Raw genomic sequence first — 72,089 nt, forward strand, 5'->3', positions numbered from 1 at the left:
TTATGAGGAAAACTAAGGCTTGTATCTAAGAACTTCCAAATGAATAGGCTGAATCCTCATCCCTTACTTGTAATAATTATATTTTTTAACAAAAATTATAAAAGAAAATTACCATATAGTCATATTCCGATGCCAATGCAAACCACTTACTTGGTAAAATATGTTGTAAAAAAGAAGAGTAATTTAAGATTTTTTTTTCCATTATCTTTTTCAAAGCTTAGGAGGTTGTGTTATGTCATATGTGTATTGGAGCAAAATTAATTTTCACTTGGTTTATATATATATATATATATCGTTTTTATTAACACCGATCACATTTTACCACATTAGTAGTTATGAAAAAGATTATATTTGTGTGTGCGCGCCCTCGCGAAAGTGTTTTGGTGGCTACTTATTACTTATTTATTTGAAAGAATTGTTGAAAAGAAGAGGGAAAATTTTGAGGATGTCCAAAAAAATTACTAGCTTCTTTGGAGTTGCAAAAAGAAAGGCTTTTCACTAAAAGAAAAGGACAAGCTTCTCAAGTAAAACCACCCATAGATACAACAGTGACTAAAAATCAAAAGGGGTTTCAAAAATGTGAATCCGAATGCCGCAAACACAGTGGATTTTCTGCACTTTCACAGTTGTACAGTGCTATAAATGGTTGTGGACCCAACCGAGCCTAACTATACTGATACCATACCATACTTCCCCCCAACAAAGAAGCACTGCACAACACAACACAACACAAACCAACACAAACACTCCTCACTTCCCTCCCCAACAGTGATCTCCTCTCGGCAATGTCCTTGAAATCCCTTCCTCCTCAGCCAGCAACAGAGTTGAAGACAAAGAAAGAGTTCATAGATCTTGAATGGAGGAGCAAGAAGCGATACTCCATAGACTAGACTAAGACTAGTTGTCTAGTGGCTAGTGAATAGTGAGCGGTGGTGAGCCAATTTTGCTATATATATATTTTTTTCAACCAAATATTTCGTTTTCTATCATTTTCTCAATATGGTCTCTCTCAAATCTATCTGAAAATGGTAAAAACCCGATTTTTTTTTTTTTGGCATCCCTTTTCACATCAATGTCTCTCTCATTGTCAAAACTTTCTGTCTGATTGAAAAGTTACGACCTTTGGCTTAAAGTAGTACTCTAATATACTAATATCCCCCCTTTATGTGTTTTTTTTTTTTTTTTTGGTGGTAATTATGTGTTGTGATAAAGCTAGTTCCTGTCTTTGCAGGTTGGTTAAGTTCATTCCATTGATTGCAGAGAGCGTTCAGGGTTACTTGAAAAAAGAACTCTTTTGGGATTCTCATTCAATTTAAAGAACTGGGTTATTTGATTTTTGAAGCCTAAGGATGGAATCTACTGAGACTCTGTTTGTGATTTGAAGCCTAGTAAGTATTTAGATCTGAATTATTATGGAAGTGTTATTCTATTCTGTAATGGTGTTATCAAATTCTGTTCAATCTAGAAGTGGGTCTTTTTGTTTAAAGCTATTTGTACATTTAAGAGTTCCATTAGATCTACAATGCCCTAAAGATCATGACTTAATGCCCTACTGATGGCCTTACAGTTTTTTTCTTCAATTCCAGGAAGTGAGTCTATTTTATTCACAGATGGATAGTTAGTTTAAATTAGGTATATGGATCATAGAAGCATGAATTTGTTAAAGGTATTTTCTTACCCTCATTTTGTCCTCTTATACCTGTGGAGACTTGTCCGTTGAGAAACTATTCATAGAGTTGACCATATTAGTACGTTCAGAGGCTGCCTACTCTTACTTGTTTAGTTGTTTATAGCATGTGGGATTTAAATTTTCATGTTTTTCCTTGCTGAGAGATGTACACTGTTTGGCACCATTGTTATTATCCGAGTAATTACTAGGGTCTGAAAAAATTCCTTACTTTGAAGATAACCATATAAGTAAAATTTGTGGCCGCCTACTTCTGCTCATACTAGATTGTAGCATTGGTGTTTTAAGTTTTTTCACTTTTTCCATGTTGAGAGATATCAAAACGCTGTTTTCTTCCATTGTTGTTATGCATTTACTTGCTAGGATGTCAATGCAAGTTTCGAAGCCATTTAAAATAATAATCATGGAAAGAGTATTCCACTTTACTTGCATTTTTTAGTTCTTTCTACCATATTGGGAAGATCCCTGATTTGCTAAAGCCATACTTTTTATTTTTATTTTAGAGAGGCTCCTCATAACTGGAGCGCATGCACAGGATTTGATATCTTTGGATGGCACAAAAGTTTGTAAATATGGAACTCGGAGAAGATAGCTCCAGGTTTGGGTCTTTACCAGTCACGACTTCAAGGAATCTGTCATCATCATCTTCGGTATTCTTTTCAGCAAATCAGTCACCCTTCTTCTCTCCTAGATCACCAACATGTCATTTATCAGAATCCAAACACTCCAACAGTCAATGTGATGGCATTCGTTCAAGTATTGATCCTCCTAGTTGCAGTTCAGGAAATCCAGAACCTGAATCTCACGCATATGTCAGAAATACCTTGTCAGACATGTCAGTGATCCAAGATGCCTGTAATTCAGGTAATTTCCAAAAGTTTGAACATATATCTTCCTTAACTGGCATCTCCAACAGCACTCCATCTAGTTACAACCATGACCATGATAATGGTTATTCAAGGCACAGAGAGAAGCAGAGAATGCATGAGAGAAGCTACCAAACCTCATATACTCCCAGTTCCATTTCACTTTCCTCTAACAGAATGAGGAGCTGTGATGTCTTCATAGGTTTGCATGGACGTAAACCTTCTCTACTGAGGTTTGCTAATTGGCTACGTGCAGAGCTGGAGGTCCAAGGGATGAGTTGCTTTGTATCTGACAGAGCTCGATGTAGGAACACTCGCAAACATGGAATTGTTGAGAGGGCCATGGATGTCTCTTCTTTTGGGGTAGTAATTCTGACAAGGAAATCTTTCAGGAATCCGTATACCATTGAGGAGCTGCGGTTTTTCTCAGGCAAAAAAATTTTGGTCCCAATATTCTTTGACTTGAGTCCAGGTGATTGCCTTGTCCGGGATATAATTGAGAAGAGAGGAGAGCTGTGGGAAAAACATGGGGGAGAGTTATGGGTTTTGTACGGAGGTTTGGAGAAAGAGTGGAAAGAAGCTGTTCATAGCCTTTCTCGGGTTGATGAATGGAAACTAGAAGCTCAGGATGGTAACTGGCGAGATTGCATTTTGAGGACAGTCACACTACTAGCAACAAGATTAGGAAGGAGAAGTGTTGTAGAGCGATTGACTAAGTGGAGAGAAAAGGTAGAAAAAGAGGAGTTTCCTTTACCTCGAAATGAGAATTTCGTTGGTCGGAAAAAAGAACTTTCTGAGCTGGAATTTATACTTTTTGGTGATGTTACGGGAGATTCAGAAAGAGATTATTTTGAGCTTAAAGCTAGACCCAGGCGAAAGAATTTGACAATTGGGTGGAATAAGAGCAATTCATTGGATGAAAGACGGAGGGAACGACAATTTGAGAGTGGCAGCAGAAAGGGAAAAGAACCAGTTGTATGGAAGGAGTCAGACAAAGAGATTGAGATGCAAGGTACTGGTTTTCCTCAAAGGCAACACCAACAGAGGTCAAAAGGTGGTGGAAGGTATGCAAGGAGAAAAAGATCAATGAAGATTTTGTATGGGAAGGGAATTGCTTGCATATCAGGGGACTCAGGAATTGGCAAGACAGAACTTCTTCTGGAATTTGCTTACAGATATCAACAGAGGTACAAAATGGTTTTATGGATAGGTGGAGAAAGCAGGTATATTAGACAGAATTATATGAACCTCTGGTCATTTTTAGAAGTTGATGTAGGGATTGAAAATTGCTTAGATAAAAACAGAATAAAAAACTTTGAAGAGCAGGAAGAGGCAGCCATTTCTAGAGTCCGCAAAGAGCTTATGCGAAGCATACCATTTTTGGTGGTGATTGATAACTTAGAGAGTGAAAAGGATTGGTGGGATCACAAACTTGTGATGGATCTTCTTCCCCGTTTTGGCGGAGAGTCCCACATATTAATATCCACGCGTCTTCCTCGCGTGATGAACTTGGAACCTTTGAAACTCTCATACTTGTCTGGCATTGAGGCCATGAGTTTAATGCAAGGAAGTGTCACAGACTTCTCAATTGCAGAACTTGATGCCCTTAGGGCTATAGAGGAGAAAGTTGGAAGGTTAACTTTGGGTCTTGCAGTTACAGGTGCAATACTGTCTGAGCTACCTATAACTCCAAGTAGGCTGTTGGATACCACTAATAGAATGCCCTTGAAGGACTTGTCATGGAGTGGTAGGGAAGCTCAATTGTTGAGACGAAACACCTTCCTTCTTCAACTATTTGAGGTATGCTTCTCAATATTTGATCATGCTGATGGGCCAAGGTGCTTGGCAACCAGAATGGTACAGGCAAGTGGTTGGTTTGCACCGGCTGCAATTCCAATTTCCCTATTAGCCCTAGCTGCTCACAAGATACCGGAAAAGCATCAAAGAACCCGTTTATGGAGAAAATTATTGCAGTCCTTAACTTGTGGTTATACTTCATCATACAACAAGAGATCAGAAGCAGAGGCTTCTTCCATGTTGTTAAGGTTCAATATTGCAAGAAACAGTACAAAGCCAGGCTATGTCCATATTAATGAGCTCGTCAAGCTTTATGCCCGCAAAAGAGGAGTAAATGGAGCTGCACAAGCCGTGGTTCAAGCTGTAATCGGTCGTGGGTCAATATCTCAGCACTCTGAACATATCTGGGCTGCGTGTTTCTTGCTATTTGGATTTGGTCATGACCCTGTAGTTGTTGAGCTCAAAGTTTCAGAGTTGCTATACCTTGTCAAAGAAGTGGTTTTGCCTCTTGCTATCCGGACATTCATTACCTTCTCTCGGTGCAGTGCCGCTCTAGAACTTCTGCGGTTATGTACCAATGCTTTGGAAGCTGCGGACCAAGCATTTGTTATCCCAGTTGAGAAGTGGTTGGACAAATCCCTTTGTTGGAGGCCCATCCAGACTAATGCCCAGTTGAATCCTTACCTTTGGCAGGAACTGGCTCTATGCAGAGCCACTGTGCTAGAAACTAGGGCTAAACTAATGCTAAGAGGGGGACAATTTGATATAGGAGATGATCTAATTAGGAAGGCAGTTTTTATTAGAACTTCAATTTGTGGTGAAGATCATCCAGATACAATCTCTGCTCGTGAAACTCTGAGCAAACTCACCAGGCTTCTTGCAAATGTTCAAATTCATACTTCACCATAGATTCTATATTTCTTGTAAGCAAAAAATTTACTCTAGAATTATACAAAGTTCGCCAATAAAACTGCTGTATACTTTTAAGAGGAATTTTTTTTATACCATTCTAACTCTCAATTAGATGCCCTTAAATTTCTAAAAAATTTCTCTTTTTGTTACATTAATGTAAATTACATTTATTGGCCTAATCTTGACTGTCATTTTCAGACGATTACTATATATGGACACTTTGGTTATGATCTTATAGCTGCTACATGTTGTTGATTGGGTATTTAATTTTACAACTGTGGCTCTAATGGTAGATGGAGACCAACTTGGTTGTTTAGCATGTGGCATACCCTCAGACCATCTATTTGATCTCCAATTGCAAAAGTTATCAGTTTGAAAACTGTAGTAGCTGAATGGTTGCATCTATCTAATATCAATGCTTTCATTTTTGTTGCAACTTTTAATAGGCTATTATACATTTATACTGATGCTGAAATCTTGACCTTGTCATAACAGTGTAGTCTCTTCATTATCTAATACTCATTTTATTTAATGTAGTTATTATCAACAGCGTAGTAAGTTCTTGTCTACACAAGCACTGTTAACCGGTGGTGTTCAATTAAGTCATATATTTGATAAGAATTTCTAGCCATCAATAACACCCATGTTGGCTTCTGTACTTTACCTTTAGGAATTCATGTTTTAGTTTGCAATTGATTGTGTATGCTGATTTTCCTGTTCAAGTAAGATATGAAACTTCATTTCTGATTCCAGCAGTTTTGGGAAAAAAAGAAGATATATTTGTTTAATAACAGTTATTTTTTTGACAATGTGAAAGCAGTCACAACCTCAAGAAAATAGATACTAGTCAGTTGGACAAAGAATGGGGAAACTGTTGTTTTTCTACGGAAATTTTGTAAATGTTCTGCATGGTCCATATTTAATGGTGTAGAAATTTAACCACAGGAACCATTGCATTCATCCTTATTAGATTCTCTCAGATGGGAATGATCAATGAAATTACTTTTATGCAAGTTAATTTTTAAAGATCATAATATTCTGATAAAACGTTGGCTAGTGGTTGACCCAGGTCCGTTTCGGAAATCATGAGTTTGCTGAAAGAGCCAAATTAGAAAGATTGGCAACATTAACTAACCAGGTTCAGTTCTGGAAATCTTTCTACTCTTTTTTTTTTTTTTGGGTGTAAATCTTCAGTTTTCTTGATTTTTCTGTTGATACTTTCTTCTTTGCCATATATTGTACCTGAAGTGCCCAATGCAATGCAAGTGACATATCTAGGTATGCTTAACTTTATTTGGAGACTTGCTCTATGCTTGCAAAGCGAGCTTATTTTGTAAACTTTCAACCGTCTTTTAGTAATATGAACTTAAACATAGTTTCATAAGGCCATCATATTTGTTAAATAGCTGGTTCATCCAACAGCCTTTTCCAATACTCACCTGATTTGGAAGTACTCAGTTTTGAGGGGTAGAATTTCTTATTAGAGACTAGGAGTCTAGGAGCATGGTATGTCACTAGAAAATTGTGAATAGTTATGGTAAGAGAGAAGCAATCTTTGCTAAGTAGTTATTTCCACTTTTAGGTTAAATGATAGAAGATTGCAACCCTACCCCTTCCAAAGAGCTTCTATGGAGTGCCTGCCTCGTCCTTGCAAATACTGCCCTGACGAATACTGTAACTCTTGACCTCTCCACAGGGTACCACTTCCTATATCACCAAATCAATAACTGGCTCACTAGGCTTTAGGTAGTATTTCCTAATGATGTGCCCCTTTGTTAAAGCTTATATTTCAGTCTTTTGAAAATGAGATTGTCTGTACAAGCTATACCTAGAAAAAATTGAATTTAAAAAAAAAACTGTACATTTGAAAAGGTACGGTCTGAAAATGTGTTACCAAACGGGCATGTCTATCTCTTTTTACATTGTTAACTTCTTGTGTAACTGGGACCTAATGTTTTTTGAGTTACATTCCCTGTGACCTATCATGAGACTTTCAGATTCTTCTAGATGCTTGGGCAGTTCTGCATAGATAATGTTTTGCGATTAATATCCTCTTTAGGTGCTAATAAGGAAATAAAAATTCCTTATTGTGGCAAAAACTGAGGTGGTCTTCAATTTGGTATTTAAAAAATTATGTAAATATGGGCTTGTTAAAGAATCTGTGGATAGTTCTTGTCTAAATCCTCTGCGTCTCCAAAATTGATACTTCAGTTAATATTGTCCTTGTAATGCAATATAGCTTAAAGATGGTAATTGTTGGAGGCCTTTTTTCATTTTTTGTCTTTGTTTTTGGTTTTTTCCATTGCTATTCATCTAAACATGCAAGAAAGCATTCTCTGTAACCTACGTGATTTTGTGATTGCTTGACATGTGGATTTGGTTTGAGAAGTAAATTTTATAACTGAAGTTGGTCTGCAGTTTTAGAAGGAAATTATAATTGGTGATCTAAATTATTCTAATTAAAGATGTGCTGTTAGGCTACTGAAGAAGATATTGGAGAATTTTTACTACTGTTTTGTTAATCTTAGTTTGGATTTACCTCGAAAAGTACTCAGTTGGAGCTTCATGCACTCATACCCAAATATCTTGTTCAATTCAATATCTTCTCTACTATAGCCTGACCATTGATGTCATGCTGAAATCACTATCGATCATGTGTAATACAAGCATGCATATAACTTACACTGATAATACTCATATTCAAGGTAATTTGCATATTAACATATGATAGAGGTATGCATTGGTGCCTAAATTTGGTATCTACAATTTTGATTGCAGAACCATCATTTCTAGTGTTTTTGAATGATGGATTATGCCAAAAGCAGGATTGGCGTTGTTTCATTTTTGGGAATATTTATAAATCATGGTGGAGGCCCAGAATCTTTGTGGGAAGGGGTAATGCCTTATCTCTGTATAGAGCACAACCAGCAGGTATTGTCGAGTGCAAGAAAGTTGATCTGAATTTAAATCTTCAGGTTGTTCAAACTCTTCTCAGTTTGCTTAAAAAAAATGTCTTGCATACATGAAGGTCTTTTTATTTTATTTACTATTCTTATTTTTTAAGTTACATACACACTCAATGGATCTTGAATTCATGACCTCACCCTCCATCCCATTATATATTGTGGGAAGAGGAAATACTAGTTAAGCTATATCTCATTGCCGTGCAAGCAAGCAGTCTTGCTAACACCTATTGCATCTGTACGGAATGTGAGACTTATTGATAGTAACAATAATATATGCAACCAAACAATATTGCTAACACTTATTGCATCTGCACAATAGTTTAGTCGTTTTTCTTAAATATGCAAAGTTCCACTTTTTTCAATGATATTCCTGCTATTGGCAAATTTCTTTCATGTAGGAATGCTCTCTCTTTTTTCTTCTTTGTTTGTTTCTTTGACAAGTGTAGGAATGATCTCATTTTCCGGTGATTTCTAAACATTGCGTAATAGGGTACAATAGAAGGAATAATTGAGATCAGGTGCAATACTTAGGGTATTGCACCTGGTGTAATAACATTGGATGGCTGAGATTTTCAATTTTCAATCTCAACCATTGAATTAAAAAAAGTTAAAAAGTTAAAATTAAAAAATAAGATGGTAAAAATTAATGTGAGATGAATTAGTGGTATTACACCCGGTGCAATACCGGATTCAAATCCTAGAAGGAACAAGTATACAGCAGGGGGAATAAGTGTCAGAACTTCTGTTTCTCTTTGGCTCAGTGGTAAAAATTTTCAGTCATAAAATTAAGCAGACACATCTGAAGGCCATTTTGGTTTATTGGAAATGTTGTTTGCTTCTGTCCCTAAATAAGTAGACATATACTTTTGTCATTTTTTTTTACTTCCGACTTCTGGGTCCTCTTACTATCCTATCAATTCTTATATAAGAAGTGTTATATTTGTAACAATTTTACAACAAATTTTATATGGTAAATTATTATTGGTTCTAATTTAAATTCACTAATAAAATTACTATTTTATCCACTAATAATATTTAATAACAATCTGTCACTTAAAATTTATTATAAAAATATTATAAACATATCATTTCTCATTATTATATTCACGTTGACCATTTCATTTTCATTTTTCAACAACATGATTGCATGCATTTAGCGAACCTTTTCATTCATTTCTTACCTAAAAACCTGTAGGCGTGATTATTATTTGCAGTCTAAAAGCAAAACATAACTGTAATCAACCATTAAACACACAACAGACCTTCACCAGCAACATTTATGCATAAACAAAACACTGTACCAGCCTTTAAAAACCAATGCCAGTTTTAAAAGAAGCTTTTGGACAGCCTCATCAGTTATCATATCCTCTTCATTGGTACTGTAGTAATCTTCAATCACTGAACAATTGGTCAGTCCACGTGCATGGCTCGTGAAATCTGCAGAAAGTGTCATGTTGCACAGTTGCAGTATCCTATTCAGGATAATTAGTGTAATAAACAGTTGTTAATGGAGTACTATAGTTTAGTAGTGTAGACTAGAGGTGCGTTCAATTAGAATTTAAATGACTCCCAAGGACATAGAATAAAAAGAGTAATAAAGCCTAGAAGTGGGTAAATTTGAATTTGAGTGACACCCAAGACACCAAAAAAAAAAAGAAAAAAAAAGAAAAAAAAAAAAAAAAAAAGAAAAAAAGAAAAAAAGAAGAAGAAGAAGAAGACAGTTTAGCTACAAAATAATATAAACATCACTGTACATAATTTTAAACTACAAAAACTTGCAATTTAAACTTTTTTTATTTTTTTAAGAATTTCAACTTATGACGTTCGCTTCCGATAATTGTTTTTTATCATTAGACTAAGATACCAATTAGTTTTTGGTGTAAACAGAGATTGAACCCCATATTTCTTATACTACTATCGGCGACTTTATTAATTGAGTTAACTAGAACCCACAATTTAAACAATTTATTATAAGAAAAAGATATAATCTAATGATGGATTTATCAAAATTCACTTTCAATATAAAGATATTGAGTAAGGTTATAACTTAAAACCACAACATTTTTTTTTTTTTTTTGAGAATGTGCTTAAAACTTTATTGAAATTGATTCGCCAAATTGGCTAAATCCTGTTGAACAACATATAGTAAAGGATTGGGGACTTTATCCATCAAAACTACATAGTTAGAGACATTAATTGAATATTTAGCTAGACTATGTGCTAATCTATTGCCTTCTCTTCTATAATGAGAGCATCTCCAATAGAGTATGCATAGCCAAAATATAGAGAATATATGCTCCAAATCTTTACTGTTCATGCTCCAACAGCTTCTCTATACCTCAATTTTTTTTTAGCTAATGAATAGTAGCCCATCAGACTTGATGGGCTACTGTTCATTCTTCAAATGCTTTTTTCCTATTATAATAATTAGGTGTTGAATAAAAAAATGTTAGAAGATGTGTAGTTGTTAAAAAAATAATAAATAATAAATGAAAAAATAATATTTAAATGAGATAAAGAATGTGATAGAGAATATGTTGGAAAATGTATTTGAAAAAATGGGTAAATAAAGGTAAAAGTCACTGTTCATTCTCCAAACAGTACAAAAATTTGATGAATTTGCTGGAGATGCTCTGAGAGTATTGCAATTTTGAATAAGAATTAGAAAACACAATGGCATCTTGAATTAGTGGCTCCATTGAAGCTATGGTATTTCCACCTACCTTCAAGGATTTAATTATTAATTCTGAATCGCCTTCAAGGACTGCTCCACTTATACCTATTTCCTGTCCAAACTCCAAAGCCTGAGCTGTTGCAATTGCTTCGATTTCAGTTGGTTGATATGCTAGGGAGATAAGCTGAGCTAACGAGGCGATGATAGAGCCTGCGTGGTCTTGAATAACAACACCTGTGCTGCTTCTGTTTTCATTCCTGAAAATCGCTCCATCGAAGTTTATTTTGAAGCAGCTTGCATCAGGTGGCTTCCATATCTCCTTGGTCCTCATTGTTCTTGGTGGCTTAGGTGGGAGCGTAGCAGTAAATTCTTGTAGCCTCTCTTTTGCTTGTGGTGCAATATGGTTCGACGTGCAGCAAAGTTTATGGAGGTGAACCTAATTTCGCTAGTACCATATTCCCCACGTCGTCATCGCAAAAGCTCTGGCTTGCCTTGGTTAATTCTCTTCTTATAGTATCGAAGACATTATGATTCCACCACAACAAATCTTTGCCACACTTGTCTATTTTCCCAAGGATTGCCCAATCTGAATCCAATGATATACATGATCTCCAAGCTGCTTCAACCACCTCTCCACATCGACTATCTGAAAACCACATCTCCTTAAACCGAAAAGGTTTGTTATTGGATGGAATTTCAATACCTGATGGATTGATCAGCAAAGGGCAACGATCTGATGAGAGGCAAGGTAGGTGGTAAACTCAAGTGCCAGGAAATCTTAAGAACCATGGATTAGTAGTTAACCCATGGTCAAGTCTCTCCCAAATCAAATGTCCATCAGTATAATGCTTACTCCACATGAATTTTGGCCCAATGAAACCCAAGTCCATGAAACCACATTCATCAAGAACATCACGGAAGGCTTGCATTTGGTTGTGTGCTCGAATTGCTCCTCCCACTTTCTCTTCTTGTCTTGTGATTTCATTGAAATCCCTAGCACACAGCCAAGGAATGTGTGGTTTATTATTAAGGGTTTGAATTTTAGTCCACACCTCATGCCTTCTAGTTGTAATTGGTTCACCATAGAAACCTGTGAAACGCCACTCCTGAGGTATTCTTCTCAACAAGTACATCAATGCAATACTTTGACGAGTCTTCCACTGTGATTCGAATATCTTCCTTCCATAACAAAACCAAACCACCTCCTTTATTGCCATCGAGAACTAACCATTTATTAACAAAATCAAAATTACGTAACACTTGATCTAGCCTAGCATCATTTGTCCATGTCTCGGCTAAAAACACAACAGGTGATATTTTGCCCGAATGTAATCTCCAAGCTCCCTCACTATACGTGGGTTCCTAAACCCACAACAATTCCAGACTAAGAGACTCATTGCAATGGGCAGGGCTGAGCATTAGCCTTTACTAGAGCAATAGAATTAATCTCAATAGAAACCACACGTTTTTTGCTTGGTAAACCATTGAGATAAGAGTGCCCCTCATGAACTCTTTTAGTTGATAACCCCAATTCTACTATGCTTGTAGTTCTGTCATTGCTTCTAGATACTTCGGTATTGTTCAGACGCTTCGATGTTCTTTCTTGCTGTGAGCATTGTGTGTTTTGTTTTACTGATGTGTCTGCACGTGGGGTTGCATGAGCTTCAGACCCCTGGCCTTGGCAAACCCTAGCCGTTTCCTCTGTTTCCCCATTAATTACATGCTCTGATTGACCCTTGATTGTGTGATCTAATTGCACGTAAAATGAATTATTTGCATTCAGCAAGTCATTTATTGTAGTTGACATGGCTCTTAATTTGGATATACCCTCATCAACCTCAGCTAGCTTAGAAAGGAAAGAATCTGCAGGCAATGGTTCAGATGGAGTAAGCCTTGAATTGGAAATCTTTTGAGGAAGAGTTAAGTCCGTATTAATTGTTGATGGGTTGTCAGGCCGCGCCTCATTTATTGGCAAATCAAAATTCTTTAAGGCACAATCCAACTCCTCAATTTGATGCACAAACAGATTGGTTTGATTTTGTTGTTGCGCAAAAACTGGGGGCTAGTTATTGGTGTCAATTGTAACCAAATCAAATACCTGATTCATTGAATTCTCCACGTGATGCTATTCCCCATCTTGCGTTGCCACTGGTGGTGTAGTAGCTGTTGCAGAAACCAACTGAGCTCGCCTTACTATAAACGGAGCCCGTTGAAAGGAATTGCCTCCTTCCGTCATCTTTTTAAAAAATTCTAGGACAGAAACTACATTTTTTTGTGCTCAGCTAGCAAGTGCTGCACGTAACCATGGTCCAAATTGCTGTTCTTCTACTTTAAGTGAACCTTCACTGTCAAGCCAAAGTTCGTAGTCCCTATCATCATGGTTGAGACAGCCGCACCAGTAGCAAATATTTGGTAGTCATTCATATTTAAACGAGACACATTGTTCTTTGCCTTGTCCCATTGACACCATTCTTCCTCAACTTAGTGGGCGAGTGATATCTAAGCTGACTCTGACCCACATAAAACTCCCTCCATCAACCTCTATATCCAGTTTCCGAATGATCGTGCCAACAGTGCTACAAATTCCTTCCGCCACCTTTTGATTCATGAATCTAATTGAAATGTCATGAACTTGCACCCAAAAGGATGTACGATTGCAATTCAGGTCCTCAACTGGAGTATCCTTGTCATAGCGTTGCAACATCATAAGATGTTTGTCAAAGCTCCAAGGTTCGTTTGAAAGAATGGAGTCCACTTCTAGTTTGTTGTCGAAAGTGAAGAGGATGATGTGATTGCCCATATTTTTAACTTTAAAACCATCTTTTGATCACCACAATGGCTTAAAAGTGGAAGCAATAGCTTGCATGTTCAAAGCTCGTCTTGTGTAGAACTTACCAGCAATGATGAATTCTGGCATAGCCATATCCTCCTCAAGATCGAAGGTTGGCCTTTCTCTGTCAAAAATTGACAAACCATTGCAATGGTTTGTGAGTTCATCCATGTCTACATTGTTTCCTAAACCCTGAAAGAAAAAACCACAAACCTTAAGGATAAACTTGTTATCCTAAGGGACTAAGAGCATTCACATCAGTGTCTTTAAAATCATGTAAAATCATGTAAACCACAGTTTTTACACATTTTTGCTAAAAAATGCACTCCATCAGCTCTTCTAAAATTGTATAAAAATGTGTATTTCTTTACACGAGCTACAGTAACCGTGTAAATATACATGGTTACTGTAGCTCGTGTAAAGAATATTTTAATCATTTCCGTTCGCTCATTTTTTTCTCTCTCTTCTTCGGCTCAACAAACTCAGTAAACTAACTTCTCATCTTCCTCTTTTTCCTAAGATGCACACAACCACATCCACACACAAACACATCCAAACAAATCAACAGAGATACACTTGCTTAAAAAAAAAAAAAAAACATAAAGATACACAAACACGGAGATCGGAGATCGGCTGAGATTTGGTGGTGGATCGGAGCGGTGGTTCGGAGCTGCGGCATTTGGTGGCGTAGATCAGGTCGGAGATTGGATCGGAGCGTAGATCGGAGATCGGTTTCAGCGTGGTAGATCGGAGCTCGGAGATCGGCTAAGCTGTGGATGCGGAGCTGTGGAGATCGGTGATGCGGAGCTTCGATGGTGGAGATTTGGTGGTGGATCGGTGGCGTTTGGTGGATCGGAGCTGTGGCGGATGGGTTTTGTGATTTGGTGGTGGATCGGTAATGTGGGGCTGTGGAGATCGGTGATGCGGAGCTTCGGTGGTGGAGATTTGGTGGTGGATCGGTAGCGTTTGGTGGATTGGAGCTGTGGCGGATGGGTTTTGTGATTTGGTGGTGGATCGGTGATGCGGGGCTGTGGAGATCGGTGATGCGGAGCTTCGATAGTGGATCGGTGGCGTTTGGTGGTCGGAGCTGTGGCGGATGATTTGGAAGAGAAGACCAGAGAGATGGGTGTAGAGAGAGAGAGAGTGAGAGCGTAAAAGAAATCAGAAAATGGGAGAGAGAGAGAGAGAGCGCGGGTATTTAAGGCAGATAGGTAAAGAGAAATAATAAAAAAATAGAGTATAATGAATATTTTATTGAAATATCTTATAAAATAAATGAATTGATGTGGGTGTTTTGTAAAAGTGAATGTGTAAAATAGAAAAAGTAAGTTTTTAGTGTAAAAATGGATGTGTAAAATGAACATACTGATGTGAATGCTCTAAGACACCTAAAGGTAAGGACCAAATATTTTACAGCTTAGGAGAAGTTCAAAGAGGAACTTTCACTAATGACAGAGAAACTTTCTTTTCTTTTTGAAATTTATTAGCACTACAATAATAAATTTTGTAACTAAATATGATCTATGATCTATGATCTATGAAATTTATTAGTACTACAATAATAAATTTTGTAACTAAATATGAGCTATGATCTATAATAAATTTCATATTATATATATATAATATGAGCTATGACCATCATTTATTAACATGGTCTGAAAAATTATGTCATAAATATAAGATATTAATTAGAGGAAAAAAAAAAAAAAGTGGGATCCACGTGCAAATGTTGGTTGGTCCCATCTAAGAAACGATGCATTTCCATTCTTGTAACTAAAGTACTTTGTGATTTGTGAACCTCAACTAGATTTTTTTAGGGGGGCGTGTTGGACACCGACTCTGATTCTCAGGACTGTGTCCTTTCTCACCAATAGAAACATGCCACGTCAATCAAAAAGACACTGGTGGTGGGACCCGTTTTGTTAACGTAGCCGAAAGGCGTTTACTTTTATTTCCTTGATGGCTTGATTTGATGTGAGAGGTGTCGGTCGGTTGACAATTCACCTCCTGTTGTGATGATTTCCCAAAATGTGGTCCCTCACTCTGTAGTAATAATTTTACCTTTACAGTGTTTAACCGTGTGATGTGACTGGGTAAATTGCACTATTTTTACAGTGGATGCACGTGTAAAACAGTAAAAGTACCTGACATGAAAATCGAAACAAACAACAACGAAAATATACTACACGTGTAAGACATTAACTGCCCCCACGCAGGATCGAACTACGGACCTTCAGTTTACAAGACTGACGCTCTACCACTGAGCTATAGGGGCTTGCTTGTCAGAACTAGGCTTGTCTTTTATATAATAGAATTAAATTGTAGAGGCCATTTTGTCAAACTCGCTACTGTTTTTGTACCTCCTAGAGCCGTGGGTTTAAACTATAAATTAACCCCCCCCCCCTTTTTTTTTTTTTTTTTTAAGAAACCACTTATTTATTAAAAATTAAAAATTTATTACTAAAAATATTATAACAAAATAATTTTTAAAAGTGTAAATAGTATTGTGAGACCCATATATATTTAGAAATTTGCATTTTGCTAAGTTTAGTAATCCGTAAATAGTACTCATATGACTTGCTAAAAAAATACAGAACGCATGAATTGAGCAAAACGCCCAATCCAAATTTACGCTTACTTTAGTTATCTATGTACAATTTTATAATTTTTTTAATATAAATGTATATTTATTACTTTCAACAAATAAGTTTGTTTAAAAAAATTAATAAAAAATTTAATACAAACACAGGCTTGAAACTCCAAGCAATTAGACGTGCCAAACAGGCGGGTTGGGTTGGGTTGGGTCGGGTCAATCGGGTTGTAGATTGGGTTAGGCTGACCCGAATTTTCATGTGATTTATTTATTTATTAAGAAAACAAGATGTATTTGCCATTTGAAAAGTCATGCATCAAATTACTTGATGTAAAATACATTACTTTGAATTTACTACTCATATTAAGTAAAAGCTTAGTTAAACAAATTAATAATTGTTCAATAATTTTAAAATTATACAAATCCCAACATTACTAACCAAAACAAAATAGTACAAATGATAAGTAAAACAAATGCATAAGTTTCATTTCTACACTATATCATCATCCCAAAAAATAAAATAAAATTACAAATGCCTTATTGGATAACTGATTTGATAAAAAATAAAAACATAAAAAATTTTTACAATCTTGAAAACTAATTTTATAATCTATTATCAATTATGGTTAACACTCTATTTCAATGTGAGAATACATATTAAAGTTTGATTGTTTACTTATTTATACATGATCTCTTTTATGAATATTGTTATTGTTAAGCAACACATACTCCAGGAAATATATAATTTATTTTGAAAAGTTATTTATTTAGGACATGAATTGTTAAAAAAATAGGCCTAAGCATTCATAATTTATGCTAATCTCATTGATATACTTTGGCTTCACTTTTTTCACACTTATAAATGTTTCTCATATACATCTATAATTTTAAATATTTGTTTTTAACTCTATTGTAACCAGATTATCTTGCTATGTACTTTGTTACTTGATATCTAAAATTTTTTACTCATTAGAGAATGCATGATGTTATATATATATGAATGACGTTATCAAAAAAATGTTAAAATTTGATATATTTTAAAAATATTAATAATAATGCCCATTATATATTGCTAATTGAGTTTAACTTGTGCATTGTAAGGCTCGGAACAAACAATTGAACCAACATTGTCTTACTTTTATTATTTTTTTACCAAATTTTTTTTAAAGAAATGGTTTGGGTCACAGGTCGAGTTGGGTTGACCTACAAAAAAAAGGGTTGGGTCACGGGTCAACCCGTTTTTGTTTTGGGTAACAAAAATTTAAGTTTAGGTCGCATATTTTCAAATCGGGTCGAGTTATGTTAACAAATTTTGATCCATTTTACCATGTCTACACGTAATATGCAACAGGTTGCCCTTTCATACTAGCATTTAGGATTTGAAAGGAGCCAAAGAATACTAAGGGTTTGTTTGGTAGACTGTAATAGGCACTCTAATGTAATAGTTATTCCTATAGTTTAACTATTCAGTAGTTTGGTTATGTTTTTATTACGGAGAACATGCATTTTTTATGAATAGCTATTTTTTAAAATGAGGAATAACTATTCCTCTCTAAAAAGGTTGCAATAGCTATTCCTTGGTAGGTGTATTAATCTCTAAAATTTTTATATTTTTAATAAACAAACTTTTCATATACACATAACAATTATGAAAATAAAAAGTCATAAAAAATAACTAATTGTAAACACAAATTTTTCTCAATTGCAGAAAATCAAACAATTGAAAAGAAATATGGTTTGCAAATATAAATTTGTATTGATGAATAATGAGTACAATCTCTATTTCAATTCTTTTACAAAAGAATACCCTCTGATTTTATCTTCATTGAACTTGACTCGAACAAGAGATCTTCTTAACTTTGGTTAGAAGATGGATTGAATGGTCTTCACAACAAATCTCTAGCTTTGAGCTTGTTAGAGATTTATTTTTCTTCAAGTCTTCGAATGTGAAGGCTTTTAGGTTGAAGTTCTTCAGAGCTTTAGAGGCTTGATCCGTTGAGCTTCAAAGATTTGGGTTTGTGGAGGTTTATGGAGGCTTTTTTAGCTTAATTCCAATAGAACTTCAAAGAACTCGAACAAGAGATCTTCTTGACTTTGGTTGGAAGATGGATTGAACGGTCTTCACAATGAATCTCTAGGCTTGAGCTTGTTAGAGATTTGTTGTCCTTCAAGTTCTTCAACCCCTTTGAATGTTCTTCAAGTTCTTCAAAGATGCTTCAAGTTCTTCAAAGATTCTTGAGACAGAATTTCTCCAGAGCTTGGGCCTCTTGAAAATCTGGTCTCGAAAATGAGAGGAGATGTCCTCTATTTATAGTGATTTTAGAGGATAAGCTCCACTTCGAATTGATATACTTGAAAGTATGTAGTAGACTTTTGATTGGCCCAAATTCTTCTTAGAGATAATTATCTCTATTTATCTATTTTGATAAATATCATATTTTGATAAAGATAATAATCAATAAAGATAAATAATTATCTCTATTTAATTTATTTTAATAAAGATAATTAAATTGGCCCAAATTCTTCTTAGAGATAATTATCTCTATTTATCTATTTTGATAAATATCATATTTTGATAAAGATAATAATCAATAAAGATAAATAATTATCTCTATTTAATTTATTTTAATAAAGATAATTATCTATCAAATTTTGAATAGAAAATTTGTCTTTATCTTATTTATTTATTTTAATAAAGATAATTATTCATAAATTTTAAATATGAAATTCATCTTTATTTTGTGGGCCAAATGACACATGGCAAATTTTGATATGCCAATGTGATGTCAATTTGGATGACACATGTCATCATCTAATTTGATTAATTTAATAACATTAATTTAGAATTTGCCACTAAATTTTGATGTGGCATTTTATGATTGGCTTAAAATTTTGCCTCATACACTAATATTTCTTTCAAATTTAAAAATATTATTTTTTTAAGAAATATAATTATATGAGTAAGATATTTCCTAAAATATATTTTAAGTTTTATCCTAATATTACTATTTTGATAATTTGATTTAAACATTCCATTATCTTCAGGGTTTTATTCTTATATTATCACCAAACAAATGAATAGTAAAAAGTATTACATTACAACATTTTGTATTCCTTGCAATACATATTTCTATATAATTATCATTACAGTCTACTAAATATGCCATAATTCAAAAGCAAAGTTTAAAAGAATATTAATGCTAAAGCCAAGGTTCAAAGTTCAAAGTATTACATAATTGTTAGGTCCAAATACACTAACCATTCCTTCATTATTTTTTCATGTCAGTGTCACTTGAAGTTGAATGTTTGCCAATTTAATATCATGAATTCATTGAAATTGCCAGCTACATGAAAAGTAGTACCAATTGTTATTCCGGTTTTGGCGAATCCAGGCAGGTGAATTTTTTTTCCCATGTCCTAACGCTTTCTTTTCAACATTGTAGCCAAAATATAATAACTATTGCAGCATTGCTTAACACTTCCAATTTTAAAAAGTGAATTCTTTGAACATGGACTTTGAAAGGCTTTTTAGTTACTCAAATCTTTAATAATAAAATTGATATAACCTCAAGTTCAACTTATAAAATTCATGATTCATGAGTCTTGTAGATCAGTTTGTACATCTTAAAGTTTACAACGAACACATTTAAAATTCAAATCTTCTCACCCCTAACCCTCTATTTATATAAATAAATAAATAAAGTTCATTTTTAATTCAGTTTGGCACATCTCTACCAAAACCCTCTGTAAAATCTTAGATTCAAGTCTATTTGGATATTTTGCTTTAGGGTGACAAAATTGTATTGTTCACTTGACCTATCTTGCCCCATTAGAGTTTTTCCTGCCCAAAAAGGGATGGGACATGGATAAGTTTTGCTTGTCCTGCCTCGCCCTACCTCAAATGTATGTGTGCGTGCGTATTCCATTGCCATCACCCAAAAACACTTGTCTCGCTCATAACACTCTTACAATATGGGCTGTCCAAAAACTTGATTAACTCAACTTACTTAACTAGCCTGATTCGAAACCGAAAGCATTCAAATGGGTTTGACAAATAGGTCTGGCGATTTAGATAAAATATCAAGTGGATGAAACCATCACCCAATTATTGACTTGCATGATAATACTCATGCATCCATTCCCTTTCTCCCATTTCCTATTTAAGTCGTCATAGACTCATAGTTCTCTTTCTTTCTCTTAGAATAGAATGAGTCAAATCGAGCATGATACAACACCATCAAACCCATATCTACCCTCTACCTAACGCCAACGAGCCCATAAGACCTCAGATCTTTTGCCATCAATAGTGACACAGGATGACAATGTCACCAACCGCAAATCCTGTTGTCCCACAACACCACCAAGCTCAAATCTTTCTCTCTTTCATAGTGTCATACTCACTGTTCCTCCTCAACTGCGAAAATGCAAGTATGCGACATTACATGGTGAGCTTAGGTTTATGTTTTTTTCCTTATTGACAACCATCCATCCAGCACTTGACCACCAAGCCCGAGATGAGTGTCAGATAACTTTGAGGAAGTTGCCGATCGGCAACAAGTGCAAAATAGAACACCAAACATAGTGGAGTATAGTGACAAGTTGAAACCATTCCTAATCCGACTCGGCTTGTGGATAGCCCTACTTACAATTGTGCCTCGCCTTTCTCTCCTGTCTTTTGCCTCATTAATGACAAAACAGGTTTATTAGGGACAAAAATATACCTCCAAGCCACCATGCTCCTGATCCATCCCACAATTGAAAACTCACGAGGTACCCATAATCCGATCCCATCCCATCCTGCCCCATTGCATCTTTAGTTTGGCACTTAATCATTCAGCTCAAAATTAGCATAAGTTTATTTTCTCCACTTCTAAAAATGTTTTGGTTAAAGATTTTGGATTGTGAATCTGTTGCCCATGCTGCACTTTTTTAAGCAAGCAAATTCATTTTCATGGTCACTGTCGTTCCATATCAGACAAGAAGCAAAAGAAACGAAAAGGTCACAACAATATTAATGATATACCAGTTACACACATGCAGCTTAGAGTTCATGAACTCTTCTAGAGCAAAACTATTGTGAAACTTTATTAACCAATAACTTTCTCAAGCATTCATGGTAACATCTATGCATGCATGAGCAAAGAAAAAAAAAAGCGCCTATTATATAGTTCCAACAGTAAATGAACTTTTGAAACATTAAATCATAGTTGAATAATTTACATAACCACCATGGAAAATAAAGGCAGAAGAGGCACGGATTTTCCATATGCAGTTAGTTTTTTGTTGGTTTCATTTTCCAGGAGTTGAATATCATGTACAGACAGACAATTATGGGCAAGCATTTGTGCCCCTAAAGATCAGCTTGGCCAGCAACTGCCTCATCACTGGAGGCATAATCATCTTCACTCAGCTCCTCATCACTAGATTTCTCCTCTGTGACAGCCCCTACATCTTCTGGCTTGGCATATTTCTCACAAAACTCTGTAATATAAGAAAATTATTAGCAACAGTTATGCACCTTCAACAAAAATTACCAAAATTAATTACCAAAAACATAGAAGTAAAACATTCTTAAGACCAATAAATACAGAATTTCCTGTCCTGTTTAACCTGCACCTCACATTTTTTTTAATAAAATAAATAAAACCAAAAACATTCTTAAACCAATAAAGACAGAATCTTAAGATTTAATAGACTTTAGTAGTTCCAGACCAGAATTAGTAGCCACTAGCCAATGCAATATCCAATGATCTAATATAACCAGCATCCTGCATCCATGCAATTGCCTCTGAAGCTCACAAATGCTTCCAACTGGTTGGATGATATAGTTCCATTGAGTAGAGAAAGTAATATTCTCAACATTTGCAGAATTATCCAATGGACATTGGATGGCCATCTTTAAGGTCTTTCCATGGGCCAAATAATCATAAATCTGCGTCCCCTCTTGTACAATATAAATTACAATATCATCTTTATCTCATCATATCTTACAACATAGATTCAAAAGCAACCATAGAATTGATATTCGGTGCTTTATAGGTTCTAAGATTTATTCTCTCCATTCATCTGCAATTTTCCCAAGGCAGGTATAGCCAATAGTGTTCAACTATTAGCAAATCCTAACCTTAACCTTGGAACTGACAATAATAGCTCACTCCCAAAGAAAGATCTTTTACTACATTCTAAATTCATAACTTTTTTAAAAGTTTTGGAATAGGTACCCATTCAAACTAATGCATACCATTTTTTGCAAACAGTGGTGGAACCCTTGAACGTCAAATTTGAAAGATAAGTAGATAACCCAGTCTTGAAACTCATCTACCGACACAAATGCATCACCCATGGGAGGAAGACAAGCTCCATTGCAACATCTCAGATGGATTCCATAGATTGAAGTTCTTTTACTCGATTTCAAATGTGCACACATGACTGTTCTTGACTGAAATTTTGTACCCATTTAAACTAATGTATACCACTATTTGCAAATGGTGTTGCTTGATCTAGGATTCAAAGCTACAGATACCATTTTCGATTTACACTTTCGAACCCTTGAAGGTCAGATTTCAAAGATAACCCCGTCTTGAAACTAATTAACCCACACAAATGCATCACATGGGAGGAAGACACGATACATTGCAACATCTCAGAAGGATTCATTAGATTGAAATTCTTTTACTTGTGCATAAATGACAGTTCTTGAGTGAAATGCATAGCACCCTATCAGTTTCATGGGTGATAATATCAGAATATATAAAGTCAAAGATCTTGTAAGAATACAGAAGGGACCAAAAGAGAAAGAAAGAAGCCAACTTTAACAGCCAGGTAGTTTATCATGAAGTTTGTAAACCCAATTAAAGTGACAGGTGACTCAAACTGTACAGAATGAATAGATGTTGGCGGGGACTTTACAGCATTAGAGCCTGGATTCGTAAGTTCAACCACTAGTGAAGTACCGGATTTTTCAAATTCCAAACTTTATAATATGGAGTAAATGCCATATATGTCCTCAAAAAAATGGACATATAAGCATGGATGAAGCAGGGAAATTTTTTTTTTGCTTGAATTACAGCACAAATTACTTGTCCTAACCTTTCAGAGTCATGACCTTGAAGATTTTCATATATATATATATATATATATATAACTATGAAGTCAATATATTAAAATTTTAAAACTGCAACTGAACCATGCAAACGGCTGTCTATAGAGGGAAAAAAGAGAGGATATGTATGTAAATAGGTCACCAAGGCTTGATAAGGACGACTACCTTTCACTCTTTGCTCATAGGCTGTGCGATCACGCATCATTAGAGCAGCAGCTTCTCCATTTAATGGATCTGATGGATTGGGATACAAAAGAAGTTGTGGAAGAAACACTTCAAAGACATTAACCAGATCTGAAAAAAAATTTAAAAAGGAAAAGAAATAATTGTCAGCTGCTGAAGGTAGCAGTACTACTTATAAATCACCCGAAGGAGCTTAAGTATGATAAGAATAGAAAATAGGAGCTCTGCATAAACTATATATAGAAGAAAGATAATATGGTCACTTACCAAACATGGGGCTCCAGGTCTGGTTAATAACATCTAAACAAACTGAGCCAGACCTGAAACAAAAAAATACCATAGACTTATATTAGTTAGCATATTCCACAAAAGAGCATAATACTACTCAGACAAGCCAAATTATTGATTTTTCAACATCTGCAAACTCACATCTCATCAACATTTGGGTGGTAGATTTTGTTGATGAAGCCAATAGATGGAGATTTATAAGGATAAGCATCTGGTAGTTCCACTCTTATCCTCCACACCCCACCCTGATAAGGACCTGCCATATTCCACCAAAAACAGAAAAATCCCTCTTTTTGATCAAATTTCAAACTACTCAAAAGCAAAAATACCAATCAACTTCATCTTCATTGAGCAAAATCACTGAACACAAACTTGCAGCCCATTTTATCAACACGCACTGGTCAGACATAAAGCTTAACTCACACGTATTACATCCCAATCTGTATTAACATAAAACTATAGTTATGCAAACATATATCATGGCTAAAGTGACTGAATCAAAAACTAAAATTAATACCCAGAAACATAACATTTATTCAGAATTAAAAGGGTTCAATCCAAAACTATAATGAAGTTCAACAGCCCAGGAAAAACCTCAATTAATGGTCAGCAACTATTGTATTTCTAAACAAATCAATGGTTTATAAAAAAAAACCCAGAAAATTTTTCATGTGGTCAACACAGTTGGAACACAGAATCAGCCTAATCAATAGAAAATACCCACAAAGAAAAAAAAAAAAAAAAAAAAAAAAAAAAAAAAAAAAAAAAAAACCCAGAATTTCAAAAAAATAATAATAATTTGGAGAACTCACAGTTTCATCAAATCCATCTCCCTGCGTTTGCTTGGGGAAGACATTTTTTTTTCCTCTCTTATATTTATTTATTTATTCTTTTGGGTTTTGGGAAATTGTTGAGAGGCTGAGAAAGTTGTATAGGTTGGAAGCGATATCCACGAGCGCTTTCTTATAAACCAAGCGGTTCGGAGTTCGGACATCAATGAGCAAGCTATGGAGTATTTATATGTGTACGCAATGTATATAAATATGTCACAGGAAAGTTTATTTTATTTTATTTTGAAATTCAACCTAGGGTGTCTCGGTAAAGTTTCTATTCTAACCTTTGAGGTCAAAAAGTTTACAATTTAAAAAAAAAAAAAAAAACTTAAAAAATTATATCATATACTAAAAATACTTTTTCTGGATTATATAATGTATAAATTTTTAAATGATTTTTGTGATTAATGTAAAATGAAATGAAAAAATTATATTAATAACAAGTTCGCGTGAAAAATGATATTAATAATGAGTTAGCGTGAAAATGATATTACTTACTCTTGAAATATAGCTGTCTACACACCAATAAATGCAAATAAGTTAGTACAAAAATTAACTTTTTTTATTGCTTTTTTTAGTCTGTGTTATATATTCTCTCTCTTTTTTAATATTAAATGACTTGTAATTGTTGGCGTGGACTGTGAAGCAGCACGTTCCCATATTTCGGGAATATTTAATAATATATTTCAATAATTGTTTGACATTTTAAAAAGTTGTGAAAAATATTGTGAATTTTTTTTTTTAGAATTGATTATAAATACAAGCAATACTATATATATATATATAATACTAAAGTGATAATTTGTGATTGATGCAATACTACTTTATAAGTGTCTACTTTGACACGTTTTTTATTGTCCACTCACAACTTGCCACCTTAATAATTGCGAGCATTACTATTGGACAAATATATTTTTATACACAGTTTTTTGACCTAGATCATCAAATGTAGAATATGTTCTTATCTAGCTAAACAAGCAGAACAAATCAAATTTACGCTTTATAATAACCACTTTTAAGTAGTGCTACTATCGGATAGTCTTGTTAAGATTTAAATAAAGAGACGATTTGATTTGAAGATATAATTTACTTTATTTTGAAAGTTGAAAAGCAAAATTGATATATTTAATTGTTTTTTTTAAAAAATTATTTATAGAGTTTTAACTTATAGTATCCGCTCTTAATAGTTGTTTTTTATTATCAAAACAAGACGCCAAATGGTTTTAGGTGTGGGTGAAGATCGAATCTCAAATCTCTTGTCCGACAATAATAAAATTACCAGTTGAGCTAATTAAAACCCACAAATATATTTTCTAAATAAGAGTTCAAATAATTGAACTTAGTCTAATAGTTAGAGGACTATGCACACTTTATAACCACTTTTACTAGCAATACTGTAACTATTATATAATTCCATTTGGATGTTAATGGAGAGGTGATGCGAGTATGTAACCCATAAGGATCTTTAAGAAAACTGGGGTGATTTGCATAGATGGGCATAGCGTTTGCTCAATGGGATGATGGTTTTAACTTTTTAACTTATGGCAGCGACGAGTATGTTGATCGAAAAATGGAATATTAGAATTTAATCATTGTTCCACTTTTTTTTTTTTTTTTTTTCGAAGACAATTATTTGTACTTGAAATGTTCTTATAACATATGGTAATTTTAACTGTTTGTTTTGTACTGCAAATTTTGGTATGATATGGTAAATTTCGTTAGCGTTTTCAAGGATAAAATGATTGGAACATTTGAAATAGTAGAAAATGATTGAGTGGATTCTAAATAATAATAAAAAAATGATGGAGTGGAGAATATTTGGTGTTGGAATTTAATGGTAAGCTTTAAATTGAAGCAAAGGATCTAAATACGGTTACATTTTTTGTCATAGGACATAGCCACTTTTAGAGGGTAATACATTTATTGACATTATGATATAAGGACATTAATTTTTTTTTTTTAATTTTATAAATTGATAGATAGGATAAACTTTTTAACTTATGGTGTACACTTCATGATAATTGTTTTTTATTATTAAGTCGTAATGATTGCTCTTTACAAATAGATCAATAAGCTTTAGATTAAAGCAAAGGATCTAAATATGATTACATATTTTATCATAGGATATAGCCACTTTGAGATGTTAATAATTTTTTTTAGAAAGTTGAGATGGTAATACTAAAACCATATATAGGAGGGTAGTTAGGGTGAGTGGAGAGTGGCGACATTTTTTGACATTATGATATAAGGGAAATAAATCAAATTTATTATTATTTAATAGAAAGGATAATTTTTTTAACCTATGATGTTTGCTTCATGATGATTGTTTTTTATTATTGGGTCTAGACATTAATTGGTTTTTAGTATAAACATGATTTGAACCTCAAATTTCTTATTTGACAACAAAAATCTTTATTAATTGAGTTAACTGAAACTTACTTAAAAAAAAAAAAAAAAAAAACTAATTTGATATGTGTTTGTAATATGGTGTAATTTATAAATCAAACTTGCTAATTTTCTCAAATCTCAAGTAAATTTCCTTAAGAAAATACAGAAACAATGGGGATAAAAGTATAATAACTGTAACATACCAAAACAAATGAGAGCAATGCTTGCAGTACCCATAAAGGAAAATAAAATTAATGAGATAATTTACTTGCCCCATCAAGATTCCTCATAGATTTACGTGTGTTACTGATCATCCCACATTCTTTATCTAGATTTCGTGCACATCTTGCTGCCACCTATTCCTTGCATACTAAAATAATTGTTAGTGTGTATAAACTGGTTTATGATTCTGCCAAAATATGAATAAAATAAAGGTTTAAAGGTGCTCATCATTTACATCATGATCTTATCCACCACAAACTCTTATCTTTCTCTATTTTCAATATATGTGGTGGTAGTGGCACCGCCAAGGCATGCCATTTGGGTTCCCAAACTCTGATAAAGACAAGGAAATTAGGTATCAGGTTACAGCTTTTGAGGAGTTTTTGTTTGATGGTAAAGATTAAAGATAGCCTGTCATCTTGGAGGCTTTCAGTGGGGCTTGTGATTTGTTACCAATCTAAACAATAATACACAATAGTTGAGAAAATTTGAGGGGCAAAACCTAGTTATAGAAAAGCAACCCTCTAAACATAGGCTGCACCGTCAAACAAGTTGCTCCATCATCTTTCACTTCATCTGCCATTCCACACCAACCATATTAAGATTTGATGGAGCATATCATTGAATTGATAACACTTTCCATCTTTGTGTTTGTGACTTTGTGTGAATGAAATTTTATTGTTTCTTAAATTTTCTCTTTTGTTAGTGAGTTCCCGATTTTCTATTAATGTTGGTGTTGAAAGTATTAATGGATAATTAAAAGTTTAATATAAATACAATTTATTCATTCCAATTTTTATGTTCCATTTTATACTCTACTAATTATAATTTGTCACGTATTTTTTTTACTTTCTTTATAAAACAACCAAATTTTAAAATAGAAAAAAAAATTATATATATGGCATACCATAATTGATGGAATATAAACTATAAAATGAAACACAAAAGGTTAGAGAGATGATTTGTGTTCGTTAAATGCAGCCCATTTTCTTCTCCTATTAAGCACATATTTAAGAGAGTAATGCTACAAACACAAACTATTTACAATATTTTTACAATTTGTTGATATGGCTTTAGTAATTTTCAAATAATTATTGGTAAACATAAATGTGATGTTAGTGGTGGACACATATTAGAACCAAGGACGGAACCAGGATTTGAACCTAAGGGGGGTGAAAGCATGAACCAAAAAAATTTCAAGTGACATGGTTTATTAAAAAAAAAAAAATTCATAGTAGACAAAACAATTGCACTTTATTACCATAAATATTTAAGTCAAGAAGGAAATAATATGAACCAAAAAAGTTGAAAGTTACAATATGATATTCAAACATTTTCGAAGAAGAATAAAAAAAGAAGAGGACTTTGGATCTCCAAATTTTGGATAATTAGAATTAATATGTTGATTTTATCACATTAACCAACTTACCAATATGATAAACTCATACTTTTGGATGCAACTAAAAATCACACTAATGAAGTTTTCAAAACTTTGTTTGAGGATTTTAAAAAATTGGGATATTAATAGTAAGAGTTGGCAATGCTACATCATCAATATTGGCTTCTAAAAGAATTTTGCATTTTATCTTTTGAAAAAATTTTAAATATTGTAATTGACTTTCCCATAATTTATAAATTAATTAAAAAGTTATATAAATTATTGTCACTCCCGTAAGGGAATTTTTTTTTTCTATGATATTTTTTTGGTTATGAGTTATTGAATTATGATATTGATGATTTATGGATTTTTTTATTGTGTTGTATTTGGACTATGGAGGGGCCATTGGTTCAAAGAAAGGGTTAAGTGATTAGTTTCTTTGGGGCTATTTAGATCAATCCAAAAATTTGAGGGGGCCAACTATAACTCTAAAATATGGGCATGCAAATAAAATAGCTAAAAAAGTTTCTCAAAAAAAAAAAAAAACTAATTTGAAAGGGGGGGGGCAATGGCCCCCCTGTCCTTTAATGGGTCCGTCCCTAATTAGAACTAATAAGAATTTGTCATATCAATAATTTGTAAAAATATTATAAAATAGTTTATGGTTGTAACATTACTTTTTATTTAAGATGAAATAGGTAAGGCTTAAGAAGAGGATAGGATGGATCCTAATTCCTAATATGCAAAAGTACCTTTATTGAGCCCCCCACAAACATGTTGGGTTTGAACGACATGGACATCTTGTTATTGTTGAATACACTCCCTTTTAGCACATGGCGTCAATGATGCAGCATTTAAGATTTTTTACAGTAAGTTGTAGGGGCCTTATTTTCAATGTTAGAACTTGAAAAGTGAAAAGTATATTGTATTTCGGCTTACCTACGTGCTGTGAGAGGCGTATCGTAAGCAAAATCGTAATTCTTTTTTCTTTTGTTAATTAAAAATATATAATCTCTGCAATATGGATATGACCAAATTGGAATCCAACTAACCCACCTGTTACCATAGTAAGCATATTATTCGGTTGATATTAGAAGGATGCTTTGTTTACTTCCATACATGGACTAAAAGTAAAAACTATTTTACTTCCACAATATAAATGAAACTACAGCTTATAGCGGAAAGCAACAGGCAATACTACAAAGTCCAACATGATAGCCAAGTTGTAGTCGATGGAATTGACGTCAATCTTCCATTCAGCTTTCACAATTTCCATAATATAAATATCATAGTTGTGTCTTGGTAAGCATGATATGTCCTTCCGTGAGTTTAATGGCTAAGAAGTTAATAACCCATGTCTAATAATATTTTCAATCTCAAGAGTAATATCTACAATCCTTTGAGAGGGCTAACAAAAATTCACAGTAATTTCATAACATTACTAGATAAGTTGACTACCTCACACATTGGCCAATAGAAAAAAAAATACAAATTGTGGTGGACCTAATATATGAGGTGGTAAATTAATTTGAGAATGTTGTGAATTTTTGTTGCTCTTAGATTTATTGAGCTGTTATTGAATTCCACTCAACAAACTATCTTCACTCTACACTACAGTCAGTAAGACTTAAGGTCCTTGTGTTTTTGGTTAGCTTACTTGAGCCATTTTCTACCTTCTGTTTAAGCAAATAAGCTCTCCAAAACATTGGCTTAGCCAAACATAGTGTTCTCAACCTCCCATTCTTGAGTTGTGGATGAAAGCCAACACTTTCATGAAACCAAAACCCAAAACCTTGATGTTCCACTTCTTAGCTCTCGGAAGTCGGAACTCCATATTACATTATTTATATTTTTTTAGAGAACTTCAACTTATAGCGTCCACTCCTGATGATAGCCCTTTATTATCAAACCAAAACATCAATTAATTTTTTATGTAAGCGAGAATTGAATCTCAGATCTCTTATTCAACCATCAGTAATTTTATCATATTACATTACTTGATGGTTATTGTTGTTGTTTGCTTTTTTAATAACTGAAATTAAAAATTATGCAAGAAGTAAATGCAGAGATCAAAATAAGAACCATCACCACAACTTTGAAACATGATGTAAAGGATTCACAATATCGAGCACCATATGCACATTTTAGTAAAGAAACAAACTACAACCTCACTTTGAACCACTGTCTCTCATCCCTATCTAATGAAATGGGTATGCTCCGAGTGATATTACCTGGTATTACACAAAAGTATTCACAATGCAGCATCCAGATCAGTAGTAAAGCTTTTTAAACTGATACTGCAGCAAACCTGCTTCCAGCCTTCCACCACAACGGGCACATATCATCAAAATTGCATCATACTCGAATGTGATAATCCTATGTCATCAAAATTTCAAGGGAGAGTATAGCTGTGTCTGTGAATATGAGGTTTTACAAATTTTTGACCAGAGGCAAATTCATGTAGTTCATTTGTAAGGCCCAAAACAAACCCCTGATCACGGTGATGAAATCCAACTCCACATTTTTGTCTATTCAAAATCAGTGCACTGCTTATTCTGAGAACACTCCAGAAAATTGGAGCCTGGAACCTTGATTGCTTCAAGCCCAAAACCGCCACTTAAAGATCCAAACTCTAATTCATCATCATCACTGTCAACGTCTTTTGGGGTTACACGGTTCTGATATCTTCTACGCTGGACAAGAAGTACATTGAAGTAATAGCTCACCAAATTTTCCCTTGTCTTCCTTGGAAAGGACTTGAATGCTTGGTTCCAAAGATTTGACATTACCATATCCTTAAATCTCTTTTCTTCGACAGCAGTCCACTTAAGTGAAACTTCCTCCCCCATACGATCAAATCTCCAATGGTAAAACACCAATCCCAGTTCGAGCTTCAATTTCATCCTCTTCTCAGCTATATGAAATCTAACGCATTCAACAGAACCTGGAAGTCGACAGCCACATAAATCCGGTCTTCCCCTCCCAATAGGATCTCTTTCAATTGGGGAATTGTGCTCTTCTTGTTCCAAAGGCCATACACATGTCCCTAGCCACTTGGAGTCACTTTCTGAAACCACACCAGTCCATTCAGGGACCTCAGCTTGATGGTCAGGACCCTGAGAAACTTGCTTTTCATGGGGATGATCCTCAGGTGAGCTATCTATTGTACTTGTAGCTGGTAGACCAACAGTAACAGGTTCTTGTTCCTTGGGGTCATTATCCAACTCTATTTTGTGAGTGCTCAATTTACTTTGAGTGGCTGAACCTGAATCACAACAAGAGCATGAACGACATTTTGCCAAAGTAGGAAGCCTTTCGCTGCATCTTAACCTCTCTGTAGACTGGTGACTAGGAGCGGTACTATCCTCATACATAGAGGGATGCATCTTGAACTTCTTCTGCAAGTTCAGACCATCATCATTGTGTACAATTGATGAGTAATATAATTTCATTTGCAACAAGTAGACTCATAAAAATTCTTCATTATGGACCTTTTTCTTGAAAGCTAAAATATTCACAAAATATGCTTTTACAACCTTGACCAAGGATGTGGGACATTGAAAATTTGAAATGATGTGATGTAACATCTTAATACTTTCCTCCTTTCGGGCTTTATTTTTTCACACTAGATGTTAGGGAAGGTGAGGGATTGGTCGCTTCATAGATTGAGAAAAAATCACATCATATCTCCTTTCACAAGAAAAATGAAACATAGCTAAACCAACTCAAGACTCTCATACTCAAGTCTATATGACACTAAAAATGAGATGAACCACACTATGTAGTAAATGATATTGGGTGTTCTCGAAAATGTCAGTATTTGGAGGCTATGCAAAGACCTTATAAGAGGTCAGGAGTTTGAGCCAGCTGTATCGACATTAGCAAATGTTCCCCCTTAAAGTAGAGAGAGAGAGAGTGAGAGATGGGGCTTGAGATTGTGAGAGAATTAAGTGCATAAGCTGGGATTGAGAAATAGCAATCCACAAAATGAGTGTTTGAATTGATTACTCATACGTCATACCGTTAAAATGAGCCTGTTTGAATTGAATATGTCATTAACATGACAATTAAAATGTTCACCATCATTTGTTGCCCAGGTTAAATGTTTCATGACTCCATTGCAAGATTCTCTTTCGGGCAAGGCAAATAATATTATTCTCCTAAAAGATAGCAACGTATTAACTAGTTTTTCCATCTTAAAACCTTGGTGTCCATCTTGGCCTAACGCAATTACAACAAGAATTATATATGCAGTGCAAATATTTTACAAATATAAGTCCCATTTAAATGCCCACACCAAGTTATTAGCAGGGCATGAGGTGGCAAGATGGGTGGGGTGCTGAATTTGAACCAGTTCGATCACAATGCATTAATTGATTAAATCTTAGAGAAGATGTTAGTTTCATTAGTAATTCGGAGAAAATTTAAGGCATTATATTGCTGACATTAATTCAACTCAAGGCATAAATAATGTGAGATAAAAGCAAAAACTTCGGGAGAAACGACAAATATGCATGAACTTACCTCTAAGAGAGATTCTTCAGTTTTAGGATTGACATGCCTTCTTAGCAACAGTGCCTCCCTTGCCATAATTACCTGGCCCCAGAATTCCTCGCCTCCACGCTCCTTCCACTTAGATGGCTCCGGAATTACCCCAATTGAAGGATCATCCGGACGCTTTGCAATCTGGCTCAACCACTTCAGCATTTCTTCTAAAGACTCTCGCTTTCTTTTACGAGAAATAAATTCTTTCTTAGATAAACAAGAGTCCAGTATCACATGATCATTAACATCATAACAAAAAATATTTTCGTCATCATCATGAATTATTTCGTCATCATCACAACAGCTTTTACCAACACCATCCTGCATTCTACGTGCATTTTTTGTGTCAGACAAATCAAACCTACTCTTCCCAACATCCATATCAATGTACTTTCCACTTTTCTTAGATACCAATTTAACAAGTCCAGCACTTTTTATCTTTTTCTTTTTGCCAGAGGTATAGGCTAACAATCCTCGAAACTCAGTCTCAACCTCCAACGACAACAAATTGCAATCCCCATCACATCTAAATTGCCCATTTCCCAATTTCCTATCTTTACAACTCTGCTTGAACCATTTCTCCAATTCACTCACATACTTAGAACATATCAATTTCACTGAGGGCGTAGCTCTACGATCCAAACCCAACTCCTCGGCCACATAGGCCCACAAGCCTTTCTGAGACACCCTATCAAACCCTCCTCTCTTCCTCACACCCCAAAACAATTTAAACAAATCCAGGGACCGCCCATCACCAAGCATTGCAGGAAAAGACCTAAACACACCTTTACTACTAATATCTTTCAGAAAAACCAAAAGAACCTGATCGAAAAGGGTCCGTAGTTTATCCTCATAATCATCACGAAATTCATCGACCTCACCAACAAAGACACCGTCTTTTACGGAATTATTATCGTTAGACAGGTAAAGACCATTACTTTGATAAGCATTAGCAATTTCACGACAATCTAAGGCAGACCCATTTGTCAAAGTAGACCATCCTGCCATGAACTTGGATTTGTTTTTATTTACCTTAAACCTATTTGAATTACAAAACAAACCAACAACTTGTTGTTTGTTTATGCTTTTTTTTTTTTTTTTTTTTTCAAAGATCGCTGATACCAAAGAGAAAAATTTTAACAGACAGATACCTAAAAAGAGAGAAAAAAAAAAAATGTCAACAACAACAACAACGACAACAATATGGGCAAGGGTGAGTGAGACCCTTTTGCCCTGTTGTTTTGTCAGAAATAAATTTACCTCATATCATAAGCTGGGTCTTGAAGTTTGATGTTTGTAGTTGTGCAGAAAAGCTGCAAATAAGAGATACACACACAACAGAAGAGAGTTTTTGCAGACAGCCCAAAAACGAGGTGGTAGGCTTTGGCAATTATGGAAATGATTAGTGGGAGCCAGCTCAAGGAAGATGGGGAATAAACTTGACTGTAATCAGGATGGAGAGAGAGAGAGAGAGAGAGAGAGAGAGAGAGAGAGAGGCAAATAGACTATATGATTAGGGAACTAAAGATATTAAGATTAGAATCTATGCAAGAAGAGAAGGAATATATGAGTTGATACAACAACAAAAATGGAAATTTATTAGGCTTTGAAGAAAAAGTGCAAACAACCCCTAATATATTTTTATTTTTCTCTGATAAAAAAAAATTATGTATTTTTTTTCTTCCTCTCTTTTTTTTTTTTTTTTTGGAGAAAATGTTAGAAAAAAAATATATAATTTGAAGATTGGAATAAGTGTGGCATTGAAATTTGAAACGTGGGTAATATTTAGCTTGTTTGGTAAAGTTTTGCTGAAAAGGAAAGATATTATTTCTCCCTTGAAGGCTAGTTTGTTAGCGTGTATTTCAGATTATTCAATTTATTTAGTTTATGCCCTATTTTTCTAAAATTTAAATATTTTTTTAGAAACCATTGTACTGTTATTAAATTTATTCTTTAATCACAATAAATTAATGAAAAATAAGATTACCCAAACGAGCTCTATATCTAACAGACTCATAGTGGAACAATAAACAAATAAATACGATATAGAGATTTAACCACAAAAATAACCAAAAAAAAAAAAAAAAGAGTAAAATCAATTTTATATGCATTTCCCTTGTTTCAAAGTAAAATTTTTTTTTTTTTTTTAGTATTTGATACCATTGGAATTTTTGGTTAATGAAAACCCTTAATTTTCAAAACCACCCGAAAAAGAAAAAAAAAAAAAAAAACTGCCTTACACTTCTCAAAAGCATAAAACAATTTCAATGCAACATCATGATTCATGAGTGGGGATACAAACTCTATATTTTCATTTCTCATCACTCATTTTCGAAATGTCTTTATTGAAAATACAATAATGTATCAATTAAACTACAAAAATCTTGACCCTTTCTAACAAAATTAAAAATGAGGAAAAATCTAAACTCTTAACTATTTCTCTCTCTTATACTATTTCTCTCTCCTATTTGCTATCTCTAACATTGAACTTAAGTTGTATGATGTAATGGAAAGGAACAAAATCTAATGTAAAATTTGGTTTTCTCTTTTGTTGAAATTTTTTTAGAAGATAAATTGAAGGGTTTGTGGCATCGTGTTTTCAATGAATTTACTTTGCATCTAAAAAGGGACAGATATAAGAGGAAAGGGAAATATGCGGCACAATAAAAAAACAAATACAATTTCTATTATCAAATTATTTCTCTTAGGTTTTAAAAGAGAGAAGTGGATAAATACTATAGTTATATGTATAACAGTATAAGCCCTAAGCCAACTCCAAAAGGAGCATTCTATTTCTACCCCAAACCATAAACGAATGTCCAAAGAAATAGAAGAAATTGCTCTCTCTCTCTCTCTCCCCCTTTTTGGCTAAAATTTTAATGCCGGTGGTGACTTGAATTTTTTATCCGAATTAGTTTATAAAAAGGAAAGTATCACACATAATTAAGACATTGATATTTTTAATTTAACACAGTTTACTTTCTAAAATATCTCAAAGCACGTTAGTTATAATGGAAAAAAGATACATGTGAACTATCTTAATTAATACTAATAATTTTTTAAAGATAATTACATTTTAAATTCTATAGTTTACAAATATAACAATTAACCATTTAATTTCAAAACTAAGAATTAAATCTTTTTGTTTTAAAAAATAACAAATTAAACCTTAATTCATTTAAGTGGAATGATATTGTGTTTGAAGTTTAATATAAACTAACTCATTACTTTTTGAAACGTTTAGAATTAATTTGCAACTTTTTAATTTTAAAATTTTAATTTGTTACTTTCAAAACTACATATTAAATTTGTTTTCCTTGCTAAATTATATGATTTAAAATGTAATTTTGAGGATTTAATATATGGCGTCCTCTACTCAATTAATTTGGTCTTAAGAATGATGGCTCGGATATTGTCATCCTTCAACATTTTTTTCCCCTCACAAAGTGACAACTTCCAAGTTATGATATTTGATCCACACTAATACAGTGGGGCAACAAAATGGTTGCATATATGTTAGAATTGTTAGGGTTGTGGTTTAGAATGCCTCTTGTCCTTGGGTTGAAGGACATTACTTCATCATGGGTGGGTAGCAATCTATAAACAATTGTCCCTATATGTTTAGTGTGTTTTAGTTAGTTTAACTAATAAAGTCTCTTGTCATTGAATTAAAAATTTGGGGTTCAAATCTAGCTTACATAAAAAACCAATTGTGTATTGATCTAATAATAAAGAGCAATTATCATAGAGCAAACACCATAGATTAAAATTATATTGTATTTAACACACACACACACACACTTGACAACCAGAGACTTTTATCATTATACCAAAATAAGACTAGTGCGATTACTAGACCATTTTCACAATAATTGCACAACGAAACCTAGTTGACAAGTTTTTGTTGGTTCTCATTTGAACTTATCACTGATATCACTTTTTTACCTCCCATTAACAGTTCTCCACTTATGTTGTGTTGCCAAAATGTTGTGTCAGTCCTTAGTAGCTTTATTCCCAAAATAATAGCCCATATTGCTAATACTAAACTCAAAATAAATTATTAATTAATAAACAAATAATGCAAAGTAAGGGTGTCCATGGATCGAATTGAACTAAGTTTATGCTCAACTCATACCTGCCCCTATCAAATTGTGGGGAGAAAAATTCAACTCACATCGACCAATAAGGAGCAGCGGTTTGGATGAATCGGGCTTTTCAAAGGTGGCATCAAATAAGTTGACACCACCTAATGAAAGGAGAGGCGAAAAAAAAATGCTCAAAACGACGAAAATCCGATGGAGCTCTAGGATCGCTAGATGGAGATCTTGTCCATAGTGGTAGATCTCTACCAAATTTGGATTCCTTCATCAATTGGATTGGGTGGGTTGGATTTTGGAGGAAGAAACCCACCACTCAACCCACCATCATCAAAATTTGAAAGTGAGATCTCACAATCACCGGATCGTTTGATTTTTGATTCATTTCCAATTGGAGCCCTCGGGTGGGTCAAATTTGGTGGGTCTATGGACAACATTAATGCAAACAAACCAGTTGGTAATGTTATTCTAAAGGTCCAACCTAGCACATCCACATAAGCAAAAAGTTTATTTCTCTCTCACACGTGATTCATACATGTGCATTGAAAAATTTTCCCCCTTGACTAGGTCTCCAAATTTCTTTAAAAATTTTAAGTACTTCCTAAAATATAACCATTTGTTCCTTATAGGCCAGATAATTACCAAAATAAATTGTAAAGAAAATAATTGAAGAGTTGTTTTTTTTTTTTTGAGAATAATTGAAGAGTTGTTGGTTTCAAGTTTGAACTAACACTTTAGAATTCTCCCTACTTGCTTACTAATACAACTGGATACATGCCATTTTACAGTAAACTTTACTTTCCATTTACCTTTCTTGAATCCGTCAATAGGCAATACATTAATCAAAACATAAAATACATTTTGAAAATGATAACATCTTATGTAAATTGATTTTAAATAATACAATGTTTTGTATGCTTTATGATATACATGAATCAAATTTTTTGGTTTGATAGTAAAAATAATGGGGAAGAGAGATTTGAACCACTGTTCTCCTCATAAAATAAACATAGTTAATATCACTAAATTACAAGACTCTTGATATCTATTTTAAAATAAAATGAAACCAAAGATAAAGCGTCTAAAAAAAAATTGCCTAAACCAATCCCTAATATTAACTTCTTTTTTAATCGAATGTTAAAATAACACCCAATATATCTTAAATTCACAATCTCATCATTTATCCCATTATTATATTTTAAGAAGGGGGAATAAAATGCAAAAAAAAAAAAAAAAAAAATACTTGAAATTTGGGTCAATTACAAACCAATCAATTTTGTATTACTGACTCTGAGGTTTAAGAATTATCCACTTGTCTATTTCAATTTTGTTAACCGTAAAAGACTAAAAAACAAAAACAAAATTAAAATAATGTATTGTGCATGTATTATTTTTAAAATAATTTTTGAGAGTTAATTGGTCAAGTGCACAATGTGACCATTTTTTTATTATCAATTATAGTCAACAAAATTAAAATGAAGAGGGTCAATTTGGATAATTCTTAATCCTCACGAGTGAATAATACAAAATTAATACCACATGAGAGCATTCACATTAGTCCGTGCAAAATTTCCTGTTTATTTTAGTATAAGAACCCTTTTTTTTTTCTATTTTACATATCCACTTATCCAAAACTCGTCTATTTTACCATCTATTTTATTTAAATAATAATTTTCTTTTTCTTTCTTTCTTTTTTCTTTTTTTATATTTCTCTCAACCCCTTTTAACCAATCTAAACACTCTCTTTATCTTCGTTTATAAACACATCGCCTCCATGGATGAGAGCTCCAAGAGCCTCCTTTCCTCCGATCACTTCTCCCTCATGGTAAGACGCCTCTCCCTCTACTCAAAACATTAAGTCACCATAAGCATCCTTCTCTGACACAAGCATTGATCCACAAGCACATAGATTCGTTCCAATCGACCCACAATCACCGATCTCCTGTACAAGCACCAAGACTTGTTCCAGTCGACTTCCAAGCACCAACCCACAACCACAAGTTCACAACAATGCTCTCTCTATCTCTATTGGTGTGTCCATATGTGGGTGTATTTGATTTTTGGTTGATTTTGTAGTCAAATTTTTGGTTTATTTTATGGTTATATTTTTCTTCTTCCTCCTTCAACTAGATTTATGAGTTGCTAGGTTGAAGAGAGAGAGAGAGAGAGAAAGATAGAGAGAGTCTGATGGGATTGAGAGGGGAGAGAGAAAATATTTAAATAATGAAATAGAAAGCTACAATAACCATGTATATATACACGATTACTATAGCAAGTTTAGATATTTACAATGCTATACAAGGTCTGATGCATGTGTTTTTTATGCTATATTGTGTAAATTTTTGCATTTTTTGTATTTTAGACCCACATGCAATTGCTCTAAGAGTCAACCTACAACTAACCCAAATCCCAAGAGGTCTTTTTGGATTTTGGCCAAAAACAATAAAAATAAAAGATAAATTATTGGTTGAACTATAGCTCAATGACAATCTCTAAGACTAACTTATTTAAATGTTACACATGCCATCGTAGGTAGCAATGTCTTTTCAAATTTCAAGGCACCACTGCTACACACGATACATACATACACAGCTGATAATCTCTATGATTTGGAAGCATGTAAATGAAAACGTGAAAACATTTTCATTACTTACACAAAAGGTCTGCACTAACACACGAAGCAGAACGTAGGCGGCTATTGCAACTGGTATTTACTCGTTGCAAGTGCAACCATCAATTAGAATTCATAATCAAATATTTGTAAGTTGTAACCTATTGCTCATAGCCAAAAGTACAAAAAAATAGCAGTATGTGAAACCCGTAATGCCCTCTAAATGATTCCAAGCTCGATGAGCTCCAAGACAATAATGACCTGATCTTCTAAAAACAAAACAAAAAATTTACCCTACTTCACTGGAAAGTAGGCCGATCCAGAGGTGGTGTCAATGGCATCAAAGCCTTCAGTAGATCCTAGCACAAACAAATGATTACTAATGAATAAATCAGCAAAGTCGCCTTTGATATAAGTAAGGCACCTGCTACATCTGACTAGACTAACACCTAATTTGTCATTGTATTTGATTGTAACACAACAATGTATGGGTTTAACCCATGGCTTTAAAAACTGGACCGATTCAACTGGGAATCGAGAACAAAATCAGTCCAATAAAAACCCAGAAAACGACAGTTCGACCATGAAAACTGCTGATTCAACGGGTAAAAATTGAGAACTAGACCCATTTTCAGTTCCTTGACCATTCCAGTTTTTAAAACTATTATTTAACTGAAAACAACTTTTTTTGTCAATTACAACAAAACTCTTCAACCCTAACATAATATATTTACCAACCGAGTTGCATATCACAATACATTAACCCATTTTATAAATAGGTTGTATCAATTCCCATTTTATAAATAGGCCGTATTGAGTTGATACGTACATGATTCATTTAACCCGTTTAACAAAGTAGCTATATTGGTTTGACTTGAATTCATTACCAAAAAACTAACCTAATTAACACTAATATTTTCAGTATTTTCAAATGTGCTACATATGTATTCAAACCATAATCTAACGATAATCTAGTATTCAACCTATCATAAAGTGTTTCTCAAAAAAAAAAAAAAAAAAAAAAACCCCCTATCATAAAGTACTAGAATTGTGAATTTTGAGATTCTATAACGATAATCTAGTATTCAACCTATCATAAAGTGTTTCTCAAAAAAAAAAAAAAAAAAAAAAAACCCCCTATCATAAAGTACTAGAATTGTGAATTTTGAGATTCTTCTATCACTTAATTAAAAAATTAAATAAACATGTGACTATCACTTTTGATTTAATGGGAGCATGTCCACACTCAATGCTAAAAAGTAACAATTCATTAAGTAGAAAAAGAAATGTGAGACATGCTCACATTTAGTGCTTATTTTATAATTCAATCGTCATGACAATGGGGAGAGGGACATTGAATGCGCACTCAACTTACCACATTATTCCATATGGATAAAGACTAGCACGAGGAGGGCCTCAGAGGCTTTCTTGAGAGCTCTCTCCATTTAATATATACTCAACACATAAAATCAAGTCACACAATTACATCGTGTAAATTTCCATGATTACACATCTGCATCTTAACACAATTCAAATGGCAACTACACCATGGGGCCACCGGGCACCGTGAAAAAGAGAGAGGATTGGGCGGGGGGGAAGAGGAAGTGGTATTGAGGGATTGGAAGACAGCACTGTTCCGTCACAGTATATAAGTAGTTGTTGCTTCAAATGAAGTCAGTAAAACAACCATGCTTTAGAGAAGTGTCTGTATATACTTATGCATTAGAGCACATTAACACCAGTAAACTATCAATAAAAGGTCCCAAACATGTGCAAGTTTTTATTAGACATGAGGCTAAGTCAACCAGTCAAAAGACTCAAAACAGATAACATTACTTATGAAAGCAACCCCTCAGATGCTCATAAAGAAGAGCAACTACCAGAAATTTGTTAGTAGAGAAAACAAAAACTGCACCTTTGAAGATGTATAATGCAAATCTGAAAGTTAACCAATTCAATCAAACTTAATAATGCCAAAATCAGACTATTATTTACAGGAAGAATCTGAAACGAAAACATGTCTTTTCTTTTAATATTTCCCTACCCTTACACAGATTAAATCTCACAACAAACAACCCACAGAAACAGGAAAAAATCAAGAGAGTGAAGAGGAAAATTGGATCACATAATGCAGGACCAACAGAAAAGTGATACTCACAGAGAGAGAAAAGTTCACCTATAACTTTTTTGTATGGGAAAGTAACCTGTATCTTTGGACAATCAATGTGACTAGCAAGTAGCAAGGCAATCCTTTCAAATTCTATGCAGCTGAAGCCAATATTGTTGATAACACGAAAATCAAAGCACTATGGATGAATGCAAGAAAATGGATAGTGGACCTCAGGGATGGTATGGTGGCAGTCTCTATTTACTCTTTTTTTTTCCAAGGCTTAAAAGAAAAGAGAATGCACAAAGACACTACGCTTTTGAAATGGGCATGATTCCTTCAGAACCAAAATAACCAAACCACAGCCAATCTGTAGCTGCCACTTAAGAAAGGACAAAAAAGAGAGAGAACTCTCATGGGTTGTAACCTTTGCTCAGACCATGATTCAGGCAACAAAAAGGTTGAACATAAGTGAGCTTCTGATTGCTGCTAATCAATAGGAGGATCGAAAATCATCTCCTGCATCATATGAAAAACAGAGCACTCTCAGTATCAAACATGGTACCCTTCATCCATTCACAAAATAAATGGAAGTTTTGTTTCGTTGGGGCAGACCTTATCACAAACAGGACAAGAATCACTTCTTTCCATCCATTCAAGAATGCAAGCAAGGTGAAAATGATGCTCACACTTTGGGGTAATTTTTGGATTCTCATCATCATATTCTGCAGAGAAGAAGAGAAAAATATCCACCCATAAATTCTCTATTTGAAACACAATGGACTGAATGTCACATTATTACCAGCAAAAGAAGATAACACTGCAGCTAGAAAAGCCAAAGCTGCAATGAAAAGGCCTACAACCATATAAAATTTATTTTTTTAAAAATCACAATAAGAACATTACCTTCTAAACAAACGGGACAACCATCTTCTTCCTCCATCGCAGTAAAAACAGCTTCCACTGACTTTGAAAGTTCAACTTCTGAATCCTTTGCAGAGTCAAGATCAATATTGGTTTGCAATTTGCATTCCGATTCCTTAAGATCTTCACATTCTGTTAATGTTTCTTGAGTGTTGCCACCAACTATTTCTTCAACAGAATTGGAATTTGTTGTTTGCACTGCTGCATCACTCTTGTTGCTGCAAATTTCCTGAGTCACTGGAGGAGTTTGAGGACGCCCTAAAGCCACATCATAAGGCATAGGTGTAGGAGGTGGTCTGTAAGTGTCTGGAATCGATGTATCCAGATTTGTATCAACCAGAAGCCCTGAAGAGAGTGCGGAGGCACCACCATGGTGAGATAAGGGCACATGCTCGTCTGATGCTCTTGGGTACTGCAGAAAAAGTTGACTGAGCATGAGTAAGATATATAAGATGAAGAGCAATGATGCGGCCAACATTAGCAGCATGCGATTATACAAATATTTCTGAATAATACAAAGCAAGTATTCCATAGAAGAGCTAATTCCACTATAACAAACCATTTGTTCTCTCAGACTGTCCATAAAATTTCAAGGAGACTAACAGGATAACTGTGCAGTGTTACATTAGCTAGATGTTACCACCGGGTAACCTCCCTCCCCCCTCCCCATCCCCCAAAAAAAAAAAAAAAATTGTTGTGTTGTGGACTTAAATACAAAAGGAAGTAAAATATTTTAGTGTGGATAATGATGATTAGAAAAGACTAGCTCTTTAGAGGTTAGACCTTGGTGTGATGGCAACTGCCTTCCAGCAAAAGTGACACTTTGCGGGTTCAAGTCCAATAATCAGCCTCTCCAAAAAAAATAAGGGGTTAGGCTGTCTACCATTCACATCTCCCAAACTCCACAAAGAGTTGGAGCTTTGTGAACTGGATGTCTGGGTACGACCTTTTAGAAAAGACTAGCTCCTGCTGGAGTCAATCTACATAGGGCTACAGGGCTGAGCTTTTGCTAAAGATACCTCAGTAATCTTCCAGTGTGACCACAAAGTGAATAGGTCATAATTGAGCATTTGAATTACTTCAACTATCTCACAAAACACACACACAAACACCATCAACAACTAAACTAGATTAATATAAGTAATCTTAGCCTGGGAAAAAGGACAGTTATTATCATATTGCAACCTAGCTTATTCACAATCTAAAAATAGAAACAAATTTTATATATATAGGCAATAGAATTATGTATGCAAAACATGAGCAATGTGGAGAAGAAAAGCATCTTATGCTAGGAAAATATTAAACTGACATAATAATACTCCACCGTATTATTCAGTTCAGCTGCCCTGGAAGAACAGCAGCAGCAACCTCCCATCTCCTTTAATTTATCTCGACTCTCCACCTAAAATTATCAGCATTTGGTGCAGCATGTCCCCTTCTGTGACACTAAAAAATGACACATTCTATTATTAGATAAGAGATAAGAAATTATAAATATTAGGTTTTATACAGCTACAGGATCTCTCCTATACAACATGTGCACTAGTCAACACAAGCTTAAAACTGCAAGTAACTCAAGCTCATATGGAACACAAAATGTGAAATAGCAACTATCTATAAGGCAAAATAATAACCAGTTTCATGGTATCTATTACAAAATAATCACAATAACAAATTCTAATAGAATAGAGATCAAAGCACATTAAGGACAACCCCAGCTAAGCTAGGCATTCCAACCACACAACAGAGCTAACCCATTAAGCTAGGAACTTCATTTATTAAAACCGAACCACCGCGAGTATCAGAACCCATGTTGGCAAAATATTCAAAAATGCCAAAATCAGCACCAAAACTCTCCATACCTATCCCTTCCCATTGAAAAGTACCACATAATTCACAAACCCAACAACCAAATCACTATTTACCATACAAAAAATCTTCACACAAAACAATTAATATATATATATATATATATATAAAACCCGAACCCTTCACCTACAATAATAATTCACAAACCCAACAACCAAATCACTATTTACCATACAAAAAATCTTCACACAAAACAATTAATATATATATATATATATATATAAAACCCGAACCCTTCACCTACAATACCACCAATAATTCATTTCAAACCTCAAACCCCTCCATTCCTCTCCAACACCATTACCTAAGTTTGCGAAAATAGAATTGCAAACTTCCTCTAGCTTACCAATCATGCAAACTCAGAAAAAACAATCCAATTATCACACAAACCTAATTCTAACAACTCCCCGATCCATAATTTCACATAAAACTCTTAATCACAAGCTGATCACTGAAATAAACACACAATCATATTGAAATTTTCGTATTAACAGAACGCAGAAATTGAAAAAACAAAAAACAAAACGAAAACCAAAAGAGCATACGAAACAACCAGCTCAAACTCAAGGTCCATAAGACACACGCCAATACATGTATAGGAAATGAGAAACGAAGGATCACAAAAGAACATGTAAGCCGAAAAGCCAAAATCACAGTCCACGAGCACAAAAAACAAACAAACAAACAAACAAACCCTAAGAGAAGGTGATAAGAACGAATACATTTGAAAGCGAGAAGTGACGGATTTGGATTTCGGTGGGGACAAATTTGAGACTGTTATTGGGAATTTTTTTCTTTTTTGGGAAAAAGGGGGGAGTGATGGAAATAGTTTTACCTTTTACGATTGGGAATTGGAATTTGGAAATTTCCAGGAATTGGTGGGAGTGAGGGTTATAGTGCAAAAGATAGAGAGAGAGAGAGCTTTGGCTCTATTTTTCTTCTTCTTCTTTTTATGTGTTTGTCTGGGAGAGTGTGTGTGTATTTGGGGTTGGGACAAAGGTGGGGATGGGTTTCGTGTGAGAAAAGAAAAAGGATATGGACACAAAATTTTTATAATATTTTTATAACAAATTTTAAATAATAGATTGTTGTTAATTGTTATTATTGGAAAAGAAAAAAATTTTAGTGTTAAGTTCAAATTTGAACTAATAACAATTAATTACTTATAATTTATTATAAAAATGTTGTAAAAATATTGTGAACATAGCAATTTTGCACAACAAATGAGAACTGGGAAAATAAATTAATAAATAAATAAATATATTATATTAATTTGCGGGAATTGTATCTGAGGATTTGTTGCACGCGCTGGGCGGTGGGAGAGATAGGAGTACTTGCTATATTTGGTAGGCCACGTGGGGTTATACTCAGTCTACTTATTCGACGTGTGCCCTTTATAAAATTAAATTAAAAATATGAAAAATGAGATCAAGTGGTTGAATTATCAGAAAAAACAAAAAAGAAAAAAAAAAGTGTAAAGTGATTTTTTTTTTTTTTTTGAAAAAATGTAAAGTGATAGTCTGGAATAGTGTTTGGTATTCCAAAGTTTTCGATAGTTAAATGTGCAATAAAAAGATAAATGTTAGCTTATTTTAAAAAATTACTAATATAATTTTATTAAATTTTTAAAAAAGAATTGCAACTCATAAAAAAAAAAATTGACAACAAACAAAAAGGCAAAAAAAGCTTTTGCCAAATGGACACCACTTTATTGGTAAAGCTGGTGAAAGGTGCTAATGTTATGAAAATTGGAAACTCATTTTTACTTAAAAAACTATAGTTCAAATGAATAACTTCAACATTTTTTTTCCCCACACATGTGATTGTGAGGTGATAGGTTGTGATGAGTGTATAATATAAATGTTATAAACTATAATCTCAGGTGAAAGTGATGTTGCATTAATCATAATTTGTCAATCTAAAAGTTTGAATGTTATTAAATTTATTGTGTTTATAACAATTCTCTTAATAGTTAATAGGACATTTTTTTTTTTTGAGAAGCTAGTTAATAGGACATTTAATTTGTCAAATACTCTTTTTTTCTTAATTTAACATTTAAAACCAATTATCAATGGGCCGTTTGGTAACGTTGTTCTAATAATATTATTTGTATTTTTTGAAAATACATGTAAATGAAAAAATGTTTGGAAATACGTGTAATGTTATTTAAACATAGAAAAATGTTGTTTAAAATGGACTTGGTTTAAGTCCAGTGCATCTAATGCACTAGACCCGATCAGATGGTGACACGTGTTCAAAAGTAGATACATATCATCATCTCAACAGGTTCAATTACTAGATACCAGACCTAAGCTTGACCCATTTAAAATATACTACTAAACAGCCTATTGTCCCTCGAAATCATAAAAACGGATGAGTCTAAAAGCTTTTAGAGTGCTTGACTACTTCTCATCTCTACAAAATAATATTTAATGACAATTTTATGGAACTTGTTTCTCACAACATGTGTGAATCTTATATATATCTTATATATATATATATATATATTTATATATGATTCCTGCATACTATGATAGGATGATCTCATGAAATCGTCTCATAATATACTCTCTCTATCTCTGCATCCCATAGTATTTATTAGGAAGAATTTCTAGAGCGGCCCCAAACTTAATATCCTTGTAAAGATGGACATTTTTGGATTTACAATAAATTGGAGACAGAAAATTGGATTTACAATAAATTGGATTTACTCCTATGTTCTATCACTACTAAGATTATGAAAAAAAAAAACTTTGTCAATAGTATTACTCTATTACTCTTCTGTTTAGTCTGCAATAATAGAGTCGTCTGAATTAAAATAACTACGTGATCTATGACATCTTAGGATAAAATTCTGACTATACAAATATTCTAATGCTTTCGATTTAATATTATTATATCATAGATATTAGACATTACATTTGATTTGATTGATCAAGAGAAAGAGGAAAAACAAAAACTGAAGTGAAAGCCCACCAGAAGTTCGTGGTCCCTCTATGACTTGTTTTCCTTTGTTGTGAATTTTAGTTTCTTCATTTGACTTATTTAAACCTCATGTCATGTTCATCGACTAAATTAATATTTTTAAATAGATAATAATGATCCTTCATACATGTCAACAACCCTTGAATATGTATGGGACCCTATATTACATGGATTCATATTATAAAGTTAAAAAAAAAAATATATATATATATATATATGTATGTATATTATCTATAGGCAAAAGAAATTCATTATCATTGCGTTGCCACCAATTGAAGTGGGTTAGCTAAAACTCAACCAAAATGGTCCATTAGCAAAGTGGGACAGGCAAGGATAAAATTATATGAAGATGAAGTGCCAATCCAACTCAATGATTGTTTCTCACTTTTCTATAATCACAATATTACATTGCCAAAAGTTAGTGGATATATAATAGGAAAATACCAAGGGAATTGATCATGGATCAAGGCCGAAACAACTTCAAATATGCTGAAGTATTGGTATATTTACTCAAAGAAAAAATTTCAATGGTAATTTTGTGTAATTGATCACACAATCTGACCTCAAACAAAAACAATAGATACATGCAGAAATGAAGGAAATAGCACAAGAAAATGAACGGTTTTATACTTTTACTGGCCTTTGAGCACTCGCGCTAATTGGCTTTTCTATTTTTTTGGATAAAGGTTAATAATTTGCATCTATTATAATTTAGAAGTATACACGCGCGTGTTTATTGGCTCTTCTATTTTTTTGGATAAAAATTAATAATTTGCATTTATTATAATTTATGAAAAAGAAATAAAAAAATAATAAAATTTAAAGATAAGCAATAACTGTAATTTTTTTTTTTTTGAACGTGAAGGGAAAAAATATCCTAAATTTTAGGAATTCTCTTTTTGAATACAAAATGAAATTTGTTATTTGACATTTATGACCCTATTTCTAAATGAAGTTATCCTTCTGTAGGGATAAAGGCTCAAAAATGGTATATTGGCCTTGAGCCTTGGTTGAGGACGTTGGATGGTCCGAGGACAGATAAACAGTAGTAAGGGTGTTAAGCTTAGAAGTCCATGAGTAAGATATAAGAAGAAAGGCTGGGAAGGTAGTCTGAGGAGGAGTATCTCCTCGGATGAACAAAGCACAGATCAAAGGTATATCATGTCGATCAAAGTGACCTTCTAGGAGGTTCTACTAATAGAGATGTGTATTATAAACGTACAAGAGGGGAGGAGGCTCAGAGGTATCTAAGAAAAAGCTGTTGTCACCGCATTGAATGCTTTGCAGCTAACTTTCTGGCCGCATTTATGTGGAGAAGACCCCTAAACAATGATGCCTAGGCTATCCAACTCATAGAAGGCCAGAAGGGATGTCTGATGGGATAGACACTTGAGTAATAACCTGGATGATCAACAAATGGAGGACCAAGATCGATTAAGGGGGGATATATAATGTAAGGAACCCCTGAGGGAAAGGGGGATTGGAAAATTAAGAAGAGAAACACTGTAGCAATCAGGAATTAAACTTGTAATCCAGCTTCAAAATCAGTATATAAGAACCAATCTCCTCGAACATTGTCGAGGACATTTTTTCCTTAGTGTAAATTTGTTATCTTCATTCCTTTGTCATCAAGATCTACTTACTTGTTGATTAATTCTCTAAAGCCCAGTTTTCCAAACCCATTCTTTACAAATTTATTATTTTGGATTTTTTGAGCCTAAGTCCATCTACCTTTTGAGCTAGGAGTTCAAATCAGGTCCTTACAATTGGCGCCGAGCTTCATCTGCCATCATTTAAATGTTAACCCATCTGTCGTCTCCAAGAAGCAACCACATCGGCACTCATCCAAGGATCACTCTGATGCTATCAGAGATGAGGTGAAGAAGCTCAAGCAAGCAGAGGCTATTAAGGAGGTTTTTTCTACCCTAAGTGGCTGGCCAATACCGTAGTGGTGAAGAAAAAAAGTGGGAAGTGGCGAGTGTGTGTGAACTTCACAGATCTAAATAAATCCTACCCAAAGGATCCCTTCCCTATGCCTAGGATAGACCAACTGATGGATGCAACCATAGGTCATCCTCAGATGAGCTTCTTAGATGCCTTTCAAGGATACCACCAAATGCCACTAACCCTAGGTAATCAAGAAAAGACAGCTTTTGTTACCCCCATTGGGAACTACCACTACAAAGTGATGCCCCTTGTTTTGAAAAATGTAAGGTCTACCTATCAAAGGATGATGACCAAAATGTTTGAACCACAGTTGGGTAAGAGTATTGAGGTCTATATAGACGATATGGTGGTGAAGAGTAAGGTGGTGTCCGAGCATGTAGGAGACCTCGGGAACATTTTTAAAATTCTAAGGAAACACAAATTGCGACTCAATGCTTCTAAATGTTCTTTCGGGGTCGGATCAGGGAAGTTTTTGGGGTACATGGTTACACATTGCGGAATTGTAGTTAACCCCAACCAGATTAAGGCAATCAACAGTTTACAACCACCTCGGAATCTCAAGGAGGTCCAAAAGCTGACCAGAATGACTGCTGCTTTGAGCTGGTTCATCTCTTGGTCAGCGGATTGGTGCAGACCCTTCTTCTTGTTGATGAATAAATGGAAAGGATTTGAGTGGATCGAGGAGTGTGCTTTAGCATTCCAGCAACTTAAGGATTATCTTTCTCGGTCGCCTATCATGTCCAGTCCTGAGACAGATGAGGTCCTATTTGCGCCCCTCATACTGTAAGCTTGGTTTTGATACAAGTTGATAGCAGCATACAAAGGCCAGTTTATTATGTGAGCAAGTCACTACATGAGGCCGAGATCCGTTATCTGCCACTAGAGAAAGCCATTTTAGCGGTGGTACATGCTACACGTAAATTCTCTCATTACTTCCAAGTACACACAGTAGTTGTCCTAACTCAGCTCCCGCTCAGAGCTCTACTCCAAAGTGCTGATTACATGAGAAGGATTACTAAATGGGACACAATCCTAGGAGCTTTTGACATTAAATACATACCTTGTACCTCTATCAAGGGCCAAGTCCTCACGAATCTAATAGCCGAGTTCGTTGAATCCCCATTGGAAGTAGAAGCAGAGAAGCACAGCATGGAAGGAAAATCGATTGACATGATCTCCCAATAAGATCCCTTACCCTGGAAAGTATACGTTGATGGTGCAGCAAATCAAAAGGGATCCGGAGTGGGGCTGGTTCTAATATCCCCCAAAAAGATTACTATTGAGAAATTATTGAGGCTGGACTTCTTGGCCACAAATAACGAAGCTGAATATAAGGCTTTACTGATGAAAATGGCCATAGTCTAGAGAATGGGCGGAAAGGCAATAAAGATGTTTTCGGACTCAAAATTAGTCATTGGCCAAGTGAAAGGAGAGTTTGAAGCGAGAGACAAAAGAATGCAAGGGTACTTGAGTCAAGATAGACATTTACAATCAGGGTTTGAATCTTTCAACATATTGCATATCCCTAGAAGTGGAAACATGCATGTTATTTCCCTAGCCACACTTACAACCTTCTCGGCGTAGAGCCTGCCTCAAATCATCCTTGCGAAGGACTTGTACAAGCCCACAGAGGTGAGAAGTGAGGTGGTCCAGGTTCACCAGGTTAGAGTAGGTCCTAGCTGGATGGATCCCATGGTCCTATTCTTGAATGAGGAAATCCTTCCCAAGGAGAAGTCAGAAGTTGACAAGGTACGAAGAAAGGCTCTTCGGTTCTGGCTGTCCAATGACCAAAAATTATATAAACGCTCATTTTTCGGGCCATATCTGCTATGCATACACCCCGAGGTAACAAAATTACTCCTTGAGGGGTTACATAAGGGGACTTGTGGCAGCCACACTAGAGGTAGATCCTTGTCGCACAGAGTCATCACTCAAGGCTATTGGTGGCTAAACATGTAGAAAAAAGCACAAGAATATGTAAAGAAGTGCGATTAGTGCCAAAAATTTGCACCAAACATATACCAGCCAGGAGGAGTCCTTAATCCTCTGTCCAACCCTTGGCCATTCACTCAATGGGGCTTAGACATTATAGGCCATTTCCCCAAGGCAGTAGGAAATAAGAGATACTTACTGGTTGACACAGACTATTTCACCAAGTGGATTGAGGCTGAATCCTTGGCGAATATCAGAGATGCATATGCTAAGAAATTTGTTTGGAGGAACATCATCACTCGGTTTGGGGTCCCTCATACCCTTATTTCGGATAATGGCCTTCAATTCGATAGCAAAGCCTTCAGGCAATACTATTGTGGTCTTAGAATTACGAATAGATACTTCACCCCAGCTTATCCCCAAGAGAATGGACAAGCCAAGATTGTTAACAAGGTCATAGTGAACGGACTCAAGAAAAGGTTGGACGATACGAAAGGAAAGTGGGTGGAAGAACTGTCACATGTCCTGTGGACGTACCGAACCACACCTCGCAGGTCAACAGGAGAGACTTCTTTCTCGATGACTTATGGAACCGAAGCTATTACCCAGTTAGAGACTGGCTTCCCGATGCTGAGAACAAATTCTTTCAATTCGAGCAATAACAACAGATTGTTAGAAAAAAGCTTAGACTTGATTGAAAAAATGAGAGAAAATGCAATGATCCAATTGGCATATTACCAACACAAGCCAAGTAAGGTTATGATGCCAATATGAAACTGAGACCGTTAGCACCTGGTGACTTGATGTTGAGAAAGGTTCTAAGTACTGTAAAGAACCCAGCATGGGGAAAGTTGGGGTCTAATTGGGAAGGGCCATACTGCATCACTTTGGTGCCTGGTATAGGAGCATATTTCCTCAAAGACATAGATGAATATGTAATACCATGACCTTGGAATGTAAACAACCTAAAAATATATTATTATTAATGAAAGTTTCCTTTTTTCATATGCTTATTTATTGTGTAAATATATTGTACTTCCCATCATTATCTTTCTAAGTATTTAAATAGAACCTTACTCATGCCTGGCTCCTCGAACCAAATGCTTTGGGGAAATTAACACTTTACGTCATCTTTCTAAGTGTTTAAACAGAATCTTAGTCATGCCTAACTCCTCGGACCACATGCTTTGGGGAAATTAACACTTTATGACATCATTCTAAGTGTTTATATAAAACCTTAGTCATGCCTGGCTCCTCGGACCATATGCTTTGGGGAAATTAACACTCTACGACATCATTCTAAGTGTTTAAACAGAATCTTAGTCATGCTTGGATCCTCGGATCACGTGCTTTGGGAAAATTAACACTCTATGACATCCTTCTAAGTGTTTAAACAGAACCTTAGTTATGCCTGGATCCTCAGATCACATGCTTTGAAAAAATTAACACTCTATGACATCTTTCTAAGTGTTTAAACAGAACCTTAGTCATGTTTGGATCCTTGGACCACAAGCTTTGGGGAAATTAACATTCTATGACATCTTTCTAAATGTTTAAACAGAACATTAGTCATGCCTGGCCCCTCAGACCACATGTTTTGAGGAAATTAACACTCTATGACATCTTTCTAAATGTTTAAATAGAACCTTAGTCATACTTGGCTCCTCGGACTATATGCTTTAGAAAGACATGATACTAGTCTAACAATGTCAGATCGGGACTTGAGATAAAATCCTACACTTTTGAGGGAATGTCATTCATACATGTGAATGACGTCATGCCATGTGAGCCTTAAATTCATCTGCTCATTCAAAGCATCTACACTCCCTAAAACTCTAAACAGGTTGAGGACGCACTAGTGGGGACACAGTCTGTGGTTGATTAGGTAATCTCTAGTTATCCTACCCATTGAAAGTGTCATTCCTCTCTCTGTGAAGGTGATAATAGGAATGACAACTTCACCTTCTCTTCTATCTGTAAAAATTTGGTCTGGGGCACAATATTGCAGGGCTACTCCCTGTGGGATATGATACTTAGCCCTAAAACCCTCCATGGCGACGGGGGAATTTACTAGGTGCTTAAACCTACCCATTTGGTCAAACTAAAGGGAAATGGATGAAGTTTTTGAGAAAATGAGATGAAGAATGGAAGGCCGGGAAGATTGGCCGAGGAGAATGGATCGTAGGAAAGGAGAAACTTATGAGAATTGGTGCAAGCAGTACCTCTAGTACTTCTTAAAAGTTTGAAATTCTTAAAGAAAAAGGCTTGGAGACCTTGGAAGTTTGAGAAGTCTTGAAGGTTTGAGAGCTAGGAGTATCTGGAGAGCTTGAAGACTTATGAAAATGAAGAGAAATGCTTTCCCCGGGTGCCTTATATAGGGGGTGGAATTAAGTGGGAGTAATCCCACCTAAAATTCGAGGAGAAATGTCAACCGTAGGATCTACGTTCCACCGTTGGATACGGGGAACAAAGAGTTGCCTGGAGCAATTAATGACGCATCGCTGGCTTCAAAACGTCAATGACAGTTATAGGGCACATAAAACGGTACTCCTACATGTGTAAGCCAAGGAAATGAATGGTCTTGACTTTTATAAATCAAAACTCCACTTTTTCTCCTTGGATAAGAGGGAAAACCCATAACTTTGAGGGGCTATTGTAGGGATAAGGGCCTAAAAATCGTATATTGAGCCTTAGGCCTTGGCTGAGGACGTTGGATGGTCCAAGGATGGATAAACAGTAGTGGGGGTGTTAAGCTCAGAACCTTATGAGTAAGATACAAGCAAAAAGGCCGGAAAGGTGGTCCGAGGAGGAGTATCTCCTCGGATGAACAAAGCACAGATCAATGGTATATCATGTTGATCAGAGTGACCTTCCAGGAGGTTTTACTGATAGGGATGTGTATTATAAATGTACAAGAGGTGAGGAGGCTCAAAGGTATCTAAGAAAAAGTTATTGCCACCGCATTAAATGCTTTGCAGCTAACTTTCTGGCTGCATTTATGTGGAGAAAACCCCTGAACAGTGATGCCTAGGCTATCCCAACTCACAGAAGGCCAGAGGGGATATTCGATGGGACAGACACTCGAGTAATAACCTAGATAATCAAAAAATGGAGGGCCAAGATCAATCAAGGGGGGATATATAATATAAGGAACCCCTGAGGGAAAGGGGAACCAAAAAATTAAGAAGAGAAACACTGTAGCAATCAGGAATTAAACTTGTAATCCAGCTTTGAAATCAATATATAAGAACCAATCTCCTCGAACATTACCAAGGACATTTTTTCCTTAGTTTAAATTTGTTATCTTCATTCCTTTGTCATCAAGATCTATTTACTTGTTGATTAATTCTCTAAAACCCAGTTTTCCAAACCCATTCTTTACAAATTTATTGTTTTAGGCTTTTTGGGCCTAAGTCCATCTACCTTTTGGGTTAGGAGTTCAAATCAAGTCCTTACAATTGGCGCCGAGCTTCATCTACCATCATTTAAATGTTAACCCATCTGTCATCCCCAAGAATCAACCACCTCGGTGCTCGTCTAAGGATCACTCTGATGCTGTTAGAAATGAGGTGAAGAAGCTCAAGTAGGTAGGGGCTATCAAGGAGGTTTTCTACCCTGAATGGCTGGCCAATACCATAATGGTGAAGAAGAAAAGTAAGAAGTGGCGAGCGTGTGTGGACTTCACAAATCTAAATAAAGCTTGTCATGCTTGGTTGTCCTGTAGAGTTAAGTTCAAGAAGGGAACTGCTCTTCCCACCGTAAGGGAAAAGAGATTGCCTCCGATGAACCTGCCACCAAAAACATAGGCGAAGAGGCTCCTCACTCTGAATTGGAGTGCTCCGATGAGGAAGAAGGGCACCGCCATCCAGATAGTGTATGCGCTCCTCTCATTGATCCTTGGTACGATACCTATGCCCATTTCCCAAGAGTGTCTGGTGAGTACTTGCCTCCGCCGTCGGGTCATGTATGGCTTTCCATTTACCGTCGCAACACGGAGGTGTCTTGGCCTTTGTTGGCTTCTTTGATCCCCGATCTCGTCATTCGCCAAGGTACTTTACCCCCCTACCCATTCTCTTCGAATTTGGGTCAGGTACTTCTTTGGGTTGCAAAGAATGGGTTGACGACGAGTTGTCCGATAAAGGTTTCATGGCAGCGTTACAGTTGGCTGGCATGTTGAAGGCCACCGTCTCATCACATTGCTTGTCCAACTATAAGGACTTGTTCAATCTCCGCCATTTGGTCCGTCGATGGTGCACTGTTATTCACACCTTCTTTCTTTCCTATGGCGAGATCACCGTGACCTTGGAGGACGTGGCAAACCAACTACTATTGCCCATTTTTGGTGATGTTGACCTCGGTGCTTTAGAACTCTCACTGGAGGAGGAGACCAAGTTAAGACTGTTAAGTAAGGGGATGAATGGCAATGCAAAGTTGTCACATTGGGTTGGGGCTTTTTCCAAGGCTTTTATTACTACTCGTCGTGCGGCCTTCATCACATTTTGGCTCCATAAATTCATCTTTGGCTCTTATCCTCATTATGCTGTGAAACCTTTGTATTTTTTATTACCTATCAAGATATCTACCAGGGTGAGTTTGCCGTTGGCCCCCCATATTTCTAGGTCATCTGTATGTGAAATTAGACATTTTGCAAAGTGATGAGAAGCAGGTGGGTTCTTGCCATATAGTTACTTCTTCTAACCATAGCACCATTTTGCAGCATTTGTTATGGGAACATTGTGCTAGGCATTTGGCAAAGTGTAGGCCGGTCCATTTTGCCAAGGAGAGGTATCATTCATGTTCGAAGGTTATTACTGATTTTTGTCGTCAGTTTGCATCTGATTTTTCGTTGGGTTGGATTGAAGCCATTTGGGCATCTTGCTGTTGAGTTCTTTGACAAGGGAGTTGGTTTTTGTTGGAGAGCATATAGAAATTTAGGTACAGGTTATACATGTGTTGATTCTTTCATGAGTCCTTTTGTTGATACTACTGGGACCACCAAACCTAGACTGGTTTTGATGAGAGGGGTATTACTTACTTGGCAGCCACCAATGCTAGGTGGTTGCCTTATTTAGCCGATGAGAGGATCCAATTTGTGCACTATTTTGCTGACAGAGTGAGAAGGCAGTTTGGACTAGATCAGGATATTCCTGATGATTTCTCTGCCATTATGGAGTCTACCACTTCTATTCAGCCATTCTTGCGACACAATGCCTTTGAGTTTTGAAGCAGACGTTTTATAGCAGTCACCTTTCTAGGTTCGCAGTGGGAGGGTATTTGCACTGTAGTTGTGCACGGATACTAGCAGGTTGTGATGATCTCATTTAAGCAGGAGTTGTTGGGTAGCCATGGGTTTTCTTTCATTCCTCTTGATGGTCTCCGTGCAATCATTTTCGCCAACCCTCAGTTGCTTCTTCCCACCAATTCTGTGGTGGCATATGCTAGGAAATAGAGTCAGTTTGCTATATTTGAGTGGGACGCAGGGAAAAAATGGTGGTATTGATATACTGGTGATTTCCCCACAAGTTGGGAGAGGAGAGTGAAGGTGACGAACCTTCCCATACTCGCGAAGAAGGGCTCCACGTCTCAGTCTGCAAGCCTAAGCTCGCGTGATGACTCCTCTGAGACTTGTTCTGATATTGATGCTTTTTAGGGTGGCCTTCCCCCTATAGGTGACATAGTCCTGGAAAGCTCTCCTCCTTCTGCGCGTACCCGTTCCAGTAGGCGCCTTACTGTAGGCAAGTCTAGGCCCGCTACTCCATGGTCATCTATTGATGCTCCTCCTTATAGTAGGACTCAAGGCAACAAGAGGAAGACATCTCCACCTCCTTCGTCTACCACCACCGAGAGGAGAGTACGTTATCTCTTATTTTACTTCTTTTCCTTTTTTTCTTATTCATAGGAACTTCCTGCTGCTAACCCCATATGCATGTTTACTTATTCCCCTCTTTGTTGTCCCCTCTTTTTTGCAGTTTAACCGTAAGGAGGATACTTTTGCTACCCGCCCCATCTTTCTTGACGAGCTCAAGTTATAGGTATGTTCTTTCCTTTTGTATGTATTTCTATTGCCATGTGTCATTATGTTCCCCATTTCCTTCTTTACCCTTTTATATATATGTGTGTGTGTGTGTGTGTGTGTGTGTGCATCACCACTTATCATATGCTCTTTTCTTTTGCTCCATTCTTTTTTACTTTGTGTTCTTCAGGCTGACCACGAGCCCATCTCTATTTATCACCCTACGATTGAGGAGATTTCTATTGCCATAGGCACACCCATAAAGAGTTTCTTCGATGGGGCCGATATGGTAGCTGAGACCATGGCTTCTGCTGCTCCTGTTGCTGTACATGGGGTTCCTGCTGAGACCCCTATCCCTTCAGCCGAGCCTGGACCTATAAAGGAGGGTGTCAAGACTGAGAGGGTCAGTAAGCTTGCTTCCATTCCTGCTAAGACTCCCACTCCCTAGAAGGGAGCTACTCCTCTATAAAAGTTCTTGAGGATTCTGATGATGAGCCTACTAGGAAGAGGAGGGTCTCTGATTCTAATGAGGAGAACAGTGATGAGCACGAGACCGAGGCTTTGGGTACGTATCCCTTACACTTGTAGGCTTCCTCTCCATCCTTTATTGTGGCCATCCTTTTCTTTTTTTTTCTCTCTTCATATATATCTGCATAACTTTCTGATGCAACCTTTATTTATTCTGCATGTTCATTCTTCTTATCATAGAGATTCCTAAGGAGCCTGAGACTGCAGCAAACATAGCAATGCCTACAAGCCCCCATTCCTGCCACACCTGCAGTACCTGTTTCTGCTATACCCATAGCACCTGTTTCTGCTACTCTTGCAGCAACTGCTTCTGCCACTTTTGCAGTAACTGCTTCTGCCACACCTACAACACCTATTCCTACTACACCCACAACCCCCATTTCTACAAGTCCTGGTATGTTTCCTTTCTCCCATCTCCTTCCTTATCTTTTCTAAGAATTCACTCCCTCCATTTCATCCATTCCTTATACCACATTCCATATCCTCTTCCATGTCCGATTCTTGCTGCACCTTCTCAGTTTGAGGTGGGCAGCAACTTTACCACAATTCCAGATCCCGTGAGCGAGGCTGCAGCCTTCTTTACTCACTTTGACCAGCCCGAGATTAATGATCTTGATCCTGTGGACTTTTGGGTTGCTGGGTCTCCTTATGTGTACTTTCACGGCTTCAAGGTTCCTGGGGAGTATGCTTCTCATTTGGAGGCAATCTATAAGAGCTGTGAGGACTTCATGCGGGGATTTCTTCTTGGTCGTTCTGCGAGGAAGCACTTCTTGAAGTTGTTGGGGAGTGTAATGAATAACATTAAGCACAACTTCATCGATACTATTTCTGCCGAAAGGATCTTGCATTAGAGGGCTACGCTCCAGGAGTTTATCAGAGTGGGCTTTGCTGTAGAGTTCATGTTGGACCACTTGCGTGAGATTGCCCAAGCCTTCTTCATGAAGAAGGTTCAACCTGTTGTGGATGCCATAGATACACGAATTGAGGCTTTGAAGAAGGATGTGACAGACTTGGAGGGACGTCGTGAGCACCTTCTTTCTAGTGTTGCTAGATCTAGTCGTTTTGGAGATCAGATTCTCATTTCTAGACTTCGTTGAAATTATGTAGTTTCCCTTTTGTTTCCTTTTCCTTATTCCCTATCTAGTACACTTTATATTTTCTACAGTACTTATTTGGCAAGTCTAACATGACTGCTAGAGTTTGAGTTCGTAAACTATGACACTACACTTGCTACTGCTTTTGCTATCACTATAACTATGATGCAATATGCTTTCTAATACTTCATAGTTTTTCATTACATTCTGAATAAAGGCATGTTACAATATTGCCTTGTGACATAGTCACTTGGAGAAAAGGAAAGAAAACATGGAACTAATTAAACAAAAGGGGTAACCACATGATTTTTTTTTTTAAGCATAGTATCGTTTTAGCCACTTACCATTGATGGGGTCCATCAGATCTTTGCCATCCATCTAAACCAAGCAATAATACCCATTTGCATGTGTCTCTCTTATCACAAGCGGTCCCTCCCATTTATGTGAGAACTTAAATGGTCCTGCCATACCTCGCCTGACGTGGTCTGCTGCCTTTAGCACAAGTTGCCCTTTTGAGAACACTCTTTCTCTAGTCATCCTGCCATAAGTTTCAGTCATTCTTTATCTGTATCTACGGCTACGTTCTTAAGCCTCTTCCCTTTTTTCATCCAGCCCCTCTTGGTCTTCACACCTTTCTGTCACAAAAACTTCCTTCTCCTTTTCTTTCTTCCGTATTTGCATGACTCTCAAAGAGGGAGTCATTATTTCTGCTGGGCTCATCACCTCTGTTCCATAAACTAAAGAGAATGGTGAAAATCCTGTGCTGACTTTGGTGAGTTTCAGTAAGCCCAAAAGGCGTTTGGCAGGTGTGTCGCCCATCCCCCAGTATACTCTTGGCTCATTTTGCTAATGATCTTTATGAATGTTTTATTTGTCGCCTCTGCCTACCCATTCCCTTGAGGGTAATAAGGCAACGACCGATGGTGTTTGATATGATAAAACTCTAGCATCTTTATCGTTGTTGACGAACGGCGTGCCATTGTCACTAGCGATTTTGTGGGGTACTCCAAACCTAACAATTATGTTTTCTTTGATAAAATTTGCCACTACCCCTCCTATGGCTTTACGGAGTGGTATTGCTTCCGCCCACTTGGTAAAATACTCCGTAGCCACTAGAATCCATATGTACCCACGTAATAGTGGATTAACTGGTCCCACCAAATCAAGCTCCCAAGTGTGGAAAGGCCATAGGGTGACCATGTTGTGTAAATTCTATGGGTGAGTATGAATCAGGTTGGCTTGTACTTGGCAACTGTGGCATTTCTTCACAAATTCTGTTGTGTCCCTCTTCATGGTGGGCCAATAATAATTCATCTATAGCAGGCATTTATACAACTTTTTCTTCCATTGGTGCTCCCCACATTCTCCTATGTATACCTCTTTTATCATCTCACTCGCTTCCTCGTGACCCAAACATCATAACGGGTCTCCATTATACCCTTTTTTGAAAAGGACTCCATCATGCAAAAAGTAATGCGTTGCTAACCTCTTAAACTTTTTTCTTTCACTATGCTTCTACGGCCGGATGCCTTCTGCCAGGTACTGTACAAACTAGTTCCTTCAATCCTCACCGATGAATACAACATAACTTTCCTCTCTATCTGCTGCAAGCTAACAGGCCTTACATTGGGTCTAGACTTGGTCTACGTCCTTACCCATGCTTGGCCAATAGAAACTTGTCGTTTGAAGTCTGTGATAAAGAATGACTTCTTTGCAGAACTTGCAGGTTCTGTCATGTACTTCCCTTAACTTTCTTTGGGCCTCTTCTTGCCCCACACATCTCAACAAAATTCCACTTGGCATTCTATGGTACAATTCTCCTTTTACCAAGGCGTAGTCTTTCAACGTCTTCAATTCTGCCATATCTTCTTCTTTGATCAAAGATTCTTTTATAGGAATCCTCCAGTTCTCTTCACATCTTTCTTCTTATAATCTCTCCTTCAGTATTTCAATAATGGACTCCTTTCGTTTGCTAACTTCTATCCTGGTGCTACTTCCTTCAAACTCTATTTGTGATCCTAACACAGCCAACGCGTCTGTATACCGATTTTCACTCCTCAAAGCATGCTCTATCTCAAATGTTGAGAACTTTTCCTCCATCTTCTAGGTCATTGTCCTATACAAGGCTAAGCTGGGTTCCTTCAAAGAGAAGTTTCATTTGGTCTGGCAGACCACTAGGTTTAAATCACAAATTACTTTTAAATGCTTGACTCCCATTTCGAGGGCCGTAGCTAGCCCAATGAGATAAGCCTCATATTCTGTGGTATTGTTTGAGTAAGGGAATTCCAATCTGAATAAGAGTGTCATGGCCTCGTCCTCCTTATGATATAGAACCATTCCTATGCCTCCTGAGTGTAGGAATGACAACGGGTTAAGTTTGGGGCAAGTTTTCTTATGCCCGAACCCACCCTGTAGGCCTATCCCGTTACTCGAACCTGGCCTGTTTACTAAATGGGTTTTTTTTTTCAACCCCATACCCGCCCTGTCGGGCCCTGTGGGCATAACGAGCCCCGTCAGCAATACAAACAACAAAATCTAAGGAAATCTCAAACCAAAATCCACCATACCTATTGATTCATAGAATCCAAATACATTTGAAATCAAAATCTAAACCAAAGCACATGCAAACAACAAAATCAAATCTTAAAAACTAAATCTAAATCCCCAAACCCAAGAGAAAAAAAATTAAAGAAAGTGAATAAACCATGGTTTTGTTCATGGTGGTAGCAGCACTAAATTGATCAAGGTTTGGCCATGGGCTTTACAAGCAAAACTACGATGGCAGTGGCACTGAGATTATCAAGGTTCGGCCATGCTCTTTACGAGTAAAACCACAGTGGCAGTGGCACTGAGATGATCAAGGTTCGGCCATGGAAGCTTTGAAGGAGAGAGAGAGCCCAAGAATTAGTTTGACAGGTAAGGAGTAGGAGATAAGGGGCGGCTGCTAAGGAAAGTTTGAGAATAGGGTTAGGAATTTAGGTTAGAATAAGCTTATATATATATATATATATGGTTTTTTTGGTAAATTACATTTAAACGGGTTAGGTATTATAAAAACCCGCACCCGACCCGAACCCACTTCGGGATTTATTTTAAAAACCCAAACCCAACCCTACTGTTTCACAAGTCGAGTAAAACCCAACCCAGTATGGTCGGGTCGGATCGGGTACCCACAGGTCGGGTAAAAATTGTCATGCCTACCTAAGTAAGCAGTTGAGGACCTATCAAATTTCATTACCCACTGCTCTCTGACTTCTTCCGCCATGGCCACCTCCCCTGGAACCTCATCGTCCAGCGAAAATTCCTCTTCTCCCGAGAATTGTGCCAACAAGTCTGCTATGGCCTGGCTTTTTACTACTTTGGGTGTTCCTGCCTTCAAATCATACTGTGACAACTGTAGTAACCACTGGGATATCCTTCTAGAGAGGATTGGCTACCGTAATAGAGTTTTGATTACGTGGAACTTCATTATCAGTCATACCTCATAGGCTAGGAAGTAATGGCGTAGCCTTTGTGAAGCATATATTATCGCCAAGCATGCTCTTTCTGCTCTTGGGTAGTGCATCTTTGTGTCTTTCAAGGCGCAGCTGATGTAGTAAACTGGTTGCTCAACACCGTTTTTATCTTCTTGGGCAATCAATGCGCCTATAGCATACGAGCTGGTGGCTAAATAGAGTAGTAACGGCCTTTTGCAAATTAGGGCTTGCACTGTAGAGAGGTTCATCATAATCTACTGTAACCTTTTAATGGTTGTCTGCTGTGTTTCTCTCCACTCAAACCTTTACCCCTTCTTGAGTAACCTGGCGAAGACCAAAGTGATTGATGCTAAACCAAGTGTAAATCTCCAAATGTACGGGACTTTCCCCAAGAAACTCTTCAATTCTTTCACCGTGGTAAGCGGCTTCGTGGTTGCTATGGTTGTGGCCTTGGTTGGGTCTACATCCATTCCTCTGCTATGAACCAAGAAACCCAGAAATTTCCCAAAAGATACTCCAAAGGCGCACTTATGGTGATTCATTCTCAACTTGAAAGCCTGACATCTTTCAAACACTTTCCTCAATATATGGACATGATCTTCTCGCCTTTTTTACTTCAAAACTATATCATCTACATAGTCTTCCAACTCTCGGTGCATCGTGTCATGGAATATGGCCATCATGGTAAGTTGGTAGGTCATACCTACATTTTTAACCTAAAAGGCATTACAATGTAGTAGAAATTGTCTATGGGTATTCTGAAGACAGTTTTCTCTGCATCCTTTGGCGCCATTCAAATTTGATTATATGTGCTGAATCCATCCATGAAGGAAAACATGGCGTTTCTTGCTGCAGAGTTTATCAGCAGGTCCATGTTCGGCAGCAGGAATTTATCTTTTGGGTAAGCTTTGTTGAGATTTTTGAAATCTACACAACACCTTATCTACCCATTCTTCTTCTTTACTAGCACAACGTTGGACAACCAACATGGATGCTGGATGGGCTTAATGAAACCCGCAGCTAGCAAATTCTGCCCCTCCTTTACTATTTGCTCCTTTATTTCAGTGTGGAATACTCTGGCAGGTTGAGCCACTAGCTTGGCCTCAGGATCCACATTCAACGTATGCACCACCAGCTCGAGATCCAACCCGGGCATCTCGCTGTAATCCTATGCGAAAACATCCTTGAATTCTTTCAGCAATAATATCAATTCTGACTTTTCTTCATCTGACAGTTTTAAACTAATTGAGATGGGTTTTGGTTCCTGTGGATTAGATCCTAGGTCAACCTCTTCCAATCTTTCCTCTACTACTACTTGTACATCCTTTTCTGCTGTAATTCCCTCCTCTTTCTCTGTATTACTTTCTTCCTCTAAACTTTCTTGAGCCACGTAGCACACTAAACTTTTATGCTGCAGCTCTTACCTCGGGCTCGCTTGGGCATCGCATGTGGGCCCCACGCACCTTCATAATTTGTAGACGATTTTGCCATCAGAGGTCCGAACCTTGACGCATTGCAATGCCTCATCTGATTCCAAAATGGGTGCTTCTTTCCTTTTCTTCTTCTGCATCAATAACCTCCTTAGATCAGGCTTTGGGTCATCTTGGACGTCTTCTCACCTAGGCATGAAGATGCCCTACAGTATTGATACTGAGCTTTCCCCAAATAGTGCCCACTTATCGTAGAACATAGTTTCTACCAGATGAGCCTCCGCTTGTTCGAAGGGTGACAGATTTGTCACTATTTATATCATTCTGCCATTCATCATTCCTTTTACACACTAATGATAAGTAGATAGGACTAGTCGGTGCTTATGCAACTATGGTTTTCCCAATAAGACGTGGTATGAGACCTCTATTTTCACCACGTGGAAGCTAGCCAAAGAGGCTATTGGTCTCACTTTCAACCACAGCTGAATGTGTCTTGTGGTATATTCGTCTCTTCCCCCAAATCCTGTTACTTCCATTGGACATCCCTAAATCTTTCTTTTTGAAATTCCTACCGCTTGTAAGGTGCTTAGTGGGATGAGATTCACGGAAGCACCTGTATCCACTAAAGCACTCTGCCAAATAAAGGGGCCTCATATGATCTAAGTACCCCACTTCCATATCTTCATCACTGAAAGTGATCTCACTTATCTCCTGCAAGAAGGCTCTGTCATTCGTGACTTATGCTGTCAAACATTCTATTCTTGCCCTAGAGGTAATACTTACCGAAGCCTCTGTAACTATCCTCCGTTCATTTACAGTGTGCCCCAACTAATCAAACAAGTTCTTGAACTTGGAACTTTTCTGCAAGGTGGTAATCGCTGCGGTAGGCAGGGTCGACCTTTCTTCCTCGCCTTCCCATAGATCTACACAAATGACAACTATTGCTATACCCTTACCCTTGTGGTTTGGGAGTGGGTTTCTTTGAACTTCCGGCTGGGACAGCTCTAGAGTCCTTTCTTTGACTCTTCGATGCACTAGTCTGCAGAGCACTCAACATTCTACGGTGAGATATTAAACATAATTATGCAAGCGGTAGAAGCGTGGGTTTCTCTGCTCTTCTTTACTGGGCTCTTTGGAAACTTGATTAGGCTTAAAGACTTCATCTGCTATCCATTTATCTAGGAGCATGTCTAGCTCCTTTGGGGTACATGGTAATGGTGGAGGGGTATCGTACTCCCTTCCGTCAAATTTCCTCTTTCTTTCACAAGTGGATACTGTCCTAGCTTGTAGAGTTTTTCTTTTGTCGAAACATGGTTTCATCGATTAGGCGATCTTTCTAGCTTTCTGCAACAACTATGCGAACTGGGAGATTTCTAGATTTTTCAGGACAGCTCTGTACTCCATGATTATGTTTGCCATACACATTTCCACCAATGTCTTTTCTTCACAATGATCATAGCAATCAAGTGCTATGTCTCTGGACCTTTTGATGTATTCCATAAAATCTTCGCAACTTCTTTGCTTAGTTGCTTGCAAAGTTGCAAGCGTTACCATTTCCTCTCCATGGAAGTACTTAGTACAAAATACGTCCACCATGTCATCCCTTGTTGGGATTGACCCTGGTTTCAGATCGATGTACCAGGTATACGCACGGTCACACAATTATTTAGAAAATTCCCGAAGACATAGGTCCTCGTCTACCACATAAGGGCCAAGAGTATCAATGAACTTGCTCACATACTCAATGACACTTCCCTTTCTACCATCGTACTACGTAAAAACTTATAGTTCATACCTCTCAGGGTATGGCTTACTGAGTATTCTTAGTAGGTAAGAAGGTCTTCGCATGTAAAACATCTCCTTAGGTGCTCTAGCCCTCTCTTGCTCTAGGAGAGCTGTGACTTTGGCCATAGTGATAAACGATGCTCTGTATTTTGCGGAGTGCCTCCAACTAGGGTCTCCTCCTTATCTGCTACATGCTCTGGGTTATGCTAGCTTCCTTTTTCCTTCGTCCTATTCGCCTTCATTTGACAGATTTCTTCCATCATCTACTACTGTAAATGTTGCAACGACTGCAACACCTCGACAAAAATGTTGGCCTTGCCAGTGGGGATTCTTTGTTGTTGTTAGGGTTCAACCCCCGCTCTATTGACACCTTCCGTCTGGTTGGGCTGCTGTTGTTGGTCTTGACTCTGCCTATGAGAACACAAGGCTTATGTTTCTTGTTGCTTTGGATCTTGGGGGCATAGCTTACGAGGGCTTCCGTCTACTATCTTGTCTTTTTCCCAACTCCCTAGTGGAGTCGCCAATTTAAATGTGGTGGGCCTTTTTGCAACTGCGGGCTGGGCTGCCTCCTGCCACACTATGGCTCAATGGTTCTGAGTAGGAGAGTCAGGACTAACTTGACTGCAATACACCCCAAGCTAGTTTGTGCACAAACTAAAACTTCTTCGCTAAAATTTTGGTAACATGCCCATAGTAGAGGAAACTGTTGCAAAAGAGTTACGACAGGTAGGTGTAATATAACAACAACAAAAGAAAATATGCCTACTTTCAGACAGAAAATAGGAAATACTAAATGAAACAAAAGAAGAAGCAATGCAGCAATATAAATGCAATATAAATAAAATGAAAACAAAGAAAAAAAAAAGGAAATAACACCGATGTGTAATCAGTAAAATGAAAGAAAGAGTAATTAGTCTGCCATACTTTGTTGTCCAGCGAAGTTAAGTCTAGGAAGGGAACCACTCTTCAATGTGGGCAATCTCACAAGAAGATCCTACCACAGAAATTACCCATTTTGAGAGAATGAGCCTAAATGGCTTATCCTCAAATTTCTTACTCTTTACTAGAAGGTAGGCTTTTAGAGGGAGAGAAGGGATCAGCTTATTGGTGCATGCCTACTATCTCACTCTTGCCTACTCTCTGTTTTTCTCTCTAACTCTTTTTCCTTTCTAAGTTTTTTGCTCTATTTTTCACTCCTTTTCTTACTTCTTTTTCCCTCTATTTTCTCTTGTTCTTGCTTTGTTGTTCTTCGTGGTGTTGTTATATTATCCCCTTTACTCCTTGTTCCTTTCTATCATATGCATGCTAGAGGACCCTTTTATACTGCCTGCCATGAAATTTTTTTACTATTTTACCCCTTAACTGCTTTTGTCTAGGTGTGGGTGTCCTTTCAGATCACCCATTGGTCTGCCAGCTGCTTAGCCACCACAACTTACCCGTGCTAGCCGTGCCACATCCCATTACCAGACAAAGAGCCTTATTTTGTTCGCTTTCTCATCGTGGCATTCCCATCTGAATAAGGGTAGGCATTCTCTCTCACTATCCCTCATGGCATGCACTTAGTGATTCCAACTCATCTTTCTCTTTTTTTTGGTGGTATGTCATCCCAACAAAACATTTCCCCCAAATGAGTTTGAGCGGGAACCCCAGAATAGGCTTTCTCATCCTCCCCACCACCAGACCATACCATCCCCTACCTCTGACACATGGCTCATCACTCCTGTATTGGCTAGGCACAAGTTGGTGATGCCTGAGCCTTGTGCATGCTCCACTTCCATGTGTGTCCATAGCTTGTCTGCTACTCATGCTTTTGCCATAACTTGAAGGCTTGTCTGTACATTCTGCTGCTCGTTCTTGACCTCTTGTGGCGAGAATGTTTCCCTGAGCCTTCGTTCTTTATGTCTTACTTCCTTCCCGGGCTGGGCCTTGCTTGATTATGGCTTATTCCTTCTCTAATCCATTCTCTGCCTCTTTTGTGGATCTGCTAGCACTTCTGTCGTGCCATTCTGTCATTCCTGTTGTGCTATTGTTTAACCTGTGCTTGCTGGGCCTCTATTGAGCCTACTGTACGCTTTCCCTTTGCTTAATTCTAGTGGCCCAGTATTATCATTAGGCTAGTATTCATGTTGTTTTGGGCTTCCTTGGCCCATTCCATTGCTTCCGGGCTCCCTTGGCCCATCTCATCCTTTTGAGCATCCTCGGCCTATTTACTTTTCTTGGGCATCCTCGACCCATTCCAATTCTTTACTCCCGTGGGCTTTTGCTAAGTCTTTTGGGCTTCCCCGGCCCAAATTACCATATCCTTTACTTTTGGGGTTTATGGGCTTTCCATCAACCCCTAACTCACTTAATTCATTACTTCAGGCATCTTTGGCCCATTCTTGCTTGCTTTCTATTTCATATAATGCCCATGGGTTTACTACTTCTTTTCTTTGAGATCCTTAGGCCCGTTTGCTTTCTTTGAGACCCATTTATTATTTTCTAAACCTATGATCCATTATTCCAGTCATTTGGGCTTAATGGTTTTCTTCTCAATTTACTAACTCTTTTCCTCCCATATTGTTGGGTTTTTCCCGTTATCGGGCCTCTCTGCTAAAGTGGGCATCAACAAGTATAAATATGAGTGTTATTCACAAATATGCAATGTACGGTGACACTGTCCTACCATGTAGATAACAAAATTATAAGACTTATTTGACAAATTTTGTCCCTTTAATGTCACTTATTCATCCATTGTTAGTTAGGCCAATCTATATATAGGTGCCATTAAATTACACTAGTGTAACCCACTGTCTCTTAATTTTAATTGTACTGAGATGGTTGACAAAGAATTGCTAAACATTTTCTACAGTCGCAACAGAAATATTAAGAAATACGAACAGCCTATTTTAATAGATGATGCTAGAACTGTCCGCCAAACCCGTGTACCTGACCAACCTGACCAACTCGCCCGAGCCCGAACTGACACTCCGACGGTCGGTGGCGGGTTGCCGCCCACAAAACTCGACGCCTTCGGGTCGGTTAGCAGTTTTCCACACCCAAAACCCAAGCAACCTGACCTGATCATAAACCCAAAAACTTTCGAAGATTTTCGAAGGTTCTTTGTCGAAAACATACAAAATCCAATGATATTTGAAGTTATCCGGTGAAAATTTACTTGAAACCCATTAGATAGGACGAGATTCGACAAGATCTTGTCAAGTTCTAGTCCAGATCCGACAAGATTCGGCGAGATCTTGTCATGATCTGGCCAGATCTCAACGGATCCGGCCAAAATAACAGCACTGGAGATAAAAACCGAAACTGACCGGTGAACCAGAAAACCCGATGATGTGCATGAAATATATACAATAAAGTACTCGCATATCTATATATTTAGCTTTACTTTTATGTTATTTTGTTACTGATTATATAATATCTTTGTGTTGCAAGTAACAAGGGCTTTACATGCAAAGTGGGGCTAGGCCAATTAAATTCAAGTCCAATTGGAGCAAGAAATCAAAGGAAATTTGCACCAAATCCAAGTCCAATTCGGATTAGGATTCCAGCCTGCACATCAGTTAGTATTTTTGGCATAACTTTCGGCTCAGATATCCAATCGAGATGATTAAAGTTGGGCTGGAAATTTAACTTAAAGGGCTACAACTTTTTAGTTTACCAAAAATCCGAATTCTGAATTTAAGTAGGCAAAAATCGTCGGTTAAATGAAACCTAAAAATCTGGGATTTCCTCCAAACAGGGAATTCAACTTGTAATAGGATTTCTTGACCTATTTAAAGGCTCTTTAGGGTAAAAAGAAGAGGAGAGAAACCTGAGAGGAAAACGAGGCACCGCATAGAAGAATTTGCTTTTGGGAGTCTTTCAAAAGAGGAGTATGTGAGGACAAAGGCGAGAGCTTCATGTTGATCAACCGATTCAAATGAAAGACATAAGTTTTATTTGTTTTCTTTTCAATTTTATTATGAACTAAATTTTATTTTCTAGAGCATTGATGTAGTCTAGCAATGAACAAACAATTTATTTTCTGAGTTATATTATTTTTATTATTTCCATGATTAAGTGTTTAATTCTTATTCTTAATGCTTACTATTTTTCTTTATGAATTATTGTTTGATCAATTGAATTACAATGAGACCGAGAGGTGATTTGTTATTTTAGTTCTAGAATTAAACACCATTAGTTGAGCGAAAGCAGAGATGCTTTACCGCGATTAGTGTGATTTTTCAGAAAATTCAAAGTACGTAATGAGTCTCCAATTAATTAAATTCACATAGAGATATGGCATTGTTATTTGAAGATACTTTTGATATTATTCGAGAGAAAATATTGAATACTTAAGGAATTTTTAATCATCAACGGGAGATTATTAGAATTTAATAACTAGGAAGAATAAATTGTGTGGGATTTGTTAGGTAAAATCAACCGCTCTAGATCCATTATTATCATATTTTTACACTATTAAAGTTTTATGCTTTGTTAATTCTTTTTATTCGTAGATTTATTTTTATTAAATAGTTTAATTTAATATAGATAGTAGAACATTCCATTTGTTTTCGAATTTCCAAATAGTAATTTATTTAGTGAATTTTGTTATTCAATAACATAGTTAATCCTTGTGGGTTTGACATTCGTTTTCTAAAAACACTTTACTACTTGTTACGATTTTGTGCACTTACAGATTATTTTACGCGAACAAGTTTTTGGCGCCATTGCCGGGGAATAACTGTTTGTTATTGATATTGATACTAGCTAGATATTTACTACTTTGGATTTTATTTTATTTATTCAAAAAAAAAATTAATTAGGTGCATCTGAGTTTGTTTCCTTTCTTTTCAGGAATTAGAAGTGCATAACCTGATCTAAACTATTAGAGCATACACTCTTTGATCCTAAAATTGAAAGAACCTTACGTCAGCTCAAGAAAGAAAAGAAGAAAGAGGCCAACACATCTCTATCTAATAGGGCCGATCAAGAGCAAAAGGCATTAAGGGATTATGCTATGCCCTCGGTAAATGGAGCTACATCGAGCATAAGGAGGCCAGCCATACAAGCCAATAATTTTGAGATCAAGCCGGCCATCATTTAGATGATACAGCAGACTGTCCAGTTCGGGGGGCTGTCACAAGAGGATCCTAATGTCCAAATTGTAAATTTCTTGGAAATTTGTGATACTTTTAAACACAACGGAGTGACAGATGATGCGATTCGACTAAGACTTTTTCCCTTCTCACTTAGGGATAAAGCAAAAGTTTGGTTGAATTCTTTGCCACATGGCATCATTACTACATGGGAGGAGTTGGCACAAAAATTCTTAGCAAAATATTTTCCTCCTGCAAAGACAGCAAAGCTAAGGAATGATATCACCACGTTCATCCAATTTGAGGGTGAATCATTATATGAAGCATGGGAGAGGTACAAAGATTTATTGCGAAGGTGTCCTCATCATGACCTTCCAGCATGGCTTCAAGTGCAAACATTCTACAGTGGTCTAGGAGCTACAAACAGGTCTATGGTTGATGCAGTAGCTGGTGGAGCTTTAATGAGTAAAACTCATGAGGCAGCCTATGAACTTCTGGAAGAATTGGCATCCAACAACTATCAATGGCCTACAGAAAGAGCAATGCCAAGAAAGGCAGTTGGAGTTTTAGAACTTGATTCTACTACCTCATTGGCGGCACAAATGGCAACTTTGTCTCAACAACTAGGTAAAATGAATGTTAATGCTATTCAAACTAATGTTGTTTGTGATCATTGTTCAGAAAATCATTCAAGTGCTGACTGCCAAGTGGGAAATAATTTTGCCCAATTGAGTTATGGACAAGCAAATTACGTGTCAAATTTTCAACGTCAAAATAATCCATACTTGAACACGTACAATCCTGGATGGAGGAATCACCCCAACTTCTCATGGAGCAATAACCAAGGGCAGGCTAAACCACCTCAGCAATTTCCATAGCAAGAGAAGAAGTCGACACTTGAGGACATGTTCATGCAGTACTTGCAGAAGACAGATGTGGTGATCCAAAA

At 36.3% G+C, this 72,089-nt stretch overlaps 5 protein-coding genes and 2 non-coding genes across 10 annotated transcripts; 2 read left to right on the plus strand and 5 right to left on the minus strand.

The window, feature by feature from the left end:
* Positions 1-580: 580 nt before the first annotated feature.
* LOC111986058 (uncharacterized) lies at positions 581-5,357 on the plus strand. The gene is made up of 3 exons (XM_024017695.2): positions 581-932; positions 1,232-1,388; positions 2,191-5,357. Exon 3 carries the CDS (start codon positions 2,239-2,241, stop codon positions 5,257-5,259), a length of 3,021 nt encoding a protein of 1,006 aa, XP_023873463.1. The 5' UTR covers positions 581-932; positions 1,232-1,388; positions 2,191-2,238; the 3' UTR covers positions 5,260-5,357.
* A 10,578-nt stretch (positions 5,358-15,935) lies between these two features.
* On the minus strand, positions 15,936-16,007 carry TRNAT-UGU (transfer RNA threonine (anticodon UGU)). Its single transcript has one exon. It is a non-coding gene; the product is annotated as a tRNA-Thr (tRNA).
* Positions 16,008-21,502: 5,495 nt separating this feature from the next.
* LOC111986065 (ubiquitin-conjugating enzyme E2 4) lies at positions 21,503-24,295 on the minus strand. The gene is made up of 4 exons (XM_065760410.1): positions 24,040-24,295; positions 23,878-23,930; positions 23,593-23,721; positions 21,503-21,806 (listed from the first exon to the last, which is right to left on the minus strand). Exons 1-4 carry the CDS (start codon positions 24,159-24,161, stop codon positions 21,676-21,678), a joined length of 435 nt encoding a protein of 144 aa, XP_065616482.1. The 5' UTR covers positions 24,162-24,295; the 3' UTR covers positions 21,503-21,675.
* Positions 24,296-30,790: 6,495 nt separating this feature from the next.
* Positions 30,791-34,849, minus strand: LOC111986067 (AT-rich interactive domain-containing protein 2). The gene is made up of 3 exons (XM_024017708.2): positions 34,525-34,849; positions 33,244-34,415; positions 30,791-32,117 (listed from the first exon to the last, which is right to left on the minus strand). The coding sequence occupies exons 2-3, from the start codon at positions 34,270-34,272 to the stop codon at positions 31,248-31,250; spliced, it is 1,899 nt and encodes a 632-aa protein (XP_023873476.2). The 5' UTR covers positions 34,273-34,415; positions 34,525-34,849; the 3' UTR covers positions 30,791-31,247.
* A 7,068-nt stretch (positions 34,850-41,917) lies between these two features.
* LOC111986066 (probable E3 ubiquitin-protein ligase RHB1A) lies at positions 41,918-45,851 on the minus strand. 4 transcript variants are annotated; one of them, XM_024017707.2, is made up of 5 exons: positions 45,595-45,851; positions 44,328-44,449; positions 42,986-43,415; positions 42,695-42,804; positions 41,918-42,598 (listed from the first exon to the last, which is right to left on the minus strand). In XM_024017707.2, exons 2-5 carry the CDS (start codon positions 44,376-44,378, stop codon positions 42,569-42,571), a joined length of 621 nt encoding a protein of 206 aa, XP_023873475.1. In that variant the 5' UTR covers positions 44,379-44,449; positions 45,595-45,851; the 3' UTR covers positions 41,918-42,568. The 4 variants fall into 4 exon arrangements, with proteins under 4 accessions (XP_023873475.1, XP_023873474.1, XP_023873471.1 ...); XM_024017706.2 differs by having other exon boundaries at positions 44,313-44,449; positions 45,708-45,849; XM_024017703.2 differs by having other exon boundaries at positions 44,313-44,449; positions 45,595-45,849.
* Positions 45,852-71,148: 25,297 nt separating this feature from the next.
* LOC111986062 (uncharacterized) lies at positions 71,149-72,018 on the plus strand. Its single transcript, XM_024017700.1, has one exon. It carries the CDS (start codon positions 71,149-71,151, stop codon positions 72,016-72,018), a length of 870 nt encoding a protein of 289 aa, XP_023873468.1.
* Positions 71,407-71,513, minus strand: LOC111986069 (small nucleolar RNA R71). Its single transcript, XR_002880112.1, has one exon. It is a non-coding gene; the product is annotated as a small nucleolar RNA R71 (small nucleolar RNA).
* Positions 72,019-72,089: the final 71 nt, after the last annotated feature.

The sequence above is a fragment of the Quercus suber genome, unplaced genomic scaffold, assembly GCF_002906115.3.
Source record: "Quercus suber isolate HL8 unplaced genomic scaffold, Cork oak 2.0 scaffold_365, whole genome shotgun sequence".
NCBI lineage: Eukaryota > Viridiplantae > Streptophyta > Magnoliopsida > Fagales > Fagaceae > Quercus > Quercus suber.

Coding starts and splice junctions, on each gene's coding strand:
- LOC111986067 (XM_024017708.2), bottom strand. CDS start 34,272: ATGGCAGGATGGTCTACTTTGACAAATGGGTCTGCCTTAGATTGTCGT. Junction 32,118..33,243: donor CTGAAGAATCTCTCTTAGAG/GTAAGTTCATGC, acceptor CTGAACTTGCAG/AAGAAGTTCAAGATGCATCC.
- LOC111986065 (XM_065760410.1), bottom strand. CDS start 24,161: ATGGCAGGTCCTTATCAGGGTGGGGTGTGGAGGATAAGAGTGGAACTA. Junction 23,931..24,039: donor CACCCAAATGTTGATGAGAT/GTGAGTTTGCAG, acceptor TTTTTGTTTCAG/GTCTGGCTCAGTTTGTTTAG. Junction 21,807..23,592: donor CTATGAGCAAAGAGTGAAAG/GTAGTCGTCCTT, acceptor CTTATATTACAG/AGTTTTGTGAGAAATATGCC.
- LOC111986066 (XM_024017706.2), bottom strand. CDS start 44,378: ATGGGAGGTTGCTGCTGCTGTTCTTCCAGGGCAGCTGAACTGAATAAT. Junction 43,416..44,312: donor ATACGGTGGAGTATTATTAT/GTCAGTTTAATA, acceptor CTTTTTCTGCAG/TACCCAAGAGCATCAGACGA. Junction 42,805..42,985: donor TTGTCCCGTTTGTTTAGAAG/GTAATGTTCTTA, acceptor TCTTCTCTGCAG/AATATGATGATGAGAATCCA.
- LOC111986058 (XM_024017695.2), top strand. CDS start 2,239: ATGGCACAAAAGTTTGTAAATATGGAACTCGGAGAAGATAGCTCCAGG.
- LOC111986062 (XM_024017700.1), top strand. CDS start 71,149: ATGATACAGCAGACTGTCCAGTTCGGGGGGCTGTCACAAGAGGATCCT.